The following is a 71,645-nucleotide window of genomic DNA, read 5'->3' as shown; positions in this document are numbered from 1 at the left end:
AAGCCAAACAAATGTTCTACAACGTGATGATTTAGCTGAAACTACAATATCGCCCTTGTGGACATATATGTATCAGACTGATGAAATAAAAAGATACAGCTCAGAAACCATCTAATTGCAAGGCTACAATGTTGGATTACAGTGAATATATACTGTTCCTACTTTCAACGTTCTAAAACTAGGTAGTCTCAAATTACAAGGTTTAAACCTAGCATTGCTAGCAATTTAGTTCTGGTGTGCCACTTTAAGTGATGCTGAAAAGACTCCCCTCTGCCCAAGCCCCAATAGGAAGTATGAAAAACATCTACCTTTCCCAAGATATCAGAACTTATATAGAACAAAGAGTATAAACAAGGTAACAAGCAGAACCATTATTAGGGGGTTACATACCTTTGTATATGTCCGCATGCGTTGAGTTTGGTTGGCCCACAATCCGCCATTTAAAACTCCTGTCTCAGTGATGGCAACATCATTTGAGCACCCAGTCTTGAAAGGCATGTTTGGCACACCAAATGACTGAGAGCTTATTGCAGCAGTAGACAACTCAGTGTCAATATCTCTTGGATTGCCAACATAATTAGAAAGAAGGTTTTGAAGATCCTTTTGAGAGTCATATCCCCTTGATAACAAAGTGTCAGGTGCCAATCCATTAATATTAGTCGTAAACGGAAGATTGTTCCGAGCACTGGATTGGACATCACCTTCCAGAAAGGTGGGGAGGGAGAAATTATGCTGGATGTTGCCTGCATCCAGGCAGTAGGATGTTCCAGAAGATGATGCTTCTAATTGATCTGTCACAGTACTTTTGTACTTTGATTGGTCTATTCCTTTAGAGGTGGGCAGCTCATGTTTGATTCGGATATCAGGCTTGCTCTGAAGCTCTTGAACCAGTGTACTTGCAGGCTCAACAACCGAATCTGTCACCAATATGGATGGTACTTGCTGACTTCTGTTTAGAAAGTTTGAGGGGGAAACCTGACAATTATTGGTAGAAGGTGAGGTTGAACATGATGGAGCATCTCCATCAGTAAGGCTAGAATGGGTTCTCATTGCCATAAGTGGTTTGTTCTGACTTTGGGGTTGGTTCAACGAAATCTGTTGAGGTTGCATGAGCATTGATGTTGAGAAGCCATTGCTGCCAAGTGGTTGTGGCTGGCTCTGAGAAAGAGGCAACTGCTGCAATGGTTGGTTTTGTTGAAGAGTTGGTTGTTGCTGCACCATCGGAGGCTTCAACAGTGATGCAGCTGGGGAGAGTAATTGTTGAGACGACTGCTGCTGCTGCTGCTGCTGCTGCTGCTGCTGCTGCTGTTGCTGTTGCTGCAATTTCTGTAACAGTTGTAATTGAAGCTGTTGCTCTGAGAGGCCCTGCTGTGACAGTTGCTGGATTTGCTGCTGCTGCTGCTGCTGCGTCCTCTGGGACAGGTTTTGCTGCAACAATTGCAGTGGTGATTGCTGCAACTGTGTCTGTTGCTGCTGCCTCTGTACGAGATTAGTTTGCTGTTCCATCTGTTGCTGAATCTGTGTATCTTGTGGTAATGACGTCAAAGGATATGAAGTCTTATTAGCAGAGAAGATAGTTTGGGTTGACTGGCTATTGCTTGCCAGAAACTGAGAGTAAACAGCTGGCTGATGCAAATTTTGATTTGGGATCTGGTTAGGAGCAATGATGCCATTATTTACTTGAGCCGGTAGGAATGCTTGTTGTTGCAGCTGCTGCTGTGGTTGTGGCTGTTGTCTCAGTTGTTCTTGTTGTTGCTGTTGCTGCTGCTGCTGCGGTTGTGGCTGTTGTCTCAGTTGTTCTTGTTGTTGCTGTTGCTGCTGCTGCTGCTGATGCTGTGTAGGTGGCTGTGGCTGAGGCTGCTGTTGATGAAGAAGATGCGGCTGAGGTTGTTGCGGCTGTTGTCGCTGCAATTGCTGTTGGGATTGCTGCTGCTGCTGCTGATGTTGATTTAGAGGAGTCTGCAATAACTGCTGAAGTTGTTGCTGCTGAGGCCATGTCATAGGTGCCTGAGGCAACTGGTTGACTTGGTTTGCATTTGCTTTGTTAAATTGCATATTTGATGAAGGTAATGAAGGAGATTGAAAATTCAATAATTTGGAAGGATCATCAGTGCTAAGGTTATTATGCAGTGGATTCGAAGAAACCACTGATGGAAAGAATCCTGACTGAGCCGCTGGAAACTGATTATTTTGTTGCATACTCATCCACTGAACTAAACTCAAACCAGGGAAGATTGAACTAGGGGCATCTTTCATACCAAAGTCATCTCCAAGCCAAGGCATAGCTCTCTTGAAAGCATTCTCAATATCAGACTCATCATCTGCGAATGCATTTTCAAAGGAGAACTAAGTTCTTGAATTTTTCCATTCCTTGTCCATGTTTACAGCGAGATATATCTAGTAAATATGATTTACCTGGCATCCCTGGTTGCTTGGGAAACCTGGGCCTGAAAAATGGAGGTGGACATATGTAGAAAGGAGTTACAACAGGCTCAATTTCCCAAACTGAAACTCGGCTAGGCCGTTCACCGGCTGTAGATTCATCCCATCCAACCTGTTGAGAATATAAAAGTAAATTGCCAAAACTGAAAATTATGTGGCCCTTTCTCCTTTAGCAACAATATCTAGACTTTAACATAGATCTAGCAAGTATTAGTTTAAAACTACATGTATGGTCCAGCAGGAAAGAATCTCGGACCACTGAGCAAGTCAGTTTAAGTTTAAGTGTTCACAGTCAAATAACAAGACCAAAAAGACATATGCTAAGATATCCATCACCAAGCTTACTTACATGTAAGCCCCAGCAGAGGAGGATTTAGGTAGCCAAGTCCATATAAATTATAATAGAGCAATATATTATGAAGGAAACCATATTATGTAACTTACTATTTGCATGTTAATAACGTGTTTCAACTGAAATCATACCAGGCATCTTCTAAAATACAAATGCAAAAGAACAATAAAGAGCCAAAATTTGCATTCATGAATGCGTTATATCCAAAGAATACCTGAAGACTGCGCCATTGTGAATTTTTCCATCGCACAGGATCCAGATCACTGATACCGGTAATTGTACCCATGTATCTGCGTATTCCAGACTCCTCAGTCTCAAACATCATTCTAAACCGCATGCCAAGAGAAACTTGGGTATATATAGCTTTGGTATACTTCGCTAAGGGTATCACAAACTCAGAAGGGCTTGCCCTATCCAAATTAATAAAATATTTGAGACCTTCTATTAATATTTTATTTTTTTGAAAATGAAAATTGAAGATTACATAATAAAAATAAATCTAAGAACACCAAAAATATGTTATCGCAATACCTTGGATTATAGAATATAGTAAATGGGCTGTTATTTGCTGCAGCATGAGCTGCAGCAGCAAGGATCCCAATATGCATGCTATCACTAGAAATCACTGATGAAGAGAGAGCTGGCTGCTGTCTATTAGCACGCTTTATACCCAACAGAAGCTGCGACTTCTCATCTCTACATTTAAGCAAAGAATTTCAGTTAAGCAGCAAAATGACAAAGATATAGTTAAAATTCCATTAAACACATGCATACAAATATATGTTTGTTTGTATGTATGTATGTATGTATATGAATCATACCTTATGAAAAGAACAGAATCACCAGCAAAGAGTCTTTTTGTGCTAACAAAGACACTCCAACCAGTAGTCAGAAGATGCCTCTTTGGTTGACCTGCAAAGAAGCCATTATGCATTTAGATATATTATTCCATTTCTGACACCTATAACATTAAATACAGAAAATACCATAATATGTTGAACAAAATTATATGACTTACCAGTATCACCCTAAAGCATTAGTAATGAAGATTAAGAAAAATTAAGTGAACGCTGAACTATCAAATGTTTCTCAGAAAGGTTTAAGAAAAGAAAGCAATAACATTCTTACCTCCTTCCCAAAAAAATGAATTTCTTGTATTCTCAAAAAGTTTTGAGTAGCAAGGAAGTTAATAAATATATTTAGGAAACATTAATAAGAAGAAAATAATGATTGCTTTCCAGCATAAAACACTATGATCAAGCCACAGTCTCATGTTATAATGCCAGTAGACCTCTGCTTGTGAAAGGGAAGGAGAGCAATATCTTGAAGAGAACAATACCTCAATAAATATGGCAGAAATGTTTAAGGAAAGAAAGCAATAACATTCCTACCTCCTTCCCAAAAAAATGAATTTCTTGTATCCTCAAAAAGTTTTGAGTAGCAAGGAAGTTAATAAATATATTTAGGAACCATTAATAAGAAGAAAATAATGTTTGCTTTGTAGCATAAAACACTTTGATCAAGCCACAGTCTTATGTTATAATACCAGTAGACCTCCACTTGTGAAAGGGAAGGAGAGCAATATCTTGAAGAGAACAATACCTCGATAAATATGTCTAAATGTCCAAGAATTGTCATGTAAATCTCTAGCTACTAGCTCTTGAGCAGGTGGTTGCATCGAAAAATCCTAGCAAATATCATCATTAAGATCTTATGAAAGATGGACACAAAATGCTTACATCACACCTCTCAAATCTTAAAACATAAATCTAAATATCAAAAGTTCGTACACACCAGAGGAGGGAAGATCTTCTCAGCAGCTCGACGAGGGACAGAAAATCCACCATGAGTGCTAGTGTCACTAGCTGTAAGATTCTTGCAAAAGAACTCAGCAGGTTGTCTGCTTTGCTTGAGGCCCATATCAGATGCCAGTAATGCTTCCTTTTCATACTGTAGAGAAGTACTTTAAAGATTCTTCCTATATTTCACTACATGCGAAAATTGAAAAGAAAAAAAGGGAGGCAGTTCTGTAATATCCATTAATTAATTCTCAAATTGAATAGCTGACCTACTTTGTTTACAGGTTGAAGAGTCATCTGGGCATAGACCTCATCAGTTTCTGGATCAGCCTGGTTCAAAATTTAAATAATTGAACAAGTTAGCAACTTCAAAGAATGATATAACTTTCCTAGCATTTTTTGATCATTTGACCATTAAAAAGTTATGTTCATGCTTATTCAAAAAAAAAAAAAAGTTATGTTCATGCATATACTATCCAGGATCCCAATTCATATTGCAGTATGGCTCAGCACCAAATAAAACTTCCTAGAAGAATTCCATGCAAACACAAATACCAGCTATCTACGCTATCAGGATGAGCACATGTATGAACCAAGTACCTAAGCCAACAAAGACTTCTAACATAAGAAAAGGGATATCTTGAATCCAACGGAGCAGCATGCACAATTTATCTTGAGATAAATGCACAAAATTCATTTAGGAACAACCTTTTTCCCTTCAATGACTTTGAAAAAAACAAAGAAAGAAACTTAGGATAATGGTGGCTTGCTTTCGCTTACGTGTAATGTGACATTATGGAGCATGCAAATCAACTTGGAAGGAAGGTTAGGGTAGCTTGGTATGAAATCAGTCTCCTTTTGCATTGATGCTGCAACCTGAAAAAAATTTATTAATTAGAGACAATTTCATAGCAGACCAGATTCAGAAACAATTATTCCTTACGAATGAATGAGGAAAGTGACTCACTTGCTCGCTGTGGCCTTGAGGAAAGTAAACCACCAGACTTCCAACTGGCGGCAAAGAAACAAGTGGTCCAGCACAAGCATGCCATAATTCCGAATTGATAATCTTCCTATCTCCTGCTTTCCAAAGCCAACCAGAATATTGTCAAACATCTCACAAAACCACAAGAAGCCGTAAAAATTATTACAAGCAGCAACTACCAAAAAATTGTCAATATCCATAATCTTTAAAATTTTGAACGATAGACAAGGCAACAATTAATTTTATAGTCTCAAAGAAAAAATTCCCCAATTTCCCGGTATTAACAATTAATTTTACTTTTCCCAAACAACCAGCTAAAAAAAGTTATCATGAATATTCTTATATAACAATTAAGGCTTATATTTGGACTCAACAAAAAAAGGTTGTTGCAAGTTTTCTTTCTTCTTTCCCCCCTTGTTTCACCTCCAGTTTGCAAAATGATAAATGATCCCCAAATCCAAACCTTCCTCAATAAAAAGAGGAAAGTTGCTATTCAGTTACTATAACTTTTAACTTTTAGTCGTGTTTCTTGCTTCTTTCCATTTTTATCAGAATGGGATTTTATAGGATTTCTCGAAAAAAGATATGAAATTTAACATGAACAAATATAGAGCATTAAAACAAAACCAAAAAATTATAACAATTTCTTTAAACCAACAACAATTTTGAGGGATCAGTATAATATAGGAAAAAATCCATAAAAAAACTAAATATATACTAATAATTAAGAAAATCTCTCACTTATCAAAACCCAAAGACTATTTTAACCCAAAGAAAAAAAAAAAAAAAAAAAACTGAAACAGAGTTAAACAAATCAGTAAGAAAAAAATCAAACCTTCCGCAGAATTTGCCAAAAACCCAGTTGGTGGAGCCTTCATGCTTACGAATTTGAATCAAATAATAATAAAAAAAAAAGCTTTTCTTCAAGGAATCCAATCACTTTGTTTGCTCCAGAGATCACTTTTCTTCACCATAAAGTTACTTCCACTCTTTTAGGTATGAAACCACAACGCTTCAAAAAAAAAAAGTTTTGCAGCATCCCTTCGTCGGAAAATTACTGCAGACGTGGTTGAGGAAACACCGCTGCTTCCATTCACATTCAATTCACAAAGAAACTAAACCCTTACTTGAAGAGAACACCAAACGCCAAAAACTGCGTTCTTCTCTGAGCTATTTTTATCTTCACTGGCTTCGTAACAAGCTTTGATTCATTCGGTATTTCAATCACAAAAAGCATTCCCTTCTCTAAAAAAAAAAATTCAGATTCCGTCGATGAATCGGTTTAAAGAAGCAGAACCGTAGAGAACTAACTGCATGGACTGCTAACAACCGGTTCAAAACTTGCTCAAGCTCACCGTTTTGGTTCTAGAATCCGACGAGAACAAGACTTTCAGAAAAGAAACTTTATGGGATCAAGGAGAAGAAGGAAACAGGCTTGTAGCCGGGATATCAGAGAGGCAAAGCCAAAGCCAAATCCAAAGCAAAACAAAAGCAGAGCAAAAAACAGCTTTTTCTTCTCTCTTTCTTTCTTTTTTTTTTTTTTTTTTTAATAATTTGTGAAACAAACCAACGTACAATAGACTAAGGCAAGCAGGCTCGGTAAATAAAAAGAAAAGAAATAGGAAAAAAAAAATTTTACTTCTTCAATTAAATTTAATCGTTGCGCGTGTGATTTGCGCTTGCTGTTATGCTATTAGCAGACAGGTAAAATTCGTACCAAATTTTCACCGCGGGGATATATTTGACCGTTTGGGAATCCGGATTCGGGAGGTGCGCGCGTGCGGCCTTGTGGGCGTGCGTAAGGCGTTGTCTCTTTATAGAGGGAGTAAATAAAATAAAATTGTTACGGTGAGTTTTCTTTTTTTTTTTTTGGAGTAAATATAAAAAAATCTTAAACTAAAATAAAATAAATCATTTTGATAATTTTTTTTTGTCATAATCATCATTTCCTCTTTAATGAAATTACAAAAAGAATTAAATAAAAATATTATTGTATTAGTCCCTAAATGATGTTATATCATATATATATATATATATATATTGCAATTTTTTATAAAAATGGGCTATTTTAGTATAATTTTTACTTTATTATATTTGAAAGAAATTTGCCTTTCAATTTTAGGTTTAAATGGTAAGAATTTAATATTTCATTTTTAAAATTTAAGTTAAATTTATATTACCAATAATTTTCTATGAACAATCCATAAATTTAATATAAATTTTCATTAAAATTTATTATATGTTGTAACTCTGAAATAAAATAATCCCTTCAACTAATCTTTAAAAAAAAAAATTCCTCCATTAATTTAGTTTAATAGCTTCCATGAGAGTTTATTGAAACAAGAGAAATAAGAATCATTATACTTTGATTATATCTTAGTTACTCCTAATAAATATATTAGTTTCATTAAATTATGTGGGTCAAATTTCAATTTAACCTATGTTATGTGTTTAATACCCCATTAACACATAATAATAAATGTTATAGAATTAATATAGCTTGGCTTGCTATGGATAGCACATTCTAATTTCTAGAATTGGATTTTTGAATCACTTTGGCACCAAAAAAAAAAAAAAAAAAAAAGAGAGGAAACATACAAGATATAATTTTTAATATTAGGAAACAAAAGCTAGATACCACTTAATCATAACCATTTCTCCTAATCAAGAAATCCCATTTTCAGGCAAAAAAATGTCATGTTTTTGTTAAACCACTATCTTAATTACCAAGAAAATACCCTTTTAATCAAATTTAGTTAACAATTTAATGTAAATTAAATATTCCATATGCTAAGCAGTCTACCATAACTGCAAGAAATTGAGGTGTAAAGTTGAGAGTCAACTAACTTTGAAATAACTCATCAACTTACAAACCAAAATTTAGCTTGCAATGGAGAGAAAACAGTGAACAATTGGAAAAGAAGAAAGAAACCCCATTTTTTAATTAAATTTAAAAACATTATCATATTAATAAAGTAATAATATTTTGAATATTGACTACAGAAAAGAGTTGGGAGATAATGGTTTCTTACAACCACTAGCCGCAAAAGCAGGAGACGTTCACATGTCACAGGCATGTTGATTCCTTCTTCGGACATCATTATACATCAATTAAAGTTAAAACTTTTGCATAATTAATTGTTTGTAGCCGAAAAAAAATAATAATTGATAATTGATGAAGGGGTTGTTTAATTTTGAATGCAACAGTTGAGGTGGTTTTACAATTAATCTAAGGCAATGGAAGATCCTGATTTTGAGCATCCATAATGCTGTAGGACCCTGCCCATCTATTGTTTTTAAATTCTTCATGTTCTTTCTTCTCTCACTCCCATCATTTTCTCTTATATTGTTATATAAAATTATGGTAAAACAAAAACAAAATTAAAAATTACTTAATTACACATGTTATAACTGTTCAACTAAAATAATCTTATAATTCATAGGTTTGGTGTGAAATCTAAAATGTATAGGTTTCACGTGAAATGTGATTGTCGCCAAAATTTTCGTCATTTTTAATTGAAATTATTAAGATTTGAATTTTAATAATTAAAATTAAATTTTTAATATTTTACTAACATATCTTAAAATTAGCTCCTAAAATTTTTATCGTCATTCGTCTTTTTAATTGAGCTTCTTTTTAATGAAAATGAAATTCAAGTATAGTAAAATTCTTTAATAAAAATCTTCACAAACTAATTCAAGTGATATTTCCGAGTTCAAACTTCGCTTTATTTTTTGGAAAAGGAACCATATAAGTTGTATTTTTGCAAATGAAATTAATAAACCTAAGGGATGATGGAATAAGTTGTCATACCTTTGCCATATGCAATTTCATGTGGTGTTTTAACAATGAATAATGGCAATTCATGGAAATGAATCACACGAATCATTCATATTTTGCCCATTTTGAACAACATTAACGCCTTAATTGGATGTATCAAATTGCCCTAAAGCGTAACAATCATGACTTTAATCGTTACAAATTTTTTATTTTTTTACTCCAAGGAATCATATACTGTTTTTTCTATCAAAATTTTTTATTGATCATTTTGTTCCATCATTTTCTGCGGCTCCATTAAAGAAGCGGTGAAAGATCGATCATGGCTTTGGACCCCAAAGTTCTTGAAAATATTATAATAATTACTTATGGATTTAGATATGAATAATTGGTTTTTGAAAAGATGATGAAAATGAGATGGCCCTTCCAAAAAATTTGCTTTCATTTTGAAATAAAATATTAATCTATGATCTGTATATAATAGTTGATCCTTCTAAGAAATGAAGTCCAGGGGGATATGGCCGTCTTCATCAGAATTCCTTGCAATATTCTTGCTTAAAGGCTTGAATCAAGATAAACTAGATTTTAGTGTTTAATTATTCACTCTCCTCCCTTCATCGATGATCATAGTTTGCTGAAGCTGTAAACTTAATCCAGTAATTCCTGCAATTTGTAACTTTTGCTTCCATTTTCAACCAAGTTAATTACTCAAGTAGAAAGATTTTAGGGTCAAATTGATTCTTCTAGATCAATTTAGATGCTTTACAAAGAAATTGTAAAACACATATATTAGTAAGATCGATGAACATGGAAACCAAAGCCAGCCAAGGAACCCCCCAAGCCATGTGAAGCGGTGCAGCTTTTGTCGGGCCAACCACCTCCAACTCCGACCGAATTGTGGAGTTCTGGGTTCCAATTTTTATTTTGCCCATTTTTGAACATGTTGGATATATTTGGAGGATCCGTTCATGATAGGAACCCGATCCATATTAATCCAACATATTTGCCTAAGACAGTTTTCAAGTCGGTTGCACATTGCCAATGTGTTTTAAAATTCCTACACATGTTTCATAAATTGTCAATTTTTATAAATAAGATTGAAAAGAAAGTTGACTCCCCATATAACTACTAGAAAATAACGTAATTAATAGGTCGATTGGTAGTTTAAAATATAGTGTATCCCACATTGAATAAAAAGATTTAATTATTGATGAATAAAATTAATTTTTATATTAATTTTATTCATATTTTAAATAGTTATGTTTGAACAAAAATAACTATCATATAACAAATGATTATAATTCTTTTAATATAAATAAATTATTATTCATAAAGGTCATAATTATACAAAATATCATAATCATCTGAATAGAAGTTTATATATGTTCATTCATTTTATATAAATTTTTTAGTATAACCATTGTTACTACTTTTGATTGGAGAGTTTGAGGCTTTGTTTTATCCTAAAAGCATAATTGCCTTTAAAAAAGTAATCTTCATGCTTCAAAGCCAAAATTCTTTTCTATTATTTTTCTTCTATTATTTATTTTTTCTAACAATTTAAAGATAATTATGATAAATTTATATTTCGAATGAGAAAGATATAAGGAAAAGAAATTGGCATGATTTGGAAATCAATATTAGAGAAGGCTAAAAGTTTCAAAGGATTAATGTTTCTATTGACCAAAATGTTAATTTTCATAAAGATCTTCATTAGAGGTATATATTTTATTTTTTGCATAATTACTGGTAAAAAGATTGACTAAATGAGATAAACGTGTTAATAATTTATTTCATTAGTGTGTAAAGTTAAAACACAATATGCAAAATATTAATTACATTGCTTAAATTTATGTATATACTAAAACTGACTCTACAATTAGGTTTAATGAATTGTATTATATTTATTTGAAAAATCGATACTTATAAAGACTGGGATAGAAAATAGCCTGAAAACATAAAAGAGAAAGACATTAATTAATTTATAACAAAAAGAATTATCACTTGTTATCAAGTAATGAATTAAATTAGGTTATAATAGAATGGTCAATTGTTTAATTGTTATGTATTAGTTATATATAGAACAAGTAAATTATCCCATGGTTTCTATGAAAACAACAAAAAATGAGTGAAGGAATTTACCATGAGAAATTAGATATAAGTAAAGAATATATATAGAAAATAAGATTTGGCTACAATATTAGTTTTATTATTAAATCATGGCACCAAAATTGAGATAATAAGTTAAGTCAAGCTACTTATATGGTTCTATCTTTGTTGGTCATTTATAAAGCAAATGTTGATATACATATTTTTCAAATTTACTATTAGTTCAAATTTTGACTAATGTTCAATTTACATGAAAATCAATTAAAATTAAATTGATATATGTGAAAAATTATTATTAAGATATAGTATTTCATGGATTAATTGGTGGATAATAAATCAAATAATGGTTATTATCAAAAACATAGGTAGTGTGATATGTATTTTGCCTATTAAGTGTATTACACTAGAAGTGATTTTATAAAATAAAATTTTATTGTGAACAATTACAAAGTGAAAATCATAAAAAACTATCAAAGAGTTAATCAATAGTTATAAAAAAATATTGTTACTTTTCACATGTGGGATATTGTTTAAACAAAAAAGCATGTCATTAAACAATATTGAAACATTTATCGGTTACTAACATTTTAAAAGATGCTCATCAATATCTAATTAAGCATGTTTATAAATTAAAAAAGAACATGCAAATTCAATGTTCCAAAGGCACCAATACATGCATGGGTTTAATTTCATTTTGTGATGGCATGAAAAATATTGATACAGTTTACCATATATTACAAAAATGAACTAAATGAGATGTAATTTTTTTTTTATACATATAAGAAATATATAGACTATGGAGATAGAATGCCATCATCCAATTAATATATTATTGGTTAAAGATAATGAAGATATTTTTGCTTTTTATACATAAAAAAATGACCTTTTACAGACTGTTAAAATGAAAAGTGAACAAATTTTCAAGGTTTTCAATAGTTTCATGACAATGGCAAAGATGTGACTGATTATACACCATATTAACATATGGACTTAAATAATAATATTAATTTATGAGAGCCGTAAGTATTAGAGTTAGCCAATTAATGATTTAATTAATGTAAATTCATCACGAATTTTTACATGAAATATTAGTAGAACTCATATTATAATTATTGTTTATACTATTTTATGAAAATGATTCACAAGATTCATGTTTCATGACTTGCATTGATATGATGATTTAGTTATGAACATATTGATCCCAAAATGATTGTGAAAATATTTAAAATTGAAGTTAAATATACTATAGACTTTTATTGTACATAGGCATATTGGTCTTATAAGTAAAATTTGAATTTATTATATATCTGAAAATGTTATGACTAATTAAAAGTAGTAAATAATAGAAATATATAGGCTACACGATGGTGAAGAAATAAAGTTCTCATAAAATTTTAAAATCAAGTTTAGAGGTTTCAATAGTCAAGAACTTGGAATTGGACATTGGGCTATTAATATATACATTAAAAACTCATGATAACATTTGAGATAATTAGTTTTCACTAAAAGCTATCATCATAAATGAGATAACTTTAATAGTCACATCTACATGATTTGTAGGTATGATGTGGATTATTATGGTTGGCTTAGAATAGCCATAAGTCAAAATTAAGGCCATAATCTTGATCACATTATGATAATTTTTGTTATGTATATGATCTAATTCATGAATTGTACAAATAATTTATCATCTATGATTTTATATAGTGAAATTTTTAAAATATATTTACTTTGAAAGCCATAAGTGATTCAAAGATCTTATGAACATAAAAATTTGTATAATAGCAAAAAGAATGTTGTCTGATCCATTTTGGTGGTGGAATCGTTTTGTTCATGGTAATAAAAAATTATTAATAGTGTCAATGATGAAATCAATTCATATAAATATTTATGAATTGACATAAAAAGTTTTAAAATGAGACTATACAAACATAATTATATTTAAAATCTACTTATTAATATGAACTCTTAGATTGAGTTAAAATATAAAAGTTTTGAAACTTTTATAAAAATATTAAGATATTTGCTAGCTATCTTTCATTAAGGATAGATTTGGAGGCTTCCTACTTAAAAAAAAATTATCAAATAGTGAAAAGATAAATGAAATTACAACTTAATTAAGTATACGTGATATATTGAACAATTGAAAGAGACATTCTTCAATAAAAAAAATGTACACTTACATATGGTAGGGGTGATAAGAATCAAAAGAAAAAAAAAATTATCACCATAATGTTGTAAGATTTTAGTATAATTTTATGAGCAAATTATACAAGCTAATAAGTTTAGACATTTATTAAAGTAAAATCATAAAAAAGTCCTTAAAAATCTTAAAATGACTAAAATAGTTTGGTTTATTCATTGAGTTTATCCAATTGTATTAGAAGTATCATTGTATTAAAAATGTATAAAAGTATAAAAATAGAATGGTTAAAATTAATTAATATAAAGTTGTGATCACAACCAAAATCAACTATTTCTTAAAATGATAAGACTAAGGCAACAATGTTTGGAGCATATAAATAATATGCAAAATGAAAAATTTGAACATATTAGTCTGAAGTGATTATATTAGAGATTCAATTTCAAGTGTGGATAATTATCATAAAAAAATTTGAATTCCAAGACATTTGGTTAGCAATACTATAAGTATAATGAATTTAAACCCTTACTATTAAACACCGATAATAGAAACTCAACTTTGAATTAATAACCTTTAATTACAAAGTTTAATGTGTAAAAAAAAAGTTATTATTATGTGTCTATTAAATACTACTAAAATTTATTCAAATTTTAAAAATTAGTATGATCTATTACGTGGGAAAGATAAATTTTTATACTCTTAATGGAGTTTTAAATATCTAAAACAATGAAAACATAATGAAAATTGTACCTATATAAACATAAAAGTTATGTCACTTCAACAAGAAGAATTGGAGTCTCTATTGTAAATGTTTATAAATAAAATAAGCACATGGTTATAATAATACTAAAAGCGGTTATAAACTTTTGACAGAAGAATAAATAAGTGTTATATGTGTTATATCTTCAATTATAGCATTAGGAGTTAAAATTTAATTTGCTGACACCATCAATTTTGTTAAAATTTTAAAATATATATGTTAATTGAAAGTTTAAATCAAGACATATCTTTTTGCATTCATAATATTTATTTGTATAAAAAGTAAAAATTAAGCACCAATATTTCAAACTAGTGAAAGATTGTTGATAGTTTAGAATGTGATGTATCTCACATTAGATAGAAAGATTTAATTATTGATAAATAAAATTAATTTTTGTATTAATTTTATTTATATTTTAAATAATTATATTTGAATAGAAATAATTATCATATGACAAATTATCATAATTATTTAAATATAAATATATTATTATTTATAAAAATTATAATTATACAAAATGTCATAATCATCTAAAAAGAAGTTTATATTTATTTATTCATTATAAATAGATATTTCAATATAACTATTTTCACTACTTCTAATTAAAAATTTTGAAACTTTATCATATTCTAAAAATATAATTATGTAATCTTCGTATCCCAAAATTAAAATTTTTTTATATTATTTTTATTTTTTTATTTATTTTTTCTAACATCGATCATATAAAAAGAAAAAAAAAAAAAAAGGGCGATAATTCTTTCATTTGGTCAAATCAGATAGCGAAAGATGCAATCAGAAAGAAAGAAAATAGAAAACTTGTTAAAATCCCTATATGAGTGGCTATGGGTTCTCCGGTTGGCCACCGCACTTTCTCTTTTGGCCTCTCTTTGTACGGACTACTGACCCCTTTTCTTTATATTGTGTAATCTTTTATCATCACAGCCACTGGCTTTTTTTTTTTTTCTCTCTGCGTCGTTGGAACTCCTATTTTCAAAATCATCAAAATCGTGGATTCACTTTTGCTCAGAGAAATGGGCAAGTGGGATTCCCTTAGTCACCATCCGCTCTCAAACAGATATGACTCCATATCGATTCATCAACTGATAAATCTAAGCCAAAAATTTTGTTTGTCAGGGTTATGATCCTACTAATTACTACAGCTAGCTGTTGGTTATAAGGTCAAGATATTATATGTAATTTCGCTTTCTTAATCTGTTCCTCCCGAGGTCCAAGGGCCTGTCAAGTTAACTTTGCATGCAGGAGCTTGCAAGTTCTTTGGTGGGTGCAAAAGCTTAACTACTTAGCCTGAACAAATTAATATTAGGACAGACTTAAACAAGAGGCCATCACTTTGATTATGAAACGTACGATATATATATTAGGACAGACTTAAACAAGAGGCCATCACTTTGCATGGAGGAGCTTGCAAGTTCTTGGGTGGGTGCAAAAGCTTAACTACATAGCCTGAACCAATTAATATTAGGACAGACTTAAACAAGAGGCCATCACTTTGATTATGAAACGTACGATGTATAAGCATTATTAGTCAAATCAAAAGAGGCAGCTGTTAGTGTAGCACTCTTCCAATTGCCAACTTAGTGGGCTCCCCAAAATGGAGACGATTGCATGCATGTATATAAATCTCAGAAATTATATCTATGATAAAATACATTTGGTTATTGCTCTTTCCTTCTTTGATAACTGGGAGAAAAACAAATTTTCACAAGGGATGACTATGATTTCTAGTCACCTTTCAGTGCACTTACATCATGCTAAGAACAAATTCTGATCAATGAAACTTGCTTTTATTGTTATAAGATCTCATTCCCATAAATGTTTTGCTCAGATAATTACCCCCTTTGATATTTTCTAGATAGAATTTTACTTTAAAATGAAGAAAGGAGACCTTTTACAATGCGACAGGTGCCTTGTAGGTTAAGTGATTTACACCTGGCAAAGAATCAAATCAGCACAAGAATTTTTCAACTAAGAATTTGATCATCCTGGAACTTTTTATTGACAGATTGGAAATGGGGAATTCAAGCTCAAATAAAATTGCAACAATATAGCAGACCAGGTAAAGGAGACAAGACATAACTAACGCCATAGTCATACAGTTTTTCTTTTGCAAATCACATTAGACATGCGATATGCGAAATTGCTATTTCGGACAAATGATCTTTTTGCTTCTTATCACTAAAAATGTAAAAGGCCGACGCACACAAGCGGAAGGGTGTCTGCCATTTCCAAGTGATCACTAGATGGGGATGATCATCGATGACGAAGTACAAGATTTTTCATGACAATATTCATAGGTGATCATTATTAGGCATGAAAATTAAGTAGTGAAATTATGATATCAGGATTCCCGGCCCATATGGGGGTGTTTCATGAAAAATAAGGCAATGGAAAAGCAAGCAAACAACATGATTTTGTTTAATAATAGAATGATCCATGTTTATCTAGGCATGCACAATTGCACATGGACAAGAAAAATCCCGATTAGTGGTCACGAAAGTAATCAATGATAATCTCGTTTCGAGTCGTCCTTTTTAAATATATGACGTGCTTTTAATTTGTATAAGCTAATCATGGATTAACATTAATATTCCCCGCACTAAAAAGGGTTTAAATTAATGCTGCTTATATAACATTCAATGGGATTTATATGCATGAAGATGTTAGTATATCTAAAGACAATGACATAACATGAACATATATCTCTTCCATTGATTCTCACCCACCGTTAAATACGAGTCCTGCCCATGGTCCCTACACAGCTAAAATTTAGCATCCAAAGAGTTAAAAAAAAGTAGTAGTGTCCTATAGAAATGGTGGGGATACACAACTTTATGGATTTTGTACTCTTGCTCCTGGTTAATTATTTCTATGACAGTATAGTAATGTTGGGCTATACTAACATAAATTTTTACCCTAGCTACATCCAAAGTTGGATTTCTTATATTTGAAGTTACAAAAATTTGCCTTCAGAATCCTAAAAGAATTATGTGGGCATTGATTCTATTTCTACATTTCCCTCTCTTAATAATCCGATAGAATAAAAAAAAAGGAAGTTATCAAAAATTGAATTTTCATCGAAATTAAGAATTTTATACTTTATTAACAGCTATCACACGACGGGCTGGAGACTTTTTTTTAAAGTGAAGCAATTGCAAAAGGGGAGAGAGAAAGAGAGATGAAGATGATGTTGATGATGGAGCCACTAAGGTCTCGATCCAGTTGATTCAGATATATATCTCTATTGAGGGGTCTGAAAGTCCTTTGTATTATCCACTTAGAAAAGAGTAGCCACAATATTTCCCCTTTCGTGGGACCCTTTCACGACCAAGCATTTTTAATGCACTATGTGAAGAAGGTTTGGTTCCGTTCCATCAATCAACTTCTTCCCCCATCCCCTTTCCTAGCTACCAAGCACTTGTTTGCGAGATGATATAAGAAAAAAGTGGGTCGGGGGAAGAGACTAGAGAGTAAAGTTTTCCAGTTTTCACTCTCCTCCGTTATTAACCAGATCTCTTTGAACAACCGTTTAATGTTAGCGGAAGCCAAGCAACAGAACCATTTGGTCAATGGGGCGCTTTCCCAACCTACATGCAACTAGCTTTTTGCATGAGAGACATGTACTTCAACGAAATTCTTGATTTGCTGTTTTTAGTAATGTCCAATGGACTTTCATTCATGTAAACAAGCAGTTAACTCTTCATTCTGCATCAACTTAAAAATATTATACACGAAGATGTATTCAAATTTATTAATGCATAGCAATTAAAATAGAATTGTCCATGGACTAGATCAGAGACAATGCAATGGCAATCTTACTAACAAGTACATAAAATTAACCTATTTAGCCAACAGTATCCATAAACAATAGAGGCTGATGCATGGTTTTGCGATATTAATTCTGGCTGCATACATGCGGGTGAACATGTGAGTATAAACTCATACACGAAACCCTATAGTGGGAACAAGAACCCGAGATTCACGGCATAAACAATTTTATTAAATTAATTAATGAATACTTATTGACACTTGTTAAAGTTAATTTAAATTATTTTTTTTATTTTTATTAGGATATTTTTATAAAATATAAAAATAAATAACAAATTAATTACAATAATTTTAAAATATTATCTTAATAACTGTTTATAAATACATTTGAGTACTAACATTTATAAAAAAAAATGAAATAAAGAATCGTGGGCTGAGTTCTTATTGGCACACCGGCAAAAGATCCAAATAAGACAGCAAGGCAGGTGCAGCTCACTTTCTTCTCTCCTAATTAATTCATAGTCTGCAATATTAATACAATTTTACGTGTGTATACATACACAGCAGTTCACGTGGGACGGGGGAGAGCAACGATTGTTTTAAGTTAGCATAAATTATAGAGCTATTGCATTTGTTTTATTAACGTGAGGTCGTCATAGCAGGCATTCTTTTATTTATTTGTATGGTTTGGAATCTGACATGAACACAACATTATGTCTGAGCCATTAACACTTCGCTGCAGCCTTACCGGTTTTTTATTTTGTGTGGCAATTGAATGAATATTTGCCTTATGCTTTTTGTCTAAAGATTAATAAAACTTAGGAAGATATGTAAGATGGTTGTTTGAATCTTATGATTCTTATTTTTTATTATCTATTTAATGTACCAAAAAATAGAATGAACAGTTTTTTATGGTTAAAATAATAATAAATTTTAAATTTTATTATTTTATTTAAATATTTTTTTGTAATTTTATCATATTTAAATAAATTTTTAATTTACATTTAAATAAATTTTTAATTTTTAATTTGTATTCCTATAAATCTTTAATTTTTAATTTGTATTTAAGTAAGTCTTAATATAAATTATTTTTTCATTTGAAATATTAACTTATTTAAATATAAATTAACTTATAAAAGTTTATTTGAATCTAATAAAAATATATAAACCTATTTAAGAAAATTAATATAATTCAAAAAAAAATTTTAATATTTTAACCTTTGTTAATTGGTCAAAGAAAATAGTAAATATATCATTAAAAAATAGGAAAATCAAGCCAAATTCCCTTTTTTAAGTAATCTTGATAGTAGCAATTCAGGAAAATTTTTCAAATTTCAGTTAATTATTTTGCAATAGCTTATCATCTTTTGTCTACGAAAAACTATAAGAATAAGAGGATCAATGAGTTATCCTAATAAATAGAAGTCCAATAAACCTACAATTTTTAAGAAGACTAAATTAGGGTAAAACTTCAAAATTTTATGTTATATTATAAAGTGTAATTAGAATATTTTTTCAAGAAAAGTTGAGTCACTATTTACTTGTTCTGCTGAACGTCCCCAACCTCACTTGCAGTGAAAATTTAAAGACTTAAAACAGAGAAAGAAGTTTTAACAAAAGATAATGCATAGAAGTATAGTTTACCAATTAATACTCTACTATAACTCGTTTCAAACATTAATTAATGCCTGTATTTGCACAGTTAATGAAAATTAAAAAAAAATCAAGATAGAGTTATTGCTTAATCTTAAAAATTAATCTTCAAAGATTGTTAAACGAATTAAATATAAAAAAAAAAATCCAAATATCAATGGACAAGTAATAATATCTAGAATGCGAGAAAATGAGATTAATTTGCAAAGGTAAAAAAATGCAAGAATAAATAATTGCAAATAATTTCTTCAATAATAAAGGTCTATATATTTACAGGCTACATCTACGAAGTTGGTAAATGCCAATGGTTTTATTCACTTTAAACGATGCAGCCAGTTTGAACTTTTGCAAAGTTTTTAATTATTGAATCCTATCCTATAAATGGGGAAGCATCAGCCTAATTTTCCGGTGAATTAACAATTTGACAAGCATTGAAAATGATACATCTTTCATCATGCTTCTTCCTAATTGCTTGTTTTCAGTCAATTCATTGTTTTCATCATCAATGCTCGAGCTTTTGCTCTTTTTTTTTTTAATTTTTTTAAAAATAACATTTCTCTTTTTAATTTTTTCCTATTGATAAATTATACCTTTACCATTAAAAGAGACGAAAAATTAAGTTATTGTTACATGAAAATGATCATATTAAAAGGGTAATTAATTAGAAAATGAATTATGAAAGTGTTAATCAAACTCTTAAAAGTAACATTATATGATATCGAGTTTAATCATATTCATGTTCCATTTTAATTAAACTTAATTATTTTCTTAATTTAATTAATTAATAACCCTATTACTATGAAACTTAAAAAGGAAGGCTATTGAATTTGGGCATGATTTCAACTTCTATATAACAATATAAAACCTTGTACACATAAATGGTTGACATTGGATATTGTATGTAAATCATTGTTAGTAATGATTGAAGGGGAAGGACCATGTCTCTTTAACATACATTTTACTCCCTCAAAGCTATCTCTCTTATCTTCAAGTTTTTTTTTTTTTGGATTTAATCTTTTTCAAAATGAACTACTTTCACAAAACCTAATTGTTTGTCTTTAAAATTACTTTGCAAATTATATGTAAATTACTCAAAAATGATATTTAAATCTGCACTTGGAAATTAAATAAGTATAGCCACTAATATTGATCTATCTTTTAAGGAAAAATATAATATTTGAAATTAAATTGTAAAAGAAATAACTTCAATTTTTTTTACAAATTTAAGACTTTCATGTCCTGTCCTTTTTGTCCAACTCTTCTCTTGCAAAAAAAAAAAAAAAAAAAAAGAAGAGGGAAAGTGAACATCAAAAGGAAAAGGAAAATGAGAAATGGGAGAGAGGTGGTGAGTGGCGACCCCCGACAGGAACGAACTGAAGTGGGTCAGATCACAAGAGATGGGCCCCAAGTGAAATAAAAACATCGGCCTACTTTGTCAATCAAATTGGTCTGGAAGTGGGCCAAAGGATGGTGCACCCACCTGACGTGGGGCCATCAACACCTCATCATTGCTTTTATGGTCCTGTGCCCGTCAACGCGTTCGATGCTTCCCAGGACTGGACCTAGCTCCTCCGGTCCTCCCCTTCCCCCCCAACCCCAGGGCCCAGGGCTTCCCCTCCCCCATTTCCTTCCATGTGCATTGGCTTTTTCCATCTTGATTTTGACTTTACACTAACATCCCATTACAATTTTTTTTTTTTTTCTGTTTTAACAAGTTCTAATTGTTTCCCTCAATTCTCAATTTTTCTTGTGCTCTTGTCTTGCTATTACTTTTGTTATTAGTCTCTGTACCATTAATTATGTACATTTATAAATGTTAGTTAGATATTTTCTTTTTTGTTGGAATCAATTTTTTTTGTTATTAATTATATGTGAAGTAGATAATATATAACGTGTCATTATAGATTATTATATTGTTTGATTTAAGGATTTAATTGAATTGAATTAAGTAAATGTTTTATCAATTTTAAATTAAACTTGATTTTAAAATTAGAGATAAGATACTTGATCAATTTTATTTTTCAAGTTATAATTTATTTTGTAATTTACTTGTTTGTTGAATAAAATAGTAACTATGACTATGTGCTTTAAATCGTTTGGATTTTATGAAATAAGAAGCTACAACCAAGGGTATGTTTTGAAAAGAGAGGGGGTCCAAATATAACAAGCTAGCCAGGCTTGTAACTTATGCAAGGGAAATGGCAATTAATACTTTGATCATATGTCTCTTGTTTATTTTTTGGACCTAAAAATAAATCAATTTGGCTTTGGCCGGTGGTTCAAACTTGTAAAATGCTTTAAAAATGAATAACAAAATTATTAGGAGACTAACTAAAGTTAAATTGGTTACTAAATAATCACAATATACTTGATAAATAATAGAAACAATACTAATAGTGTTAGTAAGGATTAAACTTGTTCATGAATCGGATCAAGCCGATTTAATCTCAGATTTTAATTTTTTAATTTAGATATTGATTTGAAATTTAAATGAATTTAAAATTTATTTTTAAGTTTTTTTATTTTAATTCTTTTAAAAATTAAATAGATTTTTAACCGAATAATCTAATCAATGAATAAGTATAATAAAAATATTGAAATACCTAAAAAATAATTAATAATATAAAAGTTAGCTTTATTCTTAAAGTACATAGCTTTTAGGATCAAACATAAAAAATTTTCAAACTCCATTAATTAAAAGTAAAATATGAAGCCTTATTTCAAGTCAATGAAGTTAGCTAAACTTACATATCTCGCATATAATATGCTAAATTGATCATAGCGATGGATGTACGAAACAAAAGAAAATTTTTGCCGTTTCTTAATTTTTTTTAGGGTTTTGGGTTTCCAATCATCTAGTATAAAACAAGTAAAAGCCAACATATTAGTGGATCGAAGAGGAAAAGGTTCCCGAAGGGGATGGGACATATGGTTTTGGAGAATCCCATAGGCTTTGTCTTAGACAAGAACATCGACTCTTTAATCCCAGCCATAAGTTAACAAGGGTAAGAACATGTGATAGGGATAAGTATGAATAAATTATTGAAATTTGGTGGTATCCAAAGATAAACATAAAAGATTATATTAACTATAAATTCAAGATTGTAAACGAATTGAATATTAATAATAAAAATTTATGTTTGTGGTTGGTTTATTTAATTTTAGAATTATTATATTTGATACGAAAATAACTTATTGCATTTAAGTTTAATTTATTAAATGATAAGATATTCGTATTTAATTTATATTCGATTCATTTAAGTTAAACGAAATTATTTATAAATATTAAAAAAATATATCTATAAATAATAAACAAATTTAAACAAATAAACATATAATTATTAAATTTAAAATAAATTAATATAAACAAACTTTAAATGAATAAGTTTTCAATAAATCTTAAATAAATTTATTCACAAATATAAATAAATCAAATAAATATTTATTCACATTCAATTTTTTAAATAAATAAATATAAACATATTATTTAAAATTATTTATTAAATTTAATAAATAAATATAAATGAATAAAAATCAAATATATTCACAAATAATTAATTAAAAAACTCTGTTAATTTATACTTTTAATTACGATGAGTGGAGAAACTTGGTTTGGCGTAGGTTTCTTATCCGAAAGCGTCTGTTCAATGCCGCCAACGATGGACGGGAGCAGACGCCCATATTGGTTTTCTTTCTGACACTGGACAAGTTCTAGTTTGGGAGGGCAACTTGCTTTTGATATTTCAACAGATGACCCATTTTTTGGGCCTGTAATTAACGTCAACAAGAGATTATCTATAAGATTGAAACATAAAATCGCTTGCATCAAAACGACTGAATTTACGAATTTACATATTGATTGAACCAACCTCCTCATGTTGGTTCCACCCATGAATGATTAATATTAATAGATTAACAATTTAAAATATAATAAAATAATATGATAAAAAATAAAAATAATTTAATTTAAAATTTTAACAAAAACTATATATAAATTTAATATAAAATAAAAAATATTTTTTATTCTGACACAAATTAAAACCATATGAAACGTGACATAAATTACTATTAACATTTTATATCAAAAGAGTACACCAAATTGTCCAATCTAAATGATCATCACCCCATGAAGCCTAAGTAAAAAAATAGGCTTTAGTTCTTTTGATATAACCCATAGAATATGTAGAACATGTCAATATTAAGAACTATCAGATTAGCAGCCCATCATGCCCAATTGAAAATGGGCCTTACATCCTTAATAGTGTAAAGAGGAAAAACCCATGTCTTTTTTTCTCATTGGTGCATCATCATTCATCTAACAAGAGCAGTCAAAGTCAAAAGACAATTGCAGAACAACTAACGGTCGTCTCCAATCTTTCCCAACCAAACTTCCACCGTTAAATCAAATCACAAACACAAACAAAATCTCGTATTTCTTCATTAGCAATGAACGACCATGATTGCCGAGAACAGTTAATCCGTCATACTGCCGCCCTTACCTTATCTTTCTCACCTTGTCATGAACAACACCCAACGGCGCAGCTTTGAGACACGTGTTTCGCTTTCTGCTCTTCCTCTTCCGCTTCGCTTTCAACATTACAATACAAACTGAAAATCTTTCCTTTTTAAAGAAACATAATTTCGATTGCCGATTTGGTCGTTAGCCAAATTTCTTTTTTGGGTTTTTGTCTTAAGATGGGAACCGGAGATGAAGTAGTGGAAATCGAGAGCTTAGAGAGAAGTTTGTTATCGGAATCTGTCACCGGAGAAGAGGAGACGGGTGCAGACGATGACCCGGTTCTTTACATGGCGTCGTTTGGGGAAATGGAAGAGGATTTCGTCAAATACCAAACAGCTCAATGGGCTTTATACTCATTGCTTTTAATATTAGCTTGGGGTATTGGGTTGTTCATGCTCTTATACATTCCCGTTCGAAGATACATTCTCCGTAAAGATATTCGATCTCGGAAGCTCTATCTCACTCCTAATTCCATCGTTTACAAAGTAAATTTTAACCCTTTTCTCTTTTCTAATTACCTTCAACAAAATAGTCTCTTGCTAACGTTTTCCTTTGGCAATTCAGGTTACAAGGCCAGTGCCAATTCCATGTTTTGGGGTTCTAAAAAAAGAGAAGCATGTTCTATTACCTTCAGTTGCAGATGTTGTAATTGAACAAGGTGAAAAGAATTCATGTGCTTTAACTGTTTTTGATAAAGGGTGAATCTTTATTTATCTATTTTTTGTATTGTCGTTTAGGATATTTGCAGTCTCTTTTTGGTGTTTACTCACTTAGAATTGAGAATGTTGGTGTAAGGAGGCCACCCAGTGATGATGTACAAATCCAAGGCATTGCTAACCCAAGTGCTTTTAGGAAGGTATATTGTTAATTATCAAAATCATATTTGTAGTTGCCGATTTTTTTAGAAATGGGTGCTGATTTATTTTCCTCCCATGCTCATATCAAGGCTGTTTTAACACGCCTTTCAAATATGAGGACCGAAGTTTTCTCCAAACAAGTTTCTGCAATTGAAGATAGTCCAAATTTAAGGATTCATTCACCAGCTGCTCCGGTATGCCTGCAAATCTTTTTATTTTCTCTTATTAATTGGGTTTAAGTATGATATGGAATTTCAACTATAAGCCTAGACTATCCATTAAGGTACTCTTGTTTTTAAAGAATTAGCCCTCTGTCTTAATAGAATGTTTAACAAATAATTTGTCTATTAGGACTAATGTTCCTTTTAATTATTTTTTATTGCAGCTTTCTTCACCAAGGTATCTTAAGCATGGTGTTATTCCTCCTTCAGGGGATCTTGCATTATTACAAAAACTAGAGGAGGTTGGGAGTTCTGTGAAGGTAAAACCAAGCTTACTTGTTTAGCATCTTTGACAGCGCTTATGCATCTGCTCTTAAGATTTTGATTTGATTTTGATTGCAGAGAGTTCAAACTTTGATTGAGGAACAACACAGTCTAACATCAGAAACTGCTAATTGAGGTCAGTATTTCAAAACTCAGTATGAAATACTAATTTCTTGCTTTTGATGTTTTCTTTGTTGTTCATTACTCATGCTTTTGAATTGTAATTGAACATGTACATTTTGGCAAAATTAGCTAGTCTCTTATAGTAGTCATGAATCCTAGCTTTCTCCTGCCTTCCTATGCTTTGCGTATTGACCTTGGATATTTTGATCAAAGGAGTTCCTGTCACTGATTTCACACACTCAAAAGAAGGGTGAATTTAGCGTGAAGGGAACATTTTCAATCAGTGATTCATAATAAGCTGTCAGCAATTCTATTTCTTTCCTTTGCCAGTTTCTTTGATGTTCTTATTTTGGAGTTCTACTTCCACATGCACACATACACCCACGCTTGCCCATGTTGTCATGTTTTTTGGCTGGCAACCTTGTCACTGATGCTTAAAGAATGATAATTTAGGCTGTAAATGAGAAAGGGCATTAGCAAACCAAGTGTCTTTGCCTTTCTTGACCGGTAGTAGCCCTGCCTGTTAATTGCTCTATGGCAATAGACAAACTAGCTAATATGTTTACTCCCCTACACCCAACACCCCCATTTCTTTTCAGTTGGGTTCAGACATTAGACCCATTACCCATATTCTCTGTAAGTGACTTTGAGCTATGAATGGGATGCAATCACTGCTAGCACTACCGCCAAATTCTGGTGTATGTACCATTACCTAGAAGTAAAAGTATACATCTTCAAAGAAAATTACTTTATTAAGGCCTGTAACACACTGAACCAATTGAGTTGGGTTTGGTGCATTTCACACTCAGTTATTGTGGGGATTGCAGCCTTTAAGTTTTTTTTAGCAGTTGAGGTGGTTCTGAAATCTGAATGGTAGTGTATGTAATAACCATCCTTGCATTTAGCGATTGGCAGCCTGCTAGCATCTCCTCCCATTCTCCCCTTCTGCTTTCTCTCTCTCTCTCTCTCCCTCTCTCTCTCTCTCTTTTGAAGAAAAGCATTTGGAAGTCAAAACTCGGTTATTAATCATAGAAAGTATATTGTCAAAGACTATTAGAACAATCAAGCTTTCTCAAATTTCCAATTAAGCTTAGCAAGTTTAGCTCTAAGAGAGCCAAATTCAAACTCAAATTCTTGGAAAATTTGATCAGGTGCACTCTTTCTATTCATTACCTATTGATATCTATCATATCTGTTTTGCTTCTAGCAGTATGTCCTGAATTTTATGTTACTGAAAACAACGGCACACAGTGCAGGTCCAAATAAGCAGCATTCAAGATGTCTTACTGTAGCAGTCAGGAGTCGATGACACATTTGTATGGTTGTTCTGATATGCCATTTCAAAGCACTGCATAAAGCCCTGCAAATGTTTCTGGTGTCAAGTTTTGAGTAGATTTGTTTACACTTTTTTCTTGTGATCGATCCTGAAGCTGCAACAATCCTGCTGCTATGTGGTTGTCCATCATTCAATTTGTATTCTCATTGACAATTAGTAAAGGAAACAATAAATCTTCTCCATATATGTGTTGATTTTCCTGTCTATTGGGGTCAGGGTATACTTCATTTCATTGTAAATTCATTTGCTTTCATTCAAATTCTTGGAGTTTGTGTTATACGTTGTCTTAATCATCATGACTATTGTTTAGTAATATTCTTTTATGTTATAATGAATGGTGTTTCACAATTTCTTGGAGTTAATTGATGATCTATTGTACATAAAATCCTGCCCCCCATCCCTTAACTCTGTTTTCATTACGTCTCTCAAATAATTAGAAATTTTAATTGGTACAAGTTACTTAAATGATAGCAAAAATACTATAAGTAAATAGTAATAACTTTTAATTGGCTGTGGTCATTTTTTTCTTTGTAGGACAGAAAAAGCTGGTCATTTTGATTACTTTTTTTTAATCAGAGAAAGTATTGGCAAATGGCAAGAAATGCCGAGTAACATATGCTGATTTTTGTCTACTTAACCTTCCTATAATTATCAGAGTATTGTTGTAATTTCTTTTACATTATCAATCAAAATCATCAAAAAAAAAAAAAAAAAAAAAACTCAGACAAGAAAAAGCATGCAATATTTGGTGGAAACAAGATGGTACATTGATAAAGAAATCTCTCGATCCTTACATGGAAAAGATTGAACTCGAATCCAATGTCAGGTGGTTTCATGTCACTTTAAATTGTTGTTTTTAATGACATGTCTTGTACAAGGAGTTAGAAACAAGTGTTGTTTGTAGTAAGAATTCTAGAATTCGGCTGAGAAAATGTAGTTTGGGTCACCAATTTCTGACTTGTTGGCTGAACCGTCTGCACTCAAAGTACATAGTTTGGTTCTTTACTAAGTTTGGTCAGCAGCCTTAAGAATTTTTTCCGAGCAAGCCAGGCACCAACCCATTACTCTCTTCGATTCTACTTGCCCAATGAAACAATAGTAAAAATCTCTCATAGGTCTAATTTTTCCATTGTCTACTCGAAATTCCCAGCTGCCAAACATATTTCTAGAAATCAATAGTACTAGGGTATAAGAAAATAGTTTTGTCGTACTTGCACGAATCTGTTCCGTGATCTGTCGGGAGTTCAGAACAGAAATAAATGTAATATAATTGTTATGTCCGGTCCGAAGAGTCTTTTTCTTTTAATTTTCATAAAACGATGTTTAGTGTATGGGCATGGGTATCCCATGATCTATACAAGCTTTTTTCTTTTTTTTATTTATTTATTAATGAGTGTTTTACGAGCATTTATTGATATTAATACTTCTATATTAAATATAATTAATCAAATTAAATCCATTCTCAATTAATTTCGTTAGGCAATCTAATTGATTTTTAATGCAAGTAAATTTTATTTACTAATACTTGATGGAAAAAAAAAATCCCGATGTAAGCAAATGACACAAGAATCAAAAACCCTACATTTCTAGAAAAAAGTGACGTGCATTAAACAAAGCCTAAAAACTAGAAAGTAAAACGTATTAATTCATAAGAAGCAAACTGTGACCTAACATTTTGGCATTTGGCAAACAATCTGCACCCCTACAACCAAATTCCAACTCTCTACCCAAACAAGGAAGGAAAGAAAGAAAGAAAGAAAGAGTAGGAATATGAAGGACTATAAAAAATAAATAAATAAGAGAAGAATAATCATATTATTAATATGAGAAAATAATAGTAACGATTATTACCTTTCATAATAAAGGATTAAGTTTTAGAGTTTATTTTTTTTTTTAATTTTATATATGTATTAAAAAAATTTATATAATTCACAAATCACACATAATTATTTTCACAATTAAGGTGTCATTTGGAGCAATGAAAATGTTTTAATAAAAAATTAAAGGTAAATCACGATGAGCTTTGATCCATTTTTTTGAGTAAGCCTATATGTAATCTAATAACTGCATCAAGTACAAATCTCTCTGGTTTGCCCTACTTTCTTAATGGTTTTAAGTCTCAAAGTTTTGAAAAAAAAAAAAACAAAAAAAAAAATTTTAAAACTTGAAAGTTATGAGTGTTAGTTGGGGTCCTTTGCTCATTTATTACGAAAAGAGATAAAGTGTTTTGCAATCGGGTCAAGATATATTTAATAATATTATTTAAAATTAAAAAAACATATATATATATATATATTTGATAAAAATCAAAAGGCAAAAAGGATATTAATAAACGTTCAAGTAGTTATCATTTTATTACAATTAATTAATTTTTCAAATATTTATATTTTGCAATTATGTTCTTATTAGAAAATTTTAATTAATCGTCAACATTTATGTTTTTCAAATAGAGAACTCAATTAGGATAAATACAAATATTTAAAGATTTAATTAAGTGAAAGTAAATGTTTAATGATTTATTGATCCGAAACAAAAAAAATTAATAATTAATTGGTTGCAACGTAATATTAGAGTCTTAAATGATTAATAAAATTTTATTTGATGGTTTTTTTTTTACTATTTTATCAAATCAAAAAATAAATTTTGTGTTTGATATATCGATACGAATTATAATATGATAATTTTTATATTTATATATATTAAATACAAAATAAATAAACATAAATATATAAATCGTTAAATTATAAAAAAAAAAAAACAATGTTTGAAGATGGAATTCTATTTTTTTTCCCTATTTCAAAAAATAAATATAAAGTTATACATCAACCATAAGATTCTTAAGTCTTAATTCAACCAATATCTCTTAAATACAAATTATTTACTTATATTGATGGACGAACTTTAGATATACTTTAAAATAATATTTAATACACAAGATAATGAATAAAATAAAATAATATTCACTCAATATTACATTTGGTTTGTATGTAAAGAAATACATAAGATTACAATAAAGATTAATCATCCTCTTGATATAAAATAATTCAATCTTTTCAAAATGAAAATAATTATTTTTAATCTATAAGATTAAATTTACATGTCTTATTATTTACTTAAAAATTATATTAATAATTTAAATGGAATAAACTTTGAGAATGAATAATTTTGATAAAAAAATAAATTATATTATCATAATTATTGTACACATCAAACATAAAATATAATGACATTATTTAATATAATTCTATTCATAATATCATATTATTATATTTTATCATAATATTATATACCAAATACATTATAATTTCTTTCACTGTTTAAATATAATAGTACTCATTCATAACATTGATTTAACAAAAATAAAAACAATATTTATAATTATAAATTAATAAATTAATAAATTTATATTTAATACACTATAAGATATTATACATTATTTGTGCATTATAAATTTTCATATCATTTGTTAACAAATTTAAAATTTTAAAGTTTTTAAGAATATATTTTGATTTGATATTTTATGATATTTAATTTTAAGTTTCTTAAATTATATTTTTACTCATTAATGAGTTAATAATTTGTGATGCACTGATAGTATAAAAGTACTTATACATAGATAAAATATTATAAAACTTGTTTTGAATATAAAATTTTGAGTATTAAGAGATGCTCTCATTATTCTTATAATAAGACGTCTCAATAACAAATTAAAATTTAAAATAAATTGTCACAATATATCATGTTTTTTATTATTTATTTTAGGTTAACATAATAAAAAAGCCATTGAACTTTACAATAAGTTACATATTTTTATTACACCAAAATAAATTATTAATTTTTACTTTGCACTTAAATAAATCTTAACTTTTAATTTATATTCAAACAAATCTTTTTAATTTGTACATAAATACGCTCTTAATACAATATATAATGCAAGTAAGACATTAATTTCTTATGATCACAAATGCCTGAAGTAAAATTTTTATTTTATATAAAAAGTTAATTTTTACATGATTAAAGAAAATATAAAAATTATAGTAATTAATTTAAAATAAAAATTTATTTAAATACAAATAAAAATATAATGATTTATTTAGATATTATTAAAGTATAAAGTTTTTTTTTTTCTAAACGAAGTGATAAAAATGTTTTTTTTAATAAATATTTTAACTTTTTTAAAAATTGATCAACAGAACCTAATATTTATTTTTTTCAATTAACAAATTGTAATGAAATGAGTGAGACTAACGAATAAAAAAAAAGCAAATATAAAAGAAAAAATCCACCTAAAAATTAAAAATAGATGAAAATCAACACCAACATCAAAACAAAACAAGACAAAACTGTCATTTTCCTACCCCAACAAGCATATAATATATGCTACGTTATTAACACTCCAAATATTCTTAAAATTTAAAGCTTTTTTTATTCTCGTAACGCTGAATTTTTAATATTACTAAAATTTTAGATTCGTATTTTATTTTTTGCAAATAGACAACATTAGAAGAAAAATGACCGTTTAGGGTTAGATTTTTTCGAGGTTTGTTAACTAATCATGGATTAATGAATAATTGAATATTCTTTTATGCTAAAGAAATGTTCTCCCGTTTGTTCCATCAGCAGCGGCAAGAAAAAAAAAAAAAAAAAAGAAGTCAATGAGGTCTTACTAAGGATGAAACAGAATTATATAAAAATTATTATAAAATGAAAATGAGTGGCTAAAAAAATAGATACAATAATTTATTTATTTGTGATAATATTTAATGTTAAATAATGTAAAATATAAAATTATTATATTATTATTTATGTTAACATATTAAATATGAAATATATATTTTATTTTTATTAAATTTTAAATATTATCGTTTTAAATTTTTTTTTAATATCATAGTATTAAATTTATTAAAAATATTTTTAATAAAAATAATTAATTTTTTTGAAATAAGTGTATGTGACCACAAATCATAAAAAAATTGAGAATCTGATGGACGAAAAAGTCATTTCATGAACAAACTCAAACTCAATAAAAACATTTATAATATATATATATAAATTAAAAATAAATTTTCTGTTCATAAATCCTTGTATTTTCGCTTCTCTAATTTTCTCATTGAAAACTGAAAGAGAAAAATAAAATAAAATAAATAAGAGAGAAAAAAAAAAAGAAAAAGAATAAGAAAAAGAAGAGTACTTTGGCAGTGTTATACTCTGAAGGAGACGACTGAGATTGCTCAGATAAAAAGCTTGTTTCCAAATATCGAATGCGGCTCACCATTTCTTCTTCATTTTTACTTTTCTTTTGTTTTTGTTTTGGATTCATGGGCTGCTAGATTTTTATTAACATCACATAAAAATCAATCTTTATCCAAACCCAAATCTTTCTATTCTTTATATTTTCGGTTTTTGGTTTTGTTTTTGGGATGGCATCTTCATCACTGGCGAGTTCGCTATGCACGTGGCTCGTGGCTGCTTGTATGTCGGTCACGTGCGGGAAAGACCAGTCGCAGTCCCCAATGCTCCATTCATCAGCCTCTTCTTCTGCTTCTTCTAAGAGACTCGGCCGTTGGGCTCGTAATAGAAGGAAAGCTCTGCTCTTTCAAACCAGCAACAGAGACGGGGGTTTGATTTCGTCGTTTTGTGGATCCAGTATTCAAGGCTTGATGACTTCCTGCTTGGCTTTTGAGCCCTGTAATGACTACTATTCCTCCAAAAATGGTAGCTTTTTTGGTCAAAATAAAAGCTTCTCTTCTTTCTTTGGATCCAAAAATGTTTCCATCAGTAATAATCGCAAGCAACGAAGGCTCAATCGAGGTGCTGTCCATTCTGGTAAGTTTTAGCTTCTTTTTATTCAATTGCAAAGGGAATGTCGGTTTTTGCTGCCTTTTCAAATATGGGTTCTTTTCTTCTCTTTTTTTTTTTTTTTTAGTTATTTTTATTTGTTTAATATCTGACAAAGGTTTAGTCTTCTTTACGCATAAATTTTAATTTCTTTTCTTTTTTGGAATTTGACCCTTTTTACAGAACTGTGTTTGTGTGTGTGTGTGTGTGTGTGTTTTATTTATTTTCCCTTTCTTTTAATTGCTTTGCTTGAAAGCAAGTTTGGAAATGAAAATGGAAAAACAATTTGAATATAGAGATATAGTGTGTGTGTGTGTGTATATATATATATATATATATATATATATATATATATATATTATAATTTGGGACCTTAATCATAATAAGGTGAGATACACCAAGGATTTCTTGTTATAAAAAAAAAAGAATTTAACTGTGATATATATAAACATACTAATTGGTTAAGAGTTAGAAATGTAATTGCATTTAAGTTGCTATTGGTTCCATGATAATGGCAAATCATTTTTCTCAGATGATTTAAATGTATTAAAAGTATATGATACATGTGCCAAATTTTGTTCTGCCTCTTCAAACTATATAATAATCATTATATTATAAATATATAAATATCACAGATTTCTCTCTCTCTGTACCCCTGCCTTCATTCTCTCTTTTATCTCTGGCAAGTTGGTGTAGGCTGGTAGTATTTATTTTCTTGTCTTGATGAGAGGGTATGCTGCCACTTTTCATATAGAATAGGAACATGTTGGGGGGGGGCATACTAAATTTCTGGTCTTTTCTATGGATATGTGATTGTCTGTTTATGTGTGTATAGTATCTGCTAAATGGTGGTGATAGAGAAAATAAGTTTCTTCATGCACAGAATTTCATAAAACTTACCAGTTAAATTACATGCAATCTGTGGGTTAATTTATTTAAAAACTTAGGAGAAGCCAAGGCTATAGCTGTGCAACCCACAAGAGAAATCACAACAAAGAAGAAACCTCCTACGAAGCAAAGACGGGTTGTTGTGACTGGGATGGGAGTGGTAACTCCACTTGGACATGACCCTGATGTCTTCTACAACAATTTGCTTGAGGGTGTTAGTGGTATAAGTGAAATTGAGACTTTTGACTGTGCCCAGTTTCCAACTGTAAGTTGTGTTTATTAGCTCTCATCAGCTTTTCTTTGCACTGGTGCTTATTCTTAGTGCTCCCCATTTTCTATCCAGAAAATTGCTGGAGAGATAAAATCTTTCTCAACCGATGGATGGGTTGTACCAAAACTTTCCAAGAGGATGGACAAATTCATGCTTTATATCCTTACTGCTGGAAAGAAAGCCTTGGAAGATGGTGGAGTAACTGAAGATGTAATGGAAGAGTTAGATAAAGCGAAATGTGGAGTTTTGATTGGTTCAGCAATGGGTGGCATGAAGGTAGATTCTGCTGTCTACAGTTTATATGCCCTTATTTTATAAAGGTGATGGACACCTGGAAAGAAGAAAATTGCGGAAAAACACTTCTATTTGTCAATATTAAACTTAATGCAAGTAGAACATGAACACCAGTAGCTGGGCTACATGGTTTTAGTACAACAAAACATGCTGACAGCAATTACCTGCATACTTTAAAATGTGAGGAGTGCAGTTTTGTAATACTAGTTTCGCATTTAAAGCCACCTCAATGAAAAATCTTTTGCCTGAAAATTATAAGCTGTATAGGGTATATAGCACCAAGAATGAGGGCCACACAACCTTAAAACTGGGCTAAGAAACAAACTGTTCTAGCAATGTAGTTTTCTTTTGTCTATCCTTTGATTCATTTAGGTGGCTTTTGGAATGAACAGGTTTTCAATGATGCAATTGAAGCTTTGAGGATCTCATACAAGAAGATGAATCCTTTTTGTGTACCATTTGCTACTACAAATATGGGTTCTGCAATGCTTGCAATGGATTTGGTTAGCTTAAATTTAGATTCTGCAATGTTAATATAGATCTTGATTGATGTTGAAATTGGGACTTAAAGCTTTAAACTGTTGATTTCTTCAGGGATGGATGGGTCCTAACTATTCAATCTCCACTGCATGTGCTACAAGCAACTTTTGCATATTAAATGCAGCTAACCTCATCATTAGAGGCGAAGCTGTAAGTTGAGCAAAGAGAATAACCAATATATTGTGGTCTAACTTTTTTTGTACTATATCTGAGGTATTTGAAACAAAATTGTAGGATATGATGCTTTGTGGTGGCTCTGATGCAGTAATTATACCCATTGGTATCTCTTTCTTGCTTTCTTATTTGACAACTTTTTATATCTTTCCACTTGGTACAGCAGTAAGTACTCCATTTTTTTATTTTTGATTCAGGGTTGGGAGGATTTGTGGCATGCGGAGCACTCTCTCAGAGGAACAATGATCCCACCAAAGCTTCACGCCCTTGGGATGTTGTAATGTTTCATTAACTCTTGAGTTTCCAGACCTTCATTTTTCCTTTGCTGTTGGTTTTGTCTCCAAGTTCTAGAACAAAAGCAATAAAACTGAGAATGAATTAATGAAGTAACTTGGTGGAAAGTAATAGTAACTATTTTTATCATTTCAATCAGTAAGCAAACTGGTTTTTTTGTTAAAAAACGGGGTCTACCTCTGATGTTGTCATATCTTATAACTCTTTAGATCACAACTCATGAAGAGTAAGTTATGCTTCTGCACATGGTACTTTTGGCAAAGTTACTTTATATATTTATGAATTATTTTCTAATCCAAGGCAGTTATTACGTGCTTATAACTTCTTGGTCTGCTTCATGTGGGTTATTTACCTAGATAGTGGTTCTAATTTTTGCTCAGAGTCGTGATGGATTTGTCATGGGGGAAGGTGCAGGGGTTCTGCTTTTAGAGGAATTGGAGCATGCTAAGGTACACTTTCTTTACCCCTTCAAGGTTATGTTCTAAGCCTTAGGTTTGCACTTAGTGGTTTGTGGTGAAGTTACTGAATATTTAGATTATTTTCCTTCTTAGAAGGGAAAATTACCGAGTTTAGGTTTCTGATTTTGCAGAGGAGAGGTGCGACCATCTATGCAGAATTTATGGGTGGAAGCTTGACTTGTGATGCTTATCACATGACTGAGCCACGCCCTGATGGTAAGGAACCACATTTTTATTCCTGCAATGCTTTCTTCTTTAATCCCAATTTGATTTCTATCTGGTACTTCAGTGTAGAGCTTTTGTTTTGGTGAGAATAAGTCTTGTAGATATTTTTTATGAGAACAATTCTGTGTGATAGACTATAGAGTTAAGAGGAACCTTATGTTTCCTTAAAAGACTTTTTCTTTAGGCATTATATAGTACATGTCTTGATTTTAGGTGGAGATGCTATTAGGGTTTTTAATTGCTTTGATTATTGCTTGTACTGGTTAAGCAGAATAAGCATCTTGAGATTACAACCTATGCCTCTTCCTTTGAATATCCCTGGCCATGATGATGCCCCACAAATACGGAATTAGTGATATTTTACATGTTTCTTCTGCAACCGCACATGCTACTGTATGAAAGATTAAATTAACATCCATCTTGTGAAATGTAAAAATAGGAGTTGGTGTCATTCTCTGCATGGAAAAGGCCTTGGCTCAGTCTGGAGTATGCAGAGAAGATGTAAATTACATTAATGCTCATGCTACATCTACCCCTGCTGGAGACATTAAAGAGTACCAGGCTATCCTACATTGTTTTGGCAAGAATCCTGAGGTTATTTTCATAGTTTTCTCTGATACTTGGATCTTTATGCATAATCTGTTTCTCATATTTGTGATTATTGATAAGATCTCTATTATTTGCAGTTAAGGGTTAACTCTACAAAGTCAATGATTGGTCACCTACTGGGAGCTGCTGGAGCTGTGGAAGCTGTTGCTGCAGTACAAGTATGCAGTTTAGAGATTTGATTATGCTTTTGTTGGATTTAGAAAACAGACTTCATGAATGTGATTTGTTGTGCTGAATTTTGGTTGTTGGTGTTTTGTTCTGCAAGAAGACTATAATTTTTACCAGGACCCGAGCATTGATTTGGTAATATGTCTATTTATTGTAGGCAATACGGACTGGTTGGGTTCATCCAAATATCAACCTGGAAAAACCAGATGAAGGAGTGGTATGTTGCCCTCTTTTTTTCTTTTATCTATGTTTTTCTTTAAAAACTATGCTTCCCGGCAGTTTTTCTTCTTGACATGTTAATACTTTTAAAAGTAATTGTTTTTTTTCCTTCTTGATTTGATTTATTCTCGATAATCCTTCACTTGTTGGTTTTTTTGAATAGAGCTCCATCTTTTGTTTTATTCCCTCGATTTGCCAATGAGACTATCTTATGTTGCCGACACATCTGTTCAGGACACAAATGTGCTGATGGGGCCAAAGAAAGAAAGATTGAATGTTAAGGCTGCATTGTCTAATTCTTTCGGGTTTGGTGGCCATAATTCCTCTATCATTTTTGCCCCACACAAGTAAAATAGTTTAATCATTGCTCTTCCAGCGTTTTCTTAGATTTGGTCGAAGGTATGTAAACTCATTTAAGGACATTTTAAGATACAAATGTATATTATATCAGTAACACACCTGCTGATCTAGTAAAATTTCCATCTGCTATTTGGTTGGTAAATGGTAATGGGTGAGCTCCATCATGCAGGTTACCCAGAAAATATCTTCTGTAGACAAACATTACTTTGAAAGGGTTTATTATAAGAAGTATGGTGGCCAGATAAGGGGAGCTTTAGAAAAGACCTGACAGTATGGCTCTACCTAACTAGGGAGGACGTTAAGTGTTCACCATGGTCCATTGCGCTGTTGTTTTTGAAGAAGTCGTTTTTCTCTTAAAATTTAGCTACAATGGAGCTTTTAGTCTTTTAGCTGTTATGGGCCATTGAACCACCAGTAAATGTGGTAGATGGAGTTCTGGTCTTGTGTACAGGAAAAATGGCTGATCGGTTGTTTTTGCACGTCAATTTGTAATGAATTTTGAGCTGTCAGATTCCTGGTTACACTTTCTAGATTGGTGGTTTATGACTTTTTATGTTCATGCAAGCTTTGTTTGCTTCCCTTCTGCTTCCTATAACCTGCCCCTTGAAGAAAAAAAAATGCATTTCCCATTCAACTGCCTCGGCAAGAAAAATAGAAATTACCTGTCTTTTTCCACAAGAAGATATCTCATTGGCGTTTCTCTTCAATTAGCCTTGTATGATATGTTTAGACTTCAGATGATAACATGGCATCGAGACATCTCATTGGTCGCTCTGTTTGGGAATGAGAGAAAAGGACCTCGTTCTTGAGGTTTGTTTAAACATGGGAAGGACACTAGACCTAAAAGATGGTTCTTTCATGGTTGCGTAATAAGAATGAAAAAGAAATTAACCATCTTTTTCTACCATAGCTTGTGTTTCTTTAAAAAAAAAAAAAACCTTTGGATCAAACGCAGGAGAAACACAAGTTCTTACACACGAGTAATGACATAATACAATATTCTCAAACTGAAAAAATTTAAGAACTAAAAAAAAAAGGCGAATTATTGAATTATTATGCCGATCGTATTTCTCATATTCCTCCTCCTAATCTTCTGCATTCGTTTCTCAATCTTTCCAATGATACACACAAGGAAGATATTTTTTTGGTCCCGCCATCTTATCCACCAGCCATAAGTTATCTTTGCTCAAAATGATGTTCAATCATCAATTCACGCTACAAAAGAAACATTGATACATCTTCAAGATCAGCAATTCAACCCGCTGACGCTGTAATTATATACACAATTAACATAATAGAGTTACTCCAAATGCAACAAATCACTTCCAAAATTTTGGCTGTAATTCGAATAAAAACTATTGAAAGAATTTTCTGAGACCTGGGCAAAAAACACCTATCTGGTGCTGCTGTGTTTTGGATGTTAATTTCACCTTTTCCTCTTGCCACCTTTCTTTTGAGCCTTCCTAAACTTCGTAAATTTAACAGAGAGTGCATTTGAGACACTCTTGCCTTCAAGCTTTTTTGTCATTTTCACCACACTTGCCATGCCCTTCCTTGCAGCTGCCCGATGTTCTGGCCTACGGCTCATCATCTTGCGATCAAGAGGCCAGTATGCATATGGTTCAAGCTTATCCTTCCTCTTCACATCCCCACCAGCCTTCTTGCTAGCATACTCATTTCCTGTATATGCCCATCCTGACTCTGATGTTTTCCTTCGCTTCTGGATGTTCCTTGAAGAGCCAACAGAAAAATGACTTTGTCCTTCACTTCTTGCATCTGAATCAGGGTCAGAGGGTGAAACTTTCTTTGGCTTCTTTCCCTCCTGAATTATCAATCGGCCATCAGGGTCAAACTCTGGCTCATCATCAGAATCTTGCTTTCGCTTGAGATGTGAAGATGATCGAATTGCTGATCTTGTTTTATGCCGATCAAGCAAGTCTAGTGGCTCATCTTCTAACTGGTCAAACAAGTCTTCAGGCAAGCTCTTATCTGCTCTCCGCATTTTCTTGGACCTAAACCAAATGATCTGATTATATCAGCTTAAAATTAACCGAAAGGAAAATACAAAGATAAGGACACTAGATAGTGAACCCATGCTCTCCACAAGATGACTAATGGAATTCTCTACTCCTCAACACCAATACCCAGGCCCCCTTCCCACAATTTTCCCCTCATATTCTCAACACACCCAAAGGTATAACTGCATATGATTGGATCATGAAAGATAGCATATCTCCTTTAAGTTTCAAAACCATTTGAAAATGTCAACAAACCAACATGATAGAACAATATCAAAATATGGGATCACATCAATCAGACTACTCTAAATACACTAGAACTAATAATTACTACTATACAGAACAAGGCTCAGCTGTCCACTGACCGGAGTGAAGATGCTTTTGATTTTAACCTTGAGGAAACTTTGCTCGGTTGGCCAGAAGCCATCTCGGCATCACTATCATCTGTATTGTCACCACCAAAATCAGAAAATATTTTTGTATGATTCCATCTGCTTAGCCTGCAAATTTAAATAACTAGGAAAAATCAAAGGTGTGCAGATAAATAAGATACAAAAAACTTGATTAGGAAGTTCATCATTCTGCTCAACAATGAAAGAGGGAAAAACAGTAAAATAGAAGGTTCACCATGGCCAGTGGCCACAGCTTTTCAGATACAAGCAAAAGCAAGAACTGGTAATTCATATAGTAGTGTCGTGCAAAATACTGACAATTCGTGTATTCGTGTTGTTTTTTACATGAAAATTCTGTCACAATTTGTGTCAACACGAAAACATGAAATTTTCTTTTTTTTTTTTGTTTTGTTAAACTCATACGGTTTTGCTAAAATTTTAAATCATATCACTTTCGTTTCTTTTTTTCGTATCATTTTCGTATCTTGTTCTAAATTGCCAATTAGTTCATAAATATGTGAACATGTGTAGCATGTATATTTTAATTTGAACACATCAATCACTATATGATGATTGTATCAATGCAAAAAAGCATGTTGTGAAACCTGGATGTAGTTGCCTTTGACAGATGAGATTTACTTTCTACAGAGCTAGCAGCCTGTTTCCTCTCTTTCCGCTCCTTGATCTGTGTTTAATAATGAGGAACAACATCATTCAAAAAAGAAGCCTTGACATATCTGCATACATACCCACCCACCCACCCACCCACACACACACACACACACACATATATATAACAAAATGACATTCCTCAACAAACCTTCCGTATGTTACTAAGGAGTTTCATGTGTTCTTCAGGCATCACAGCCTTTACAGCATCAATACCACATTTCCTGACTAGCATTTCCAGAAGAAGCTTAACCTGAGAAAAAGTAAATGATATCATCGCTATACACAGTTCAATTGTATAAAACATCTTGGTCCAAATATACTTCTAAATACATTAATTCGCAAAAGCAAAATGAAATAAAAATGAACCCCCTAAAATGCTTGATGGGTTGACAATCATTGATACGATAAAACTAGAGGTTCTATAAGGAAAATGAAGTCAGTTATCTCACTAAATTGTAAAGCAGAATATATATAAAACTTTGTCATTTTTTAAAGAACTAAAGAATCAAATAGATCACAGGTAAGAGGAGCACAAACCTTAGCTTTAAAATGATTTTTGGTATCATCTTGCCACTTCAACAAACCTTCCACCAAGCTGGCCAGGTGTGCTTGCAAGCCTTCAGCTTTTGATTTGGCCACCAATACTTTCAATAAACCCAAATTAGCCTGCATCATAAGCAATTGCAGACATAAGTGATGGCAGTACAAAAAATAGATTATAAGGAACAGAACCATAAGCAAATGTATGTGAGTGTGTGTGTATGTGTGTATGTAAGAGAGAGAGTGAGAGAGAGACTTTAATAATTTCTCTGTTCTTTCTTTGAAGGAGAAGAAATGTGGATGGAAGCAACTTGTAAGCAAAAGAAACAAGATCAGAAAACTCATAAGCCAACCGAGCCAAGCCTTTCACAGCAGCACTAATCATGTGAGGAGTTTCTCCAGCCAAACCTCTAGCAACCTGCGATCATTGATAAGAAAAATATAGTAATCATTTTGAGCATACAAAATCCATATAGAATAACACTTAGAAGTGATAATAATGTATTTCTTTAAAAGAAGTAATAAAAATACAGAAGTACTTTTGAGACATTTATAATTTGCTAAAGCTACGAAACAAAATAAGGCAACAATGTTATGTATTGCCATTTTGGTTGGAAGTGTGTGTCTGTTGGGGGGGGAGGGGAGTTATCAAAAAGTGAAGTACAACGTCTTGAGCAACTGCGATGAAGAGGGAGATGCTTGACTCGACTGGAAATGACAGGTTGACAACTCCGAATCACAAGCCATTGACAACTAACTAAACCACTCCGGATGAGGGGTGAAAGATTCCGCCTTCCTTTGAGTATGAGTGCTTTCTTACTAAATGGGGGACGTGGAGGAAGGGACTTTGACCCCCACTTATAGCCTATTACACAGGTTCAATTTCTTTACAAGAAACAAACCAGAATTATGTAAGATATTATAACTTTTTGCCAAACCAACAAGACTTATTGGGGTTGTAAGGATGTCAAGATTTAATACCATATTAAACAGGTATTCTCTCTGTCCACTGTTGTCTTCATCTCCATATTCATGACCAATTTGGACAAGGACCTCATAAGCTCTATTTCTAGTTTTCTTATTAGCCTGTATAAAAGTCATCAGACAGAAGAAATCAGAAAACATATGTAGGAAGCAATTCCAGAACCTTTAGGATACTGCCCATGCAAAAATAATAACAGGCAATACTTTACTTTTTACTTCCAGAAGGTTGCTTAGTCAAAAGAAAAAAGGTAACACCTCTTCTTCAATATTAGACAGACATTGCTTATCAGATATTGACATCATACCTCTTTCAAAGCAAGGATTATTTCAGTCAGGAAAGAACTAAGAATCTCACTTCTCATTCGCTGTGAATCATCCTGGACAAAGAAGCATTAGTTAATCTTCAAAAAAGATTGTTAGAATCATTGATTTAATCATCTAAATATTTTATGTCAATTCAAAGGTGATGGAAAATTCAATTTAATTTCTTACAACCTTTGAGGCATGGACTATCAGATGGTACAAACAGTCAAGTCTGTGACGTTTGGCAGAAAAGTGGAATGATGGCAGCACTTCAATCATAAGTTTAAGCAATTCCTCCAGTTTTGCTGATAGAAAACCTTCTTGATTCTGACCAGAAAAACAAAAATATGGACCCATCATTAAAAATGAAACATTAGAACAGAAGAGAGAGTGAGAAGTAACAAAGGGAATACTGGAAATTGGAATATAAAATATACATCAAAATGCATGGAAACAAATGAAGATAAAACTTAGAAGCATTTGCAATGAAAAGGAGATACCCTGAGGATTATTGAAAGAACTTTGTAAGCCTTCTTCTGAATTAAGCCGTCGACATCCTGCACATTAATATTACCATTTTCATCATAACAACTGAGCCTCTCCAACATAACTTAATCAACAAGTGAAATAATAATTACTATCACCAAAAAACATAGAATTGTTAAATCAACCTGCAATGCAGGTCTTATTGCGCTGAATAAGACATCTAATGCTGGCTCATCTAAACCAGGCAATAGCGAAACTGCCAGGTCAAATAACCGTGCCCTGCAGTTAATGTCAACAGAAAAGAATACTTCATTAAGCATGGTAGAACTCATGTCTACAAAATGTGCAAATATTAAGCACTGCAAAGTCACCTTTCGAGAGATAATGAGCTTTCAGTTGATGAATCATCAACCTGCATAGAGTAATTATTCCTTGATGCCTCAGCCATCCCAGTCTCTTGTGTGACTTTCAAAAGCCTGTGCATTGTCTTTTTAAATAAGGTTCTGACAACATTCTCATCTGCTATGGAAGCAAACTCCCCAATTGTGGACTGTTAATGGAACAAAAATCATTATCAAATGGGGCACAGCTTAAATCACCACATAAATGGAGCTCACCCTCTAACATTAGCATACAATTGTCTAAGGATTTTATTGGTACTTGGTAGAAAAGAAGAAATTTCTTTAACTAATGGTTAGGTTTTATAACCACTTTCCTACATTGTAGCTTATCCATTGGATTAAACCCTTTTCTTTCCTTCTTACTTTCCGTCCTAACTAAGTAAAGCCTAAGGCAAAGAGACAGAATAAACGAGCAAAATGGTGCACTCTCATTACAGTATAAGTACCTGTAACAAACCACCCTCATCTACTGTAGATTCCATGAAGATCCCTGACAACAGTGACAACAACTGTGGAGCAGATGCAGTTAGTACATTCAAATTGTCCCCAGCAATCTCTGAGGTATAATGAGACATAGCTCGCTGTTTGGCAGGACTCTTATCAGCATCATCAAAATTGCTTTTTCCTTCCTTAATTTTCTTATTTTGTTGGATCAAAATCTGCAAACTAGAGCATATTATTCCACGAATATCATGTTCTTCACGAAGGGCACTGCATATATGCCTTAGAAGATCTTTGAAGCTTTTGGCAGTATCCAAAGGATAATTACAAAATGATGGTAACAAGGACCACACTGAGTATACGAGAGCATCAGCACTTCTTGATGAGAAAATCTTTCCTTCTAGTTCAAGCTGCCAAAAGGAAAAAAGCAATTAGGAAAGGCTACAGACAATGGAAAGACGAACACATCAGGGGTAGGAATTTTACCTTACGAGATCTTTGCTTCATTTCTCCAACCAGACCCAAAAGTGTCTCACTAAAGAAGCTCAAATGAGCACCTACAATATGCTGCTTCAGAATTGGGAAGAGCCAAACATTCACAGATGAAAGGTCATTAGCCTCCAAATTCAGTGGCAAAATTCCTAAAAATGTCTCGGGCCCCATTGCACCAAGAGCAGATCCAACACATTCATGTAACTGCAAAATGACAATCAGTCAGTATATCCGCAGGTTATGGATTCCAAGATAAAGAAATATAAAACCCCAAAAATTAAACAGGTCAGAAATGATACACTAGAAGAAAACATATCAATCATGAAATATTACGAAATAGATAACGGCAAGGTAACTGACATATGAGGAATAGTATGAAATACCTCTTTATTTTAAGTACCGACTCTTATAGGTCATGAAATGTTTATATTAAGCATGGTTGTGACTATTAGCTACCATTATACATCATGTTACAAAAGTTCTGTTCAACTCCTGACCAAGATACAGATTCTAGAGGTCCAAGAATACCTGTTTTCTATAAGGAAAATCCTCATCTGGCAAGCTTTGCATGTCAGCCAAGTTCTTTAGGGTTCCCTTCATAAAATATGTAGAATAATACCCTGTAGAATAGCAACCAGGTTAAAATTTTACTTCATTTAAGAAAAACACACGTTGAAATAATACCAAGAGAAAAGAAGCAGCCAAAGGCAATGACAGTACCTAATTTATCAAACATGGCTGAAACAACCTGAAATGCCATGTCCCAAACCGCACTATAATGATAATCAAGTAAGCTCTCGATGGTTACACAAACTTTTTCAATAATAGTTGGCCCTGACTTTCTGTCATCCGAGTGTGTATTAATGATTTGATCCACTCCCTGTTTGATCAAGCCTTCATCAACACAGCCATTTATCAAGGTCTTGAAAGCCTCCATGGCAGCAAAAATAGCTTCTTCATGCTCTGACCCCAGAATCTCTATCACAATCAAAATCCAATAATCATAAAAGAACATCTTTTCAATTTCTCTACTTACAACAGTTGCAAACTAAACTAAATATCAAACCTTTAAGCACGCTGAACACGATGGGGAGCTTAATCACAGAAAGTTGTCTGTTAAGAGAATATACTTTTAACATTCCGGAACTCAACAAACGAGCATTAAATGTCATGCCAACGGCAGAAGTTTCATTTTCAGAGACAGAAAAAGTTAACAAAGATAATAAATCAACCAATGCCTCAGCTGAAACCTCTACATTTGGATAAGTACAAACAATGTTTAAACTATCCGTTACACGCCTAGTAACAAGAGGTTGCCGAAGTTCCAATAAAGTTTTATAGTACTTAAGAATTGTAGTCATGTATTTCATCGACATAAGCGGAAGACAGTCCTTAAGAGCCTCTAAAATATAGAGAACTTCCTGAGCTCCTTTGGTCCCTTCATTAGAATTCGAGTTTGAACCGCCCGCGAGAAGAAGAAACCTCTCGAATAAGTTCGTTATCGCTTCGCTCGCAGGCGCCAGCGCTGGCGTCCCTCGGAAGCTTTCTAAAACGTCACGGATACACAAATGTGATTGCCTTCTCACCTATTTCGAATTCATTTGCAGAAAATTTAAAAAAAAAAAGCGTAATTCGATTGAATTTAAATATTTAGATTAAAAAAAAAAAAGAAATTACCTTGGTGAGTGAATAGGTTAAGTATCCAAGTATAACACCGTAATTTTGTGATAAATCGGACCAATTAACTTTCTCTCCGGTAATTAATAAATAAGCTAAGCATTTCAAACCTGACGTCAGTGTAACCTCCGTAACAGAATTTAATCTTAGGACGGTAACGACAATTTTCGAAACGAAATCTCCTTTCTTTTTCAAAACGGCGACGGGGAGACGGGGGAGGAGGAGGGAGAGGATGGTGGTGAGAGACTGGACAACCTGAGGAGAAGAGTCCGATTGGGAGGAGAGGCAGTCGAGGGAGGAAATCGTGGCGCCGAAGTAAGCGACTGGAGTGAGAGGGAGGTTTTGTTCTTTGAGTTCTTGAGACATGGCGCCGATTGTGGAGCAGAGGCGTTGGCTGTCTTCTTGCTCGGATTTCGAGAAGTGAGAGAGGATGCAGTCGCAGAAATTGCCGGTTGGTGAGTCGAGGAAGAGGTCCGGGCCATCCATTTCGATGCCTTCCATGGTGAAAAGGCGGTACCTGCCGCCTCGTTTAGTTTTTTCTCTTTTTTTCTGTCAGCTGAAAACCCAAACAGTTTAACGAAGGGACAAGCGGCTAGGGTTTATGCAGCGGGAAAATCGCTTTCAGGTTTTGCGTTTTGGATCAATGGGAATCGGTTCGTTACTTAAAAGGCTAAGGCGGTCTTGCTATTGGGTTTTGAAGTAGGCCCAACACTCTGGTTCACGGCCCATAAGATTACGTCATATCATGTTATATAATAACTTGCTTTGACCATACAACGGGACACTAAAATATATATAATTTAAATAAAATAAAACTTTAAAATAGTAATAAAAAATATTTTGACATATGTAATCAAATATTAGTATGAATATTATTCAATCTTAATTTTAAGAAAATAAAATCCAACATGCATAAATAACATATACTCCATGTTTTAAGTGAAGAACCATAATTGTATAGTCCAAACTCAAAAATTTTAGTTAAATGTACATTTACATGCAAAAAAAGTGTTAAGAACATATTAACATAATGATACATTGAAATCAAACATGTTCATAAATGAACATTATACACGATTTTATACAAATTTTGTGTTCTGTAGTACTTGTTAATTTATGTACATTGGTTTATAAGTAGTTTAAAACTTTTCACATTTTTATATTTTGATGTAGTTGTGATATTTTTTCTAAATGAGATATATTAGTTAAAGATCAAAGAATGACAATTTCATTTAATATTATTTTTATATTTGAAGGAGTTTATTGATGTAATTAATTATTTTTTGCAAGGAAAGATATGTTATTGTTATATATTTAATCGGATATGAATATTTTAACATTAAAAAACTGAGAAGTTATAGTTTTGGAAAAGGGCAAAAAAATTTATCACATGGGGTTTTTGATGGCTGCCAACTCCGCCCGGCTGGGATATTATCTTAGTATAATATAGAGAGATTCTTGAGAAATTTTGTTTGTTTTGCAACCAAACTTAGTTTTACTTTCGACAAAGGATATTTAACCATGAATATGTTATTGACATGATTTTTGAGCATAATTAAGACGATTGAGTTTGAGCCTTAGCTGTTATTATAAGAAAAGATGATTGCGCTACTATTAATATTCAAAAGATTTAAAGATGGCGCCGTGAATGTTTGAGCCTTAGCTCCAACATTATTGGAGCTACCGTGAACATAATAAGATAGAGTAGTTAGCATATATGGTATTAAATTTGAGTTTAAGTTTAATAAAAAAAAAATTTTTTTAACTCAAACTCGATTCGAGATAAAAATTAAGTTTTTCAAAATTGCTCGATTTAATTCAATTAATATGTAAAAATAAAATTGATTATTATATTTAATAAAAACTCAATTATTAATACTAAAACTCGAATTTAAAATATTTTATTAATTAAATAATTTAAAAAATATAAAAATTTGATTAAATTCGTAAACTATTTAAACCGAATATAAAAATGTTCTAATTTGACTCAATTGATAAATTGAATTATTTAAACTCAAATTCAATTCGATAATAATCGAGTTAAATTCGAATCAAACTCGAATAACTTTACAGTATTAATATAACATTCACACTCCTATAATGAGATTGCACCAAATCTTCCTTGTGTATTTAACCTATTGTATCGGATCTTATAATGTATAACCATTACCTATGAATATTAACGTAAATGAACTCGTTAATGTATTTGAGTTTTGTTTATTTATATTAATTTATTAAGTTTAATAAATAATTTTAAAAAATATTTATTTATTTATTTATTATATAAATCAAATATAAATCAAATAATATAATTTTTTATTTATATTCACAAAAAAATTCGTTTAAAATTTACTAAAACTCGTTTATTTAGGATTTATTTATATTTATTTACTATTCAATAATAATAACAATAATAATAATAATAAATTAAATTTTTATCACTTACTTTATTATATTAATACTTTAACTTCTTCAACCTATTTTACTGTTATGTTTGATTAACATTCGTTTATATTAATTTATTTTTTAATTTTTTAATTGTATATATATTCAAATTTATTTTGTTATATTTTATTTTTTATTCATTATTCATAAATATATTTATTTATATATGTTTATAAAAATATTTATTTAATTTTCATAAATAAATTCATTTAATATTTATGAATAAATTCGTTTAACTTAAAAAAATTAAATACAAATAAAATATAACTATTTTATTATTTAAATAAATTAAATTCGAGTTTAATAAATAATTTTTTATCAAAGAATCAAATACAAATAACTTTTAAAATAAATAAATAAATACCGAATATTCATTCATATATTTATTTTCGATTTGTTTACCTCTTAATTATAAATTTGCAGAGGGGCAGCCAGACGACAACACACGACGTCCACAATCATTAATGTTTTAGTCCAACAATCTCGTGACCCATGTCGTCATCCCCATTATTATACTTTATATATATTTCGTTTTCAATTTACGAGTTTGGTCCAACATCGAATTTATTTCACCCCATCTCATGAAGTCATATATGCCTCCAACAACCTTTTTTTTCTTCACTAACTTGCGGAGAAATGTACTATCAGCTGATTTTTTTGTTTAATCAAACAAGCTATAAATTTGAATTTATCTTTTGATTTCTATATTTATATATTCATGGAATTAAAATTTACAATTAAAAATTATATTCATAATCGAATAAGGTTTAACATACATTAAAAAATAAAATCAAACAAACTATTAACAAATAACTGGTTTTGATGAGGTGTACTTGAATATGATATTAAAGATTCCAACAGAACGTTTCAGCTGTAAAGACAATCCATTTACCTTATTATTAAATGTTTAATATAGTACATGATTATTAATAAAATTATTTAAAAAAAACTTTTAAAAATTATCACCCAAGATTCATTTGGGAGACTGAGTGCCAGCTGGCCCAGCCCATGCAATAAAGAACAATTAAGTTTTAAATAAAAATATATATAATCATTTCGTTTCTATTTATTTGTTTTACATTTATTTTCATAAAATTAAAATAAAATTTTGATTTTAATATATAAACTTAATATTAAAATTAATTTTTTATAAAATTAAAATTTCATAATTTTTAATATAAAAAGTTAAATAATCATAAAAAACAATTTTAAAATATAAAAAATAAAAATTTTAGGTATTTAAAAAAATAAGATATAATTTTAAAACATCTTTAAAAAAAGATGAAACAAAAAAGAAGAGGAAATATTTTTTTAACTTAAATATACTTGAATTCAATTTTGAACCAAGGTGAAAAAAAAAAAAACACTATTAATTCATTATTATTTTATATATTTAAAAAGAGAAAATAGATGCAAGAAGAAAAAGCATACCATTTATGCTAATATAAATTTGAGTGGACATAGACGTTTAAGTTTCTTTACATATATGAGTTAAATAAATAAATATAAAAAATTAAAGATAGATTTGAAATTATATATATATATATATATAAATACCAAAATATTACCTACAGCTTACAACCGAAAGTTAAAAACAAAAAAAATCAAACATGATAAGCCAGCTAAATCACAACCGTCCATCATTCATCATCATCAAGGATTCAACCGATGCCTACCACGACTTTCATCAAGCCTATTAATCATATACAAAGCATTACTGGTTACCTTAGCTACAGTTGTGATCTTCCTTTTCACATCAGATTTCACCTTCCCATCAACTCCTTCAAACCCATCAAGGCACGTGTCCTCATTCGTCAGAGCCGCGCTCACCCATGTCTGCGCATTACTCATCTGAAACTCGAACGTTTCCCCCCTCAAGTGCTTCAACTCTCCTAGGGTCTTGCTCAACTCGTCCACCGACTCCGATATCTGCTCCACGCAGTCATTCAGTGCAACTCGTTCCCTCTTGCTCTTCCCCGTCACACTTGTTGTCAGATAGTTTGACACCTTCTGTGCACAGGAGAGGCTGACTTTGACGGCAGCTTGGGCTAACTCGCATGGGGTGTTGGCAGGGCCAGAGTAGGAAGAGAGGGTGCGAAGGCAGAGGCTTGGATAGCTAGCGTGAATACATGATGAACGGATCAGATCTTGAGATGAACCGTGCTTTGATGCCGAGGCGGCAGCGGCCGCGGCGGCGGAGAAGAAAAGGATGAAAGTTAGAAGAAAGAAAGGGATTGTCATCATTGTTAAGTGCCGTTAAGTGAGCGTTGAGAGTTTAACTTTAGCGCTTTGCTTCGTTGGAGAGCTGGAATTTATAGGGGGAGAGTGAAGGTTGGGTTAACGGCAGGCAATTATATTTGACTTAATGACTAAATTACCCTCGAGATTGTTTGGAGATTACTCGCATATAATGACTGTATTGGCGTTTGACGTAAAGGGTAGAGTTGGCAATTGGGATATGAAAATTAATGGGAGTTAATGCACCGCGGTGAAAATAATCCAATGCAAGAACAAGAAACAAGACGTCAGCAAATAATTAATGAGATATCCTACACTGCCATTTATTGGCCTATCTACTAGTGAAGACGAGAGTTTCACATCTACTCCCACGTCCATCCCACTGATAATCAAGTGGAATTCCAGCGTAATTGCAGTTCGATAGTGATCTAAAATCTTGGGTTTTTAGGTCAAATTTGTTATATTAATATTAAAATGGCAGACAATCAAGATTAACGCCTTAAAAATAATAACATTAAGAACGTATATCTTTCATTTTCCTCAAACTTCTTTAATATGTACTTGAAAATAAGAACGCGATAAACTGACGTCTGTTTAGTCGATGAGATCCTTTAAGGCTTGTCTCAAGAATCTAGAGTTGAATCTTAATTTGATGTAGAATGGAGGATATAAGGGATGAGAAAATTGTTTCTATTGGATCAAAAAATGACAACTGAAATTTCACAATCTTAGTACGAAAATTAGATGGATGGTTGAGAAATGTTAGTAGTTTTTTTTTTTCCCCCAAGAGTCCATCAATGTGAAACTAATGCAACCATGGGGCCTGACAAAAAACATAAATTATTGAATTTAATCTCACAAAGCCAGGACCCCAGCAAATGAAAGTTTTTGATGTTCTGTTTCGGTTCTGCAGCAGGGCATGTGCGAGACAGAGTGTAACAGGGGTTGCCACATGACCCACCACCACGAAACAAAATATCGGCTTTCGGTTCACCTAATTCAAAGACTTTCTTCAACCATCTTTACATCTTTTGAATATCCAGAGAAAAAAATCAGCTGGCTCCTCCAAAGAAACAGTTTGTGATTTTTTTTTTTTCTAATTTCAGCATGAAGCATTAACCAATTAGCCCAACCTGACTAAGTGTCTTCAACCAAATTCCCACCAAGCAATGGTTGCCGATTGGTACAATTCTTCACCAAGGAAAGAAAGAGAAACCACAAACGGAGGATATGATTGTTTTATTAAGAAAGTGATTTATTAGTAGACCACTCTAATCAATTGATATTTTAGATGGCTTTAGGCAAGTCTTAATATATGTATGAATTCATAAATTTGCAACATTTACATCAGTGAATCCGTTACTCCATGTTTGTAATCACACTATCCTATTCCAGCCAAAGCATGAGTTGGGAAATCTCTGGTTTATTTTGGAATTGGGACAAGTGACCATGCAATTTTGGATGAAACATTGGAAATGGTTTTGTCCATGTGAAAGCGTGTGGCAATCAGTGAACCAGAGTGTTGGAATTGGCAACGGTGGGGTTTGGGTCACTTCACAAATTTTGTGGTTCGGCTTCCATCTAAAACGGTCACAATTGCTAGTTGGGACCTTAAACCGCTCATTTCATGTAGGTTCTCTATCTGGCCAATGGAAAACCGGGAAATATTCTGCATTGTGGTAATGAATCCTTTATCCTGGAGTACCTCTCAGGCCATTTTCATTTATTTTTATTGTAATATATATATCTTTGGTTATTTTTTGTGGTACAATGCATTTTGGAATTCGGACCCATCATTGCAGCTTTTTGATAAGTTTTTTCTTCCTCGTAATACCGTACGATGAATCATCTTCCACTCCCTGCACGACAGATGCTGTATTTATCTGGGCTGGAATTAGGTGTCTGAAAGCAATCATCATTTTCCTGCTACTGAAAGAAACCACTGTTTGTTATAACATCACTTTACAATCCAGTTTCTACTTTCTAGTTTTTCGTCTTCAGAGAACAAAAGGAAAGAGGATATATACTTCGTTTTTGTCTGTTATTGATGCAGGTCCTTCCATGACAGACTGATAATTTCATTGTTAAACTAAGTTTTACTTCAAATATAATCCCTGTGGTGGAAATTAGTAACAGAACAATGTCACCTATCTACCAGTCATAAAGCTAATAAAATAATTGAGAATCCAGAATTGTGTTCAATAATTATCCATTAAATTGCAAATTTTCAGAAGTCACGATCATGTGATGGGAAGGTGTCACTTAAGAGAGATGCTAGTGTTATTGCTTTGAAATATCCGGAATGTGGGCTGGAGATATACTGCAATGGAATTTGCCACTTAGGAGGCTCATGGCTCTGTTTTCTGAGTATTTCTGGTGGGGCTGATAAAGCCAACAATTTGTACGACTTTTAAACTGGAATACGTTCCTTATTTGTTTCTTCATGGAAGTTAAAAGCACACGTTGGGATGTGAAATGACAGATAAAGAGTTAAAAATTTATAACAGTGATGAAATTAGCTTGCTCATTCAAGTTACTATTGTGGCATGCATGGATGAGCATGATATGACAAATTGATATTCTTTATTTGCTTCCATAAAGGTTTCACCAGAAGTCAAAACTATTCCCTTTGCTTGCAGATCTAATCTGATAGATCATTGTGATAAAATGAAAATGGTGAATATGCATGTCAAGGATTCATCATGCTCATTCCCCGATGGTTTATCCCCAATTTGGTTATAAATGGATAATCTTATATAAGTTTTTATTTATTTTTAGACTATAATTAAGGTTTAAACTCGAGATTAGGATCGGTCGAACTACCATGATGTGTGAACCATATAATTAAAACGGAAGAATTGAGTGAAAATAGCAGCATCATCCTTTTTTTTTTTTTGTTGCTCTGATGATAATAGTTGGCGGTGTGTTGGGATGGTGCTAATCAATATGTTTGGGAAAAGTATTGCAAAAGGCCAAATAAAAAAGAGAAACCAATCACTTTACAAGTATGACCTATATATTCTCAATGATAAGTTTTTTTAATCCCTTTGAAATTTTGTCATGCATCTAATTTTATATTGTTTCCCTACATCTATAATTTTTCCCACTTAAAATCAAAAGGTTGTCATATCTCTTTTCTTTCTTCATATTATAACGAGTGCAATAATTGTCTATTTATATACTATATTACTAGGAATTTGTTTGATTGTTATTTGTTGCTAATGGTGCAATCCAATCAATTATTTATGTGATTGGTTTTTAATATTAGTTTTGAAATAATGTTCTCATTCCCATGCAAGGCAGAAGAGACAAAGAAATAAATTACATGTCAAAAATATTAAAAACTCTACTTATATGTACTCTACTTATAAATAAAATAATTCATTTATTAAATTATTAAAGTAGAGTTTTTTAATTTAACAAAAAGAATTATAATAATAACATATTTTTTAATATATATTTAAAATACAAAAAAATTAATTAAAAAATATATATCACATGTGTTATTATCTTAATCATGTTTACAAAATTAAAAAGTTTCATTATTAATATATTAAAATTTGTTTACGTATATATGTGATAAGATATAATTTGTCATAAAAATATCAGAATAGTATCGGTTAATTTATAACTGAAGCGTATCTTTTGAGATACAGAACTTCTTGATTATTTATTAAAAAAAATGAATTTTTTAATTTTTGTCACACCCGACGGTACCTACTCCAGTTTTAATTATGTTACGCAAAAGATAATTAATTGATCTTTTCCATCAGCTCTGCCCTTTTTCATTTTGGAACTTGGAAAGACTACTAAATATTGAAGTTTTAATTAGGACTGAGGCTTATTACTCACGAAACGTGAAGCCTAAAAGTTTATAAAAAGGGTTTCTCCCACAGCCAAAAATGTTAATTAGACAAGTAAAAGAAAGGGGGAGAGTCATTGTCATTAAGGGGAAAAACCAAAAGGACTGAGCCATCGTTTGTTCTATGGCTTCAAAAAGAATCAAGTAAAATGAAGAAAAAAAAAAGCATCGGATGTCACAAAGGCAACAATCTAATCTACGAAATACAAACTGACGGGTATTAATAATTGTTAGTAGTAATTAATAAGGTGAGGAAAATAGGGTGTGGGTCCCCAGATTCTAGAGCTTAAGAACAGCCAAACAATGAACCAAACCCATATTAGACATTAGAAAATGCTCATCGTGCAAGCTGCCAGTTATTCTGTAGAAAATGGGTATTATTTATTTATTTATTTGTGTGTGTGTGTGTGTGTGTGTGTGTTTGTTTCCGTGACGAAAGGGCAGCTTCTGCCATCTGAGTTCTGAGCTATTCGACTAGCCTTCACTTTCGCCTTCGAGACTGAGCTCTATGATCTTTTTCCTGTCCTAAATTCTAAACTAACAAGATCAGAAAACCATAGTAGCTAGCTAGTAACAAAATAAGATGCCTAAAAACAGTTACCTTTCGCTTATTAATCGACTGTGCATGATGACCTAAATTTGCCATTTTTAAGTCATAAAGAAGATGAAACTCCATACCATTTCAAGAACTACCTAAATCAGCATGCGAGGAAGAGGATGAAGTTTCAGATGGTTTTTCAATGGTTGTTCCTTCCAACAAAAATATTTACATTTCCATGTTTCCACAACCTCAAACCAAAAGTCATTAGACATTAAAAAAAAAAACATTATACCAAACTGCATTAAATTCCTAAAAAACACCAACTACCAGACAGCACAGCTTGTGCTGTACCTTCTTCTCCTGCATGATTCATCCCATAACCTAACAACGTTGCCGTTTATCGCCGTCAAATCTTGATAACGATTCCACCCTCTTTCCCCTTTTCTCAAGCTCAACACTCTTTCCCAACTCTCCCACCACTCCCCGCTACTCCCTCCCTTACAATAGTCGCCTTCGTTACTCGATTCCGTCTCCGTCATTTCACCATCTTCGTCACTCTCTCCATCATCCTCGTAATAAACTGTCAACTTGAACTTCCCTCCTTTCGTCGCTCCATCGTTGCAAACTAACTGCGAAACACAGCTCGTTTCCCTAACGGAAGCTGGAGTTGAAACAAAAGCTGAAGCGGTCGGCTTTTCTCCAGCTTCGGGATTTGATCGATCAATAATGGATGTCGACGGCATTGGATCATGACTTTTAACCGAAAATGATGAGGTGGCAGCGCCGGTGGCTCTGATCGTCCAAAAACTAACGGCAGCAGTGAATATAACAGCGACCCACGTCCATAGATGATTAACAATCGTGAAAATCCCAAAACTTACGTAGTTAAATGCTAAAACTTCGAGCGGAGAATCCAACAACTGGTTCATTTTTTTCTTTGGTTTCCCCTTCTCTAGAACTCAGCTGCCTGAAGATTTCCTAGTTTTGGTTCTGTTTCTGTGGTTTGTAAGAAAAACAATCTCACGTCCACAAATGGTAAGGGTTGGGCATGACATAGAGAAATGTGAGCCGTTGGATGGGCAAGTTGACGGTAGGATCTTGATCAAGATGCGAGTATCGTCAGCTAAGATGCTGATTTGCCAAGGCAGATCCAATTACATAATACCGATATTTTGTTAGGTTGTGACACGTGTGGTTTCAGGAGTTGTCATTCTCTTCCCATGATGCTGACTATAGGTCTAGAATTGTAGCAGAATATTTAAGGCCAAGAGAGAGTGGGAGCAGACGTGACTGTGGACTGATGTTAAGACACGTGGGGACAGATAAATGGTCTGTTAAAGAATCCACTGCGTGACGTTTACCTGGCTTAATTGCTTTTGTAAACGTGTGGGTGAGGTACATTAGGCTCAATGGAATTTCAGCAGGAACTCGTTCGATGAGTCAAATGAAAAGGTAAGTTAATTATGTGGGTTTGATGGGGCCAATGGTGGGTATAGTAGCGAAGGGGTTCATACTTTAAATAAAAATATTGATGGTGATAATGACTTGGACAGGAATAATCATTACGCTTAGGTAATATATAATCTATGATTTGGATTTGTTGCAACTTTAAAGTTTTAGGTTCTTCTTTTATTTATTTATTTATTATTTTTGGGTGGCGTGGATAAAAAACGCATTCATACAAAGTAAGCCACCTGATTCACTTGCCTTGGCTAATTTTTTCCACTATTGATTATTTGATCTTGACATCTATTGCTTATGACATTTTAAATATATTTTTATATTTAAAATGTCATAATTTAAACCATAATCATTAAAATTTAAAAAATAATAATAATTTACTAACTTATCACGCAATGTAAATTTGTGCGTAAAGAAATGGAAAACCAGATAAATAATGTCAATGTCCTTCAAAATCATAGTGCGTGAGGGGTAGCCCCAGAGCTTAGAAGTAATGGAGGCATGAAAAATTAAGTGGTACGAGAATGAAGAGCTGAAGACGCAATCAATGCAAGCATTAATGGGCCTGACCGTGGTCTAATGATTTGGGCATCAAACTAAAATAATAGCAGTCGTGACTACATTAATAGAGTCTGAAAAATCAAATGGCCCTTTTACCAGTTCCACTAACATTAACCCGGGCATAGCTTTATCTACATCAATCACGTGATTTGATTTATCGACAAAATGTTTAATTATTAATTTTTATAATTAAAATTTAAATACAAAAAATTAATAAGTAAAAAAAAAAAAAACTACATTTTGGATAATGATTTTCTCTTATTGGATTATATTTTTCTTTCTCAGGGAATTTGATTTATATTCATTAAGTTTGCATTTTTAGCATGTGAGGACAAGGAGTTAAAAGATAGGAAATTTTTATTTTCATTGTTTTTCAAGTTATAACAATTAACGTATATAATAAAATTTGTTTTTTATGATATAAAAGTCAAAAGAAAAAAAGTTTGGAATTTGGAAATGAGTGGCGGAGTTACATTTGCACACCACTTAATGCTGGAAAGTCCAAATGCTAATGTATAGACTTGAATGATTTTGGTCGCATTAATGAGATACTTACAGCCGCCTGATCCAATGATGAGATAGAGATTATTAGAATTCATAGCTTCCAAATAGAATTAATGAAAGTAGCTAAGAATTGGAGACTTTCTTTTGGGTGTGCTGAAAAAACTCCTAGATTTGTCATTTCAAACCTTTCGCGCCTGCCGATTCCTCTTTCCGCCACAATCCTTTGGGGAAATCAGGAGAAGAAAATTTTGATTTTGAAAATTTGGGGTTTTCATTCAAATTCTCCATCACAAATCAAAATGGTAACTACCATGAATTGCCAAACTTGCATGCGGTTTGTGGCTGCGAGCCACACACACACAGTTGAATTGACGAAGAAATTGGTGCGGACTCCAGGTTCCAGACAAAAGGCCAGGTGGGGGGGGGGGGGTGGGAGAAAGGGTTTGGTCTTAATGCATTTGTTAACTTGTCAGTGGTGAAAGCCGTCACCCAAAGCAAATTTCAAATCTAGACACCAATTAACGAAGTCTCGTCCGTCGGAAAATTTAGCCACTCAAGATTGAAGAAATGTGCAAGGCCAAGACTTCAGCTAGATAGCTAGGGAATTAGAGAGTAGCCAGCGACCTAGCCAGTGGAAAGACGCCAGCCATATATGGGGTACTACCTCGATCATTTTCTTTTCACGTAACTAGGCAGCAAGTCTTTTCACGTCAACCATCCTGGATATTTGCCTAATTGCCTGCTTTATATTTTTCAAATCAACTTCATAACTAGCAAATTGATGTATTACGTAATTTCGAAAGTCTAATTTTTAACATAAGATTTTGTTCTCTATTCTTATAAATTTTATTTATAAATTTTTTCGCATCGGTTTTAAAGGGACCCTTTAATTATTATTATTATTATTTTTTGTTATTCTCCCTTCAATTGATCGAGAAGGCTATTTGTACCATTTAGATTTAGTGATAAGAAAAATTTTTTAAATTTCAAAATATTATTTTAAGTTCAAATTTTATTATATGTAAGTTTATATTAGATTTATTTAAACATATTTTAATTTATTGGTTAATTTTTTTTATATGAATGTAATATTTAATTATAATTAAAATTTTTTATATTTATAATTCAATTAAAATAAAAGATGTATACTAATAAGCATGTTAATTAATGTGTATAACAATCAACATTTCAAGACTTACAAGGAATTTTTGACTCCTTAAATCAGGGGAAGGCAATACCACACCAATTGCAACTGGGTTTTATATAATTTTAAATTTTGATTAATTATAATATAATTATTATAAATAATATGTTTCCGTAATACATAACTCATAAAAGATGTACGACTTAATCTCATAAAATATTGGAGAGTGAAGAAACGAAATACTACTTTGTAGCTGATTATAGACGAATAAATAATACAATATGGTTTCAACTAACAACTACTACTTTGGTAGTTCCTTTTCTGTAATTTAGTAAATTAATTAATGTTCTTTTAAAACTATTTTTTAATATTTAAGATTGTTACAAAATTAAATTTTGATAACTGAAATTAATTAAGAATCTAATATTTTGTCGGCATATCACAAAACTTTTGGCTTCTCAAATATTTTTAGAACATATATACTTTGTCAATGGTCAGGAGAGAATTGAGCATTAAGAAGTTGGAAAATTTTAAATTACCGTGATAAAATTGTAAAAGCAAAATTGCATTATCCTTCTTGGATTCATCCCAAGGGTACGTGGAAATATCGCGTAATTAGATCACTGTTAAGTTGTCTTTTCTAGTACTGATCATTTATTTATTTAGACTTAAATATTAAAAAAAATTTAATTTACTTTATTATATTTAATTACATTCTTATACTTTCATTTATATTTAATTTTTTTTTATTTCAAATAAAAGAATAATTTATATTAAAAAAATTTTAGGTATAAATTACAAATTTAAAAATTTATTTAAGTATAAATTAAAGGTTAAAAACTTATTTAAATGTAAATTAAAAATTAAAAATTTATTTAAATGCAATAAAATTATAAAAATATAAAAATTTATTTAAATAAAATTATAAAATTCAAATGCTTTTTTATTAGTTTAACCTAATCAAGGTTTTTACCCGTCATATCTAGCCAAAATTGGAGCATTCAAACTTGCAGAACTTGCCATAATTTAAACTTGATTTTCACGTGAGTTAGTTTTGTTTTACCTAGTGGAGGTTGTATATATTGTAGATATTTTATTTTGTTTAAAATTTTTTCGAGATCGGAAATAAATTTTTTGTTGTGAATTGGATTCGATTGGAAAGCTTCAAACTTAATAGAAAAAATTTTTAATTTTAATTTGCTTTCTTTATTATTATTGTTTAATTAATTTTACTTGCTTTTAAAAAGTAAAAATGGTCAAAAGTAAAATAAAATAAAAGAAAAAAATGAAAAAAAAATCAGATGATGAAAATGTGATTTATGAATCCATGATTCCATCTTGGATTAAAATTTTGAGAATTAATGATTGAGAAAAGCAAGGAGAATTAGTTCTCAAAAAAATCTGATTGAATTGATTGATTCATTTCAAAATTTAAAAGGGATTCAATCCCTGTAAGAAGTGGGGACCAGGCACGTTGAAAAGGAATAGAAATAAGAAGGGTGGAATTTTAGGTTTTTTTCTATGGCTTTTGGAAATCTTGAAAAAAAATTTATGAGTTTTTTTTTTTTTTTTTTTTTTTTTTTTAATTTTGGGGAATCAATGATACGGGGCGTTGGTTTTTTAGTTATAGGTTCTAATTGTTTTTTTTTTTTTTTTGGTTTAGGGTTTTAACATTCATTGGGGGTTTTTTTTTTTCTTTTATCTACTTGTTTCGGGGTTTTGAAGGTTAGGTTTCAAGAATTTGGGTTTTGGTTTTTTTTTTTTTTTGATTTTGGAAGTTTAGGTATAGGATTTGTTTGATTTGAAATTGTGAAAATACTTATGGGTTTTTATATAAAGTTTGGTGAATTTCTTATAATTTTTATGAATTTTTTGAGTTTAGGAATATTTTTAAAAAAATTACGGGTTTTTTGATAATTTTTTAGGCTTAATTTGGTTTTTTTGGTGAAGCTTTAAATATTCTGGCGACATTCATGATGGTTGGAGGGGGATGAATGTTGCTACTTTCTATGTTCACCTGATTTCCAAAAAAACTTGAAGTTTTCAATGATTATTTGAATTTCATGACATCAAAAATTGAGATTTCTGGCTAGGATATGGGGATTTTGAAATTTTTAGTTAAGGTTTTTTGGAAAGAAAGCAGAGTAAAAATAGGTTAGAGATAGAAGGTGCAAAGGAATCTAAGAAAAAAATAATTTGTTTGCTTCTATGCTACTAAAATGGTATTATTTTTGGGAAAACATTTGACTCACGTGAACTCGACTCTAATCCAAGCGTCAACTTCGCTCATCCGACTTGATTGCAAGTTTTTTATTTTATTTTATTTTTTGTTTATATTTTTATTTATTTTATTTTTAAAATTATTATTATTATTATTTTAAATTGAACAATTTATTATTTTAAAATACTTTTATGAAATCCATTTTATTTATTTATTTAAAAAAATAAAAAAAAATTTAAAATAAATTCATGAATACTACCAAACAATTGAATGATTTTTCATTAATTTAAATTTTTTATAAATTCTATTAAATTATTGAAAAATTTTATAAATTAATTTTTATAAAAAAATTTATTATTAATAAAATATTTTATTTTAATCCTACCAAATTATTAGAAGATTTGCATCTTAAATTAAATCTTATCAAATTATTAAAATATTGAATATATTTTCTAAAAATAAATTTATAAAAAAATCTCATCAAATTATTGGGAGGTCTGCATCAAAATAAATTTTACTAAACTATTAAAATATTTTACTAATTATTTTTTGAATAAAAATATATTAATGAATCTGACAATTGAACCTCTATAAGGTGACATACTAGTATCCATAAATATTATTAAGGTGAGAGAATTATCGTAAATTAATATTAAATTATTTGAGTAATTTTAAAATTAATTTTTAATATTAAATATTTTGATAAATTATAAATATAATTAAAGCTTGGATAATTTGACATAAAATTGGTACTATCATTTGAATGAATACGATGAAAGTATTGTAATTTTTTTTTTATGTATAATCGTATTTACGAATCTAAAATTTGATTTTGTTGATTAAAATATATTATTTAAAAATATCTAAATTAATATTAAAATTTTTATTTAAATAAAACAGAATTATGTCAAGTGATCAATCAAATTTAAACAAAAAAAATTATTAATAACTCTTAAAATTTATTTTTAGTGATAGATATATAAATTTTACGTTATGACATATGCCATTTCCAAACAAAGGTTTTAAATTGTCATAGTCACAAATGGAGTTTTCAAATTTACAGAACTTGACCTTTGAAATTGTGATGGCAATTTCTTGGTGGTCTCGTCCCCAACTCTCCGTGTATACATGCGATAAATAAATCTGACTTGGTGTTGCTAGTCGCAAAGTTAAGCAACTTTAAGTTAATCTAGCTAAACTTTAGCTCTAACTTTCAGCGGTTCTGCTGCTGGCACCTGGTTTTGGACACCGCAAAACAGTACCTAGTTAGTACGTCCTCAATTAAAAAATACATACAAAAGATGCTGATGGGAACTAGAAACCAAAAACCCAAATTTCTACTAGTAAGCTCAGTTGGCAAGTTGCAATAAAGGTTCATTTGCTTCGTTAAAATTGATTTTTAAAAAATATTTTTTGAAAAAATAAATATTTTTTTGAATAAATTATATATATTTTTTTGAATAAATTATATATATTTTTTTGTTATTTGGTTATTTTCTGAAATTTTTTTCTTTTTTTAAATAATATTAATATAACTATTAAAATATTAAAAATTATTTATCATAAAAGTATATTAAAATTATTATTCAAGAATAATTATATTTTAATAATAATATTTCATATTTAAATATTATGTTAATATAAAAATACTTATAATAAAACTATTTATTGTTTTTTATATTAATATTTTAAAATATTTAAAATAGTATTATTATTTTTAAAATATTATTTTTATTAATATTAAAATAATAATATTTATTATTAAAATATTTATAATTTATGTTGAAAGTATCTATCATTAAATCATAACAAAAATCTTTTTTATTTTTATTTATTATTAAAATAGTAATATAAATAACTTAATAAATAAAAATATAAAATTATATATTTTAAACTAAAAAATAATAAGAGACTATTAAATATATTCATATTAAGAAAATAATATTATTATATTATTTTAACATTAATTATTAAAATAATAAAATATTATTATATATTATTTATTACTAAAATAATAATATAATACTATTTATTATTAAAATACTAAAAATCTTTATGTTTAATAATATACAAAATTAAAATATTAAATATTAAAATATTAAAAATATATTATTTATTAACTAAAAATATTATTTATTAATATAATAATATTTTGAGTCGAATCAAATTAAATTTGAGCTTAAAAAGATTATATACAAGGTTCAACTTGAATACAATTATGCTCAAACATTTTGTATGAAAGTTGAAACTTTGAATCAATATATCCTTGACTATTTTACCAAGGATCGAGAATTGTTAGGCAAAATAACCTTTATCCAATTAAGTCAACGAAAATATAATTAAATAAATAATTAATTAAATAATAGATAATAATTTAATGTAATTTGATTTAATTAATTTACGTTTACGGATGAAAAAAATATTTACTAATTGTAAATAATTACAAATATATAATCAAATCATATTAACCACTCAACAAGCAATATTCATAGACCCTTTTAATCTCTTATAGTGCTATAAAATATTTTCAACTCAAATATATAATATTTATGTGCACCTATATATCATACCTATGTGAATTATTTTAGTCTCTTTTAGTCCACTCTAACATGCACACCCATAATTACGTGAATTCTCTCAATTTTTTATAACCTACTTCAATATACAAACCTATAAAGATCTACTCTAATATATATATCTATATTTATGTGAATTTTTTCAATCTTCTATAGCCTACTTCAATATACAAACCTATAAAAATATTAATTTTTGTAAGTTTTATGAGATACTTATCGTATAAAATTTTATAATTCTTATATATCTTTTTTTTCATATCAATATTGTAAAAATTTTATTTATTTATAAATATATAAATTTACTTATTAAAATTTTTTTTATCTTAAAATTTTTTTTTTATAAATTTTTTTATTTATTAAGTAATATATAATAAAATTTAAATAAATTTTTTATGAAATTTGAGTCTTTATTTTTAACAAAAATAGTTAAAAGCAAAGATTGCCAGCTATTGGTAGAAAAAGGAAAGGTAATTTGATAACTTTTCCAGAAGCGTGTACTCTTCAATTTTCCACCCTCTTTGTCAAATGTGTAAACGTGGTCTCCAAGGGCCTAACATTCCCACAAGCTTCCTGTAAATTTCCAGGGCTTTTCCCTTTCGGCAATTGTAGCTACTCAAGGTTCATGCACATTTTAAAAAAGCGTAAAAAATTATATATATTTTTTGGATTGGTGCATGAATGCGTTTTCCAGTCTAAATGTACTTCTATATTGGGAAACTGAACCCCCTCAATAAATGGCAGATTTGTGCAAGCAAATTATTCTTTCCAGGAAATTGGTCCATGAGTGTCAGAGAGAACTGTTGTGAAATTAATGCTATATTCCTATAAGATGAGCTGTATCTTTGCAAAGTACTACAGTGAGTGACACAAGATTTTAATCATTAGTGTTTGGTCAAATTCTCAAGATGACTTCCTCTGCAGCTAATGCCATCAGCAGTTACTTAGGGAACGAATATGCATGACCGGCTTTTCTGCTTTGTTTCCCCCCCCAAAATTAAACAGAATTTTGCGTTTTGACTCTTTCTAATATATGAATTAATTCAATTCATGTTCCATTTTAGAAAAAAAAAAACTTTGTTGGTAAAGAATATTAATGGGATATTCTATATATGTCATGGATTGCATGGAATTGATCATATAACAATATATAATCCTTGTTTTGTTCAATTAGGAAAATGTTACTGGAAAATTAAGCTAAATTCTAGTGAACGTGGTTCCTTAGATGAAAATTATTAATTTTTAATTAAAAATGATTAGATGATATTAAACCTATTGAAAATAAAATTGAAAATCAAAAGCAAAAATAATTAAAACAAGTTTTGAAGAGCTGACCTTTGGAATTTGGATAAACTATTCATATAGAAATTCATAAAACTAAAACAAGTTTTGAATAAATGGAGTTCTAACAAGGTTGTTAATGTTGTATCGGACAATATTTTAATTTTTTTAAAAATATATAGTATATATCAATTCTAATTATTTTGACATATTATTTCAAAATTTTTGATTTAGTATAAATTTATTATACATATACATAAATTTGCACATTATAATCCTATTAATAATTTATAAAATAAATATGTAATATTTTCAAAAATCAAATAAATAAGTTTAAAAGTATAAGAAAAATATCATATATTTTTTATGATATTTTTAAACATTTAATCTAATCATATAATATTTAAATAAGTATTTTTTTATACAAATATTAAGATAAAAACAAAGAGATGAAAAAAAAATGACCTTGATTTCATGATTATTAAATTTTAGAAAAAGAGTACAATTGTTTTTCTTTTTAAATTGAAATACTTATGAATTTTTGTTTGAAGAAATAAAGTAGAAAAGAAAATTAGTTATAATAAAAAAAAAGAGAAATTCAATTTTTAAGCATTATTTTGTCAATTAATTGTATTTTCATTAGATTAAAAATAATCAAATAACAAAAGACAAATTAAAAATTACAAAACATGTTTCACATTATGTGTCAATCAAAATATGCTAATTCACTGAAATTAATCAAAAGTAATAAAAACAATCGGTATTACCTGATATAAAATTCAATACAGAAAATTATATTTAGATGTACCGTATTTTAATATAATTGAAGCGTATTGACCGATAAGACTAATATCAAAACCAAATTAATAAATATAATTTCCAATAAAAAAGCTGAACACATATATGCTTTATTTGGTTAGCAAATATTGATTAAATTATGTACATGAATGTAATATTTAATCAATTCTTTAAAAATTATTGATTTAAACATTAAGTTTTTGTTAATATATAAGTTTTAATTTAACCATTTTTCATGCAAATTTTATAGTTTTCATTTAAATTAAGTAAACCCAAAATTTGGCATTTTAAATTTGCAAAGTATAACATGTATTAGAAGGATTAATGAAGATGGTCATATATCAATTCACCTGTACTGGATTCAAGATTGGCCAGGAATGGTTCAATATATCTAATCTATATATATGACATCTTTGATTAGGAATTGAAGATTATATATATATATTTATCACAACTTTAGCCTTTACGAAGAAAATTGATTTGGGCAATTGTACCTTGTATGGTGAAATAAAATAAATAGTGAAACTGGGCAATTGTATCTTGCATAGTCATGATATCATTTTTTTTTGTACTTAAAGCTATGAGGTTCATAAAAAAAAAGGTTATAAGAAATTAAATTCCAATCGTAGGAATTAAGAGGTCGATGTATTTTTTGTTACAAAAGTGTAAAAGCGGGTAATATTGCTCATGTTTTATTATTTATCCACATAAAATGTGAATGCAGCATGGCCAAATTGATTATAACCAAATTGGGGTTTGGTATCAATTCCATTAAAGAAGGTGAAAAATTTTGACATAATTTATTAATTTATCCTATATATCAATTTATGAACTGTGTTAACGTAATTTATGGAATGAAATGACCTAATTTCTCATTCAACTTACAAGAATGTGATTCTCGACTCAAGTCTCTCTATTCAAACACATTTGTAATTAGTCTTAATATGACTTTCAGAAAAGGTTATTATCGTTACTAATTAATTATTCAGGATCTAGCTTCTTGGTCATTATAGGACTGACATGTTTTCACATTCATAAAGAAAAGGATATCTAATTGTGATTGATGACTTTTATTCTGATTTGCATGTTCGATTTCTTAAATACAGATCTTCCTTTGTCAAACAAAAATGGTTAAATATTTTACATATATATGCTTTTGTTTCCAGGAAAAAATTTTGCCAAGCAACTAGTATTATAATTAGTGCTGTTAATTTTTTAATTAAATGAAATTATGAACAAATTATAAATATATACATGTTTATATTAGGGTTTGAAGATGCCTGGAAATTCAACAACGACCACTTACTAGGTTAAATAATCAAACACAAATTTGGCGAAAGTTCCCTTCTCTAACGAGCCAATTTCACATTCACAACTATAATAACAATATATATTTAAGAAAGGGAATGGTCTTACCTTCCTTTCTTTATATGCCAAACTCTATTCAAGTCCTCTTCACGTGCTTTTAACCATGACTCTTTCATCTCATGCAAGTATAAATATACGTGCAAATTCTCAAAGCTTGTATCATCTTCAAACCCTCAAACCCTTTCTAGCCAACTTTGCTCTCAAAGATTTAAAACCCAAAAAATAATTAATGGCTGATCATCACCAGGAAAACCCTCCTTTGATAATCTCCAAGATTGCCATCATTGGAGCTGGTGTTAGTGGCATCGCAGCTGCTAAACAGTTATCTCACCATAACCCTGTTGTTTTTGAGGCCTCGGATTCAATAGGAGGGGTCTGGAAAAGCTGTGCTTATAATTCTACTAAACTACAATCTGCTCGTAAGGATTACGAGTTCTCGGATTTTCCATGGCCTGATAGAGATGATCCAAGTTTTCCTACTCATATTGAGATATTGGATTACTTGGAATCATATGCTAAGCACTTTGATGTATTGAAGTTTGTCAAGTTCAAATCAAAGGTGATGGAGCTCCGGTTTGTTGGTCACCACGAAACAGTTGAGTTTGCAGGAAATGCTGGGGCGTATGGGAGCCCATTGCCAGGCCAGCCTGTTTGGGAGATTGCTGTACAAACTAACGATTCAGAAAACCTGAAGGTTTGTTGCTTTTCTAATCTTCCTATTATTATTATTTTTTTGTATGGGCATAGCTCATGGGGGAGGAGAGTAAGTTTTGGTTTGAAACTAAAACTTTTATATCCTTCTAAGAGCTCCTGGACAACTAAGCCAAGGAGCTGAGGACCTATTAATTCTTTTTCCTTATACTCACTTATATCATCTAGTTTACTTAAAGTTGTTACATAAAAGAAATTTTAACAAAGGTAATTGCCATTAATTGAAAAAAGAACACTAAGATAATTGGCAATTGCCCTTTGGCATAACCTTCTCAGAAATGAAAAATTGCCCCTTTTGAAAAGAATACTAGGAAAAAAAAAAGGAAAGAGAAGGAGAACAAAAGAAAATCAAGTTTGATTCTTAACATCCAGTATTCCTCGATCAAAGTCCAACATAAATTCATAATGGTCTTGATCGGCTTTCATGGTGCAGGAGTTTCGATAGTCATGCCTATTACAAGCATGCATTAATTTAGCACTCAATTTAATTATGTTTATTAGTACTAATTAATCCAACCAAAATGGTTTATTGAGGTATAAGAATAGTAGATGATATGATAATATTATCCGTATTTTGGACTGTTCATGCTTATTTATTTGTGTACTTGTTTTTATTTCTTGGCCCTTAGTTTCAGTGGTATGCCTTTGAATTTGTCGTTGTTTGCACTGGAAAATATGGGGACATACCCAAAATCCCAAATTTCCCACACAACAAAGGGCCTGAGATGTTTGAGGGCAAGGTCCTTCATTCCCTTGATTACTGCAAGCTGGACAAGGATGCTGCTTATCAACTACTGAAAGGAAAAAAGGTTGTAGTCGTTGGCTACAAAAAATCAGCCATTGATTTAGCTGTAGAATGTGCAGAAGCAAATCAAGGTAATTATCCATTAATTAGATGGTTAATACTAATTGCAACAAATTAAATTACAAGTAATTTATAGTTTCAGATGCATTAAGCATTGTGCATTTCTTAACGTGGATCATTAATTGAGTGAAGGAAATATACAAAATTGGGACAATTATTTCTAAACTAGGACTAATTCATGTGCTCTATATCGATATTTAGGATTAAAAAAGTAAAAATTGTCAAATTTCCAGTAGTGTGATATATAGGGCAGCCAGGGGCCATGATTTTCCTCTTCAGGAAGGTCGAATTTGCATGGATTTTGTTTTTGGTTAAAAAGTTAGAGCAGTCAACTGTCAAAGACGACCATCAAAAGCATACCACTTAGGGTTGGACTTTATTGACTGAACATGTTTTCAACGATTCTGAATTCATAACATTAGAATTCCAATGTCTGATTTTTGACTTTGATCAGTTTGATGATAAGATGATCGATTGGACAAAGAAATAAAGAAAAGGATATATAAATTCGTCCTAATTGGCCAAATATGTACATTTAATTAGGTTTCGTCAGGTGTTTTTGATTTTGATATCGGAGCTGGGAACTTATAGAAAAAAAAAAGCCCAATCTTTATAATTATTACTTATATTCACTGGCGTAAAAAATTGAGGCTCTGGTTTGGTAAAAATTTAGGTGAAATACGTAGATGTGTAGTGAAAGGCAAATTAATGGAAACCAATTCTTTGATTTTATATAATTAGCCATGCATGCTGCTAATTTTTTTTTCTTCCAAATGGTGATTTAAAGGGCCAGAAGGGCAACCATGCACCATGGTGATAAGGACACTTCACTGGACTGTTCCGCATTATTGGGTCTGGGGTTTGCCTTTCTACCTGTTCTATTCTACAAGAACGTCTCAGTTCCTCCATGAAAGGCCAAACCAAAGCATTCTCAGGACCCTCCTTTGCTACCTCTTATCCCCCGTGGTGAGTAAAAAATTTTTAAAGCCCTTATTTTTTTAAGTATTGTGCTATAAACTGATATATGGTGTTTTCTTCGCAGAGGCGAGGGGTTTCGAAGTTCATCGAGTCCTACTTGCTTTGGATGCTTCCATTAAAGAAGTATGGGTTGAAACCGGACCACCCATTTGAGGAAGATTATGCATCTTGTCAGATGGCCATCATGCCAGAAAATTTTTTCACTGAGGCTGATAAGGGAAATATTGTTTTCAAAAGATCATCAAAATGGTGGTTCAGGAAAGAAGGAATTGAGTTTGCTGACAATACTAAAATGAAGGCTGATGTTGTAATTCTTGCAACTGGTTACGATGGAAAGAAGAAAGTCAAAACTATTTTACCAGAGCCTTTCCGTAGTTTGATAGAATATCCTTCTGGGATCATCCCCTTGTATAGGTAAGCACATTGCATCGGATCTTTTTTAATTACCAAACATTAAAAAGCATAGTTTGCGAATTTTCGGTAAGATTTTTTACACTAACTAATGTTGCATGACTTGCATCATCTAAATTCCTTTTGCCAGGGGCACAATCCACCCATTGATACCGAACATGGCTTTTGTGGGTTACATCGAAAGTGTTGCGAACCTTCACACATCAGAGCTGCGTAGCATATGGCTTGCTCGATTGGTCGATGAAAAATTTAAGCTCCCAAGTGCTGAAAATATGCTAGAACAAATACATAGAGAGATGGAGGTCTCGAGGAGGACAACCAGGTTCCACAAGAGGCACTGCATTTCCACTTTTAGCATCAACCACAGTGATGAAATCTGTGAAGAAATGGGATGGAACTCTTGGAGGAAGAAGAGCTGGTTATCAGAAGCATTTAGCCCTTATGGCAGTCGGGATTATGGTCAGGAAATATAGTCATTCTTTTTTCTCTAATTACAGGGTTTGATCATGTGTATCTTAAAAAAAGAATCAGCCGAAGATGAAAAGAAAAAAAATTATATTAATAAGTGAAGAAAAGTAGAAGTAATCATCATAGAAAGTCATTCATTGTCCTTGTTATAGGACTATGGGGGTTTTCCTGTGTTTTTCATATCAAGTGAAAGAGAAAAAAAATAAGTGAAGAGACATATTCCACCGTGTAGAAGAAATTCAAACTTATGTGTCTCAATAAAATATACATAGTTTTAGATCTTATTATTAAAATTGTCCAAAAGTCAATCAAGAGTCAAAATCTCTCATCTTTTTTCACTTCAGTTGATTAAGTTATCATAATGCATATTAGGATGACACTTTTATGATAGATCACTTGAATGGATATCAATGTATTATTAATTAGTTAGTTAGCATGAATCTCAAGTTTGAAGATGAGATATATGGCTTATGGCTTCTTGGTACATTATCGGACTCGTGGGAGACATTTGAACAACGTTATTTAACTCAGCCCCCAACGGTATTATTACTATAGATTTGGCTTAGAATAGTATTTTGAATGAAGAGATGAGAAGAAAATCACAAGATTTCTTTTCACAGTCTTAGGTTTTAATCACAAAAAATAAAAAAAATAGTAAAAGTTTGAAAAGTACAGATAGAAGCAAGAGTAAGTCCAATAAATTTACCAATGTTAAGTGTCATTATTATAGTCTGAAAAGGCATATAAGAAATATTACCAAAAGTTGAAAAGAAACAACAATAGTGACAAAGATAAGGAAAAGAAAAAAGGTGATGGTAATGATACCGATAAAGTTGCTATTGTCACAGATGACTTTATTATATTATATGATGATGATGTTGTTAATCTTGCATTCCATAAGACTAGTTGGGTGATTGATACTGGTGCCACAATTCATGCTACATCTTAAAAATATTATTTTATATCTTACACACTTGGTGATTTTGAGAGTGTTAGAATGAATAATGATGGTTTAGCTAAAGCCATTGGTATGAGAGATGGGTTTTTGGAGACCAATAATGGCACTGCATTGGCCTTAAAAAATGTTAAATATATTTTCAATATTAGCATGAATTTGATTTTTGTAGGGAAGCTTGATAATGAAGGGTTTTGCAACATTTTTTGTGATGGTCAGTGGAAACTCACTAAAGGTTCTATGGTTGTAGCTAGGGGTATGAAGCCCTCCTTATTGTATTTGATGCAGGCAAAGGTATCTGATTCCATTACCAATGCAGTAGATAATTATGATACAACTGAGCTTTTGCAAAAGCGATTTAGTTACATGAACGAGAAGAGTTTGAAGGT

At 30.9% G+C, this 71,645-nt stretch overlaps 6 protein-coding genes and 1 pseudogene across 11 annotated transcripts in view; 3 read left to right on the top strand and 4 right to left on the bottom strand.

Moving 5' to 3' along the window:
* LOC111286583 (auxin response factor 19-like) overlaps window positions 1-7,153 on the bottom strand; it is an 8,412-nt gene extending 1,259 nt beyond the window's left edge. For 2 of the 3 annotated variants that reach the window (XM_089763098.1, XM_022876616.2), the window contains exons 1-11: window positions 6,414-7,153; window positions 5,561-5,673; window positions 5,374-5,469; window positions 4,867-4,923; window positions 4,589-4,744; window positions 4,397-4,481; window positions 3,616-3,706; window positions 3,326-3,490; window positions 3,009-3,204; window positions 2,416-2,554; window positions 391-2,321 (exon numbers count right to left, since the gene is read on the bottom strand). In XM_089763098.1, the coding sequence (XP_089619224.1) occupies window positions 391-2,321; window positions 2,416-2,554; window positions 3,009-3,204; window positions 3,326-3,490; window positions 3,616-3,706; window positions 4,397-4,481; window positions 4,589-4,744; window positions 4,867-4,923; window positions 5,374-5,469; window positions 5,561-5,673; window positions 6,414-6,456 (3,072 nt within the window). In that variant the 5' untranslated portion in view covers window positions 6,457-7,153. Of the gene's footprint in view, window positions 1-390; window positions 2,322-2,415; window positions 2,555-3,008; window positions 3,205-3,325; window positions 3,491-3,615; window positions 3,707-4,396; window positions 4,482-4,588; window positions 4,745-4,862; window positions 4,924-5,373; window positions 5,470-5,560; window positions 5,674-6,413 lie in introns of those variants that run through there. The other variant, XM_089763099.1, reaches the window with a different exon arrangement.
* A 17,207-nt stretch (window positions 7,154-24,360) lies between these two features.
* On the top strand, window positions 24,361-27,475 carry LOC111286432 (uncharacterized). Of its 2 annotated transcripts, none has more exons than XM_022876381.2 (7): window positions 24,361-24,811; window positions 24,891-24,984; window positions 25,064-25,182; window positions 25,273-25,377; window positions 25,569-25,664; window positions 25,747-25,804; window positions 27,048-27,475. In XM_022876381.2, exons 1-6 carry the CDS (start codon window positions 24,503-24,505, stop codon window positions 25,801-25,803), a joined length of 780 nt encoding a protein of 259 aa, XP_022732116.2. In that variant the 5' UTR covers window positions 24,361-24,502; the 3' UTR covers window position 25,804; window positions 27,048-27,475. The 2 variants fall into 2 exon arrangements, with proteins under 2 accessions (XP_022732116.2, XP_022732115.2); XM_022876380.2 differs by having other exon boundaries at window positions 27,043-27,475.
* A 4,722-nt stretch (window positions 27,476-32,197) lies between these two features.
* Window positions 32,198-38,024, top strand: LOC111285686 (3-oxoacyl-[acyl-carrier-protein] synthase II, chloroplastic-like). The gene is made up of 14 exons (XM_022875255.2): window positions 32,198-32,953; window positions 33,913-34,118; window positions 34,197-34,400; window positions 34,811-34,921; window positions 35,013-35,108; window positions 35,193-35,238; window positions 35,330-35,409; window positions 35,807-35,875; window positions 36,016-36,100; window positions 36,549-36,703; window positions 36,796-36,876; window positions 37,044-37,103; window positions 37,340-37,504; window positions 37,635-38,024. The coding sequence occupies exons 1-13, from the start codon at window positions 32,548-32,550 to the stop codon at window positions 37,454-37,456; spliced, it is 1,716 nt and encodes a 571-aa protein (XP_022730990.2). The 5' UTR covers window positions 32,198-32,547; the 3' UTR covers window positions 37,457-37,504; window positions 37,635-38,024.
* A 650-nt stretch (window positions 38,025-38,674) lies between these two features.
* LOC111285685 (ARM repeat superfamily protein) lies at window positions 38,675-46,441 on the bottom strand. 3 transcript variants are annotated; one of them, XM_022875253.2, is made up of 19 exons: window positions 45,872-46,441; window positions 45,261-45,780; window positions 44,915-45,172; window positions 44,723-44,814; window positions 44,189-44,398; window positions 43,708-44,112; window positions 43,232-43,410; window positions 43,046-43,139; window positions 42,875-42,931; window positions 42,567-42,701; window positions 42,377-42,448; window positions 42,069-42,173; window positions 41,344-41,505; window positions 41,085-41,213; window positions 40,696-40,797; window positions 40,481-40,560; window positions 39,849-39,983; window positions 38,844-39,477; window positions 38,675-38,733 (listed from the first exon to the last, which is right to left on the bottom strand). In XM_022875253.2, exons 1-18 carry the CDS (start codon window positions 46,370-46,372, stop codon window positions 38,892-38,894), a joined length of 3,822 nt encoding a protein of 1,273 aa, XP_022730988.2. In that variant the 5' UTR covers window positions 46,373-46,441; the 3' UTR covers window positions 38,675-38,733; window positions 38,844-38,891. The 3 variants fall into 3 exon arrangements, with proteins under 3 accessions (XP_022730988.2, XP_022730987.2, XP_022730989.2); XM_022875252.2 differs by having other exon boundaries at window positions 38,675-39,477; XM_022875254.2 differs by lacking the exon at window positions 42,069-42,173 and having other exon boundaries at window positions 38,675-39,477.
* A 3,395-nt stretch (window positions 46,442-49,836) lies between these two features.
* On the bottom strand, window positions 49,837-50,618 carry LOC111285690 (pectinesterase inhibitor 3 pseudogene; annotated as a pseudogene).
* A 4,662-nt stretch (window positions 50,619-55,280) lies between these two features.
* Window positions 55,281-56,186, bottom strand: LOC111285689 (uncharacterized). The gene has a single exon (XM_022875257.2). The coding sequence runs from the start codon at window positions 55,884-55,886 to the stop codon at window positions 55,281-55,283; it is 606 nt and encodes a 201-aa protein (XP_022730992.1). The 5' UTR covers window positions 55,887-56,186.
* A 10,855-nt stretch (window positions 56,187-67,041) lies between these two features.
* Window positions 67,042-70,775, top strand: LOC111285687 (putative flavin-containing monooxygenase 1). Its single transcript, XM_089763383.1, has 5 exons — window positions 67,042-67,562; window positions 68,209-68,455; window positions 69,232-69,410; window positions 69,487-69,836; window positions 69,964-70,775. Exons 1-5 carry the CDS (start codon window positions 67,098-67,100, stop codon window positions 70,304-70,306), a joined length of 1,584 nt encoding a protein of 527 aa, XP_089619509.1. The 5' UTR covers window positions 67,042-67,097; the 3' UTR covers window positions 70,307-70,775.
* Window positions 70,776-71,645: the final 870 nt, after the last annotated feature.

This window comes from Durio zibethinus, chromosome 6, assembly GCF_047325235.1.
Source record: "Durio zibethinus cultivar Kanyao isolate XHJ-2024 chromosome 6, ASM4732523v1, whole genome shotgun sequence".
Lineage (NCBI taxonomy): Eukaryota > Viridiplantae > Streptophyta > Magnoliopsida > Malvales > Malvaceae > Durio > Durio zibethinus.
This window is presented reverse-complemented; position numbering and strand designations above follow the sequence as displayed.

Excerpts from the sequence above, each read along its gene's own strand:
- LOC111286432 (XM_022876381.2), top strand. The coding sequence starts at position 24,503 with ATGGGAACCGGAGATGAAGTAGTGGAAATCGAGAGCTTAGAGAGAAGT. Across the intron at positions 24,812-24,890 it reads CTAATTCCATCGTTTACAAA|GTTACAAGGCCAGTGCCAAT; the intron begins GTAAATTTTAAC and ends TTGGCAATTCAG. Across the intron at positions 25,378-25,568 it reads TTCATTCACCAGCTGCTCCG|CTTTCTTCACCAAGGTATCT; the intron begins GTATGCCTGCAA and ends TTTTTATTGCAG.
- LOC111285686 (XM_022875255.2), top strand. The coding sequence starts at position 32,548 with ATGGCATCTTCATCACTGGCGAGTTCGCTATGCACGTGGCTCGTGGCT. Across the intron at positions 34,401-34,810 it reads CAGCAATGGGTGGCATGAAG|GTTTTCAATGATGCAATTGA; the intron begins GTAGATTCTGCT and ends TGGAATGAACAG. Across the intron at positions 37,104-37,339 it reads AAAAACCAGATGAAGGAGTG|GACACAAATGTGCTGATGGG; the intron begins GTATGTTGCCCT and ends ACATCTGTTCAG.
- LOC111285685 (XM_022875252.2), bottom strand. The coding sequence starts at position 46,372 with ATGGAAGGCATCGAAATGGATGGCCCGGACCTCTTCCTCGACTCACCA. Across the intron at positions 43,411-43,707 it reads ATGAGGGTGGTTTGTTACAG|TCCACAATTGGGGAGTTTGC; the intron begins GTACTTATACTG and ends TTCCATTAACAG. Across the intron at positions 43,140-43,231 it reads AGCTCATTATCTCTCGAAAG|GGCACGGTTATTTGACCTGG; the intron begins GTGACTTTGCAG and ends CATTAACTGCAG.
- LOC111285689 (XM_022875257.2), bottom strand. The coding sequence starts at position 55,886 with ATGAACCAGTTGTTGGATTCTCCGCTCGAAGTTTTAGCATTTAACTAC.
- LOC111285687 (XM_089763383.1), top strand. The coding sequence starts at position 67,098 with ATGGCTGATCATCACCAGGAAAACCCTCCTTTGATAATCTCCAAGATT. Across the intron at positions 67,563-68,208 it reads ACGATTCAGAAAACCTGAAG|TTTCAGTGGTATGCCTTTGA; the intron begins GTTTGTTGCTTT and ends CTTGGCCCTTAG. Across the intron at positions 69,837-69,963 it reads GGGATCATCCCCTTGTATAG|GGGCACAATCCACCCATTGA; the intron begins GTAAGCACATTG and ends TCCTTTTGCCAG.